Source organism: Neltuma alba, unplaced genomic scaffold, assembly GCF_004799145.2.
Source record: "Neltuma alba isolate B1F8T4 unplaced genomic scaffold, ASM479914v2 tig00010134_pilon, whole genome shotgun sequence".
Lineage (NCBI taxonomy): Eukaryota > Viridiplantae > Streptophyta > Magnoliopsida > Fabales > Fabaceae > Neltuma > Neltuma alba.
Window position 1 is genome coordinate 811,959 of NW_021635082.1, and position 72,089 is coordinate 884,047.

The 72,089-nt window shown below is 32.0% G+C and overlaps 3 protein-coding genes across 4 annotated transcripts; 2 read left to right on the forward strand and 1 right to left on the reverse strand.

The window, feature by feature from the left end:
• The first annotated feature begins 23,936 nt into the window (after positions 1 to 23,936).
• LOC114754422 (toll/interleukin-1 receptor-like protein) lies at positions 23,937 to 37,377 on the forward strand. Its single transcript, XM_028943189.1, has 2 exons — positions 23,937 to 23,941; positions 36,529 to 37,377. The coding sequence occupies exon 2, from the start codon at positions 36,648 to 36,650 to the stop codon at positions 37,128 to 37,130; it is 483 nt and encodes a 160-aa protein (XP_028799022.1). The 5' UTR covers positions 23,937 to 23,941; positions 36,529 to 36,647; the 3' UTR covers positions 37,131 to 37,377.
• LOC114754419 (uncharacterized) lies at positions 32,459 to 46,800 on the forward strand. 2 transcript variants are annotated; one of them, XM_028943187.1, is made up of 11 exons: positions 32,459 to 32,463; positions 38,882 to 40,070; positions 40,184 to 40,462; positions 40,574 to 41,068; positions 41,196 to 41,531; positions 41,574 to 41,794; positions 43,733 to 43,810; positions 43,946 to 45,158; positions 45,269 to 45,544; positions 45,657 to 46,163; positions 46,260 to 46,800. In XM_028943187.1, the coding sequence occupies exons 2-11, from the start codon at positions 39,108 to 39,110 to the stop codon at positions 46,794 to 46,796; spliced, it is 4,905 nt and encodes a 1,634-aa protein (XP_028799020.1). In that variant the 5' UTR covers positions 32,459 to 32,463; positions 38,882 to 39,107; the 3' UTR covers positions 46,797 to 46,800. The 2 variants fall into 2 exon arrangements, with proteins under 2 accessions (XP_028799020.1, XP_028799021.1); XM_028943188.1 differs by lacking the exon at positions 32,459 to 32,463 and having other exon boundaries at positions 38,861 to 40,070; positions 41,196 to 41,525; positions 41,568 to 41,794.
• Positions 46,801 to 52,224: 5,424 nt separating this feature from the next.
• Positions 52,225 to 52,623, reverse strand: LOC114754394 (uncharacterized). The gene has a single exon (XM_028943161.1). The coding sequence runs from the start codon at positions 52,621 to 52,623 to the stop codon at positions 52,225 to 52,227; it is 399 nt and encodes a 132-aa protein (XP_028798994.1).
• Between the last annotated feature and the right edge of the window lie 19,466 nt (positions 52,624 to 72,089).

Genomic DNA, 72,089 nt, shown 5'->3' on the forward strand with positions numbered 1-72,089 from the left:
TTATGATGATAGCATTAAAACTCCTAAAGAATTTTCAAAAGCTGTGAATTATCTAAAGAAAAAATTTGAAATAAAAGCTTTGAGAAGAATACATATGGATAAGTCACATCCATTATGTGTTTTGGTAGTTGCAAGATCTTTAGATAAAGACGATAGATCAATTTAGACCTCCAGAGGGTGATGAATAAACACTTGGTCCAGAAGTATCATATTTTAATGTCACTAAAGCATTTATATATCTATCTAGCCATACAGAACCTGATATATCATTTGCTAATTATCATGATATAGTTCTTTATCAACATGAGGATGTTGGAATGAAGTTAAAAATATTCTTCGTTACGTGAAGGATACCGTGGATGTGATATTATTTTATTTGAAGGTACCCAAGACTAATCTTACTGGCTATATAGATAAAGTATTCTTTTTTGATCCTCATGTCAAGAGATCACAGTATGATTCACATGTGTGTAAACCACAATAGACTATTTGTCTCATGATTTTTAGAAGATTATAAAATTAATAGTTGACATTTTTATCTCATTACAATATTTGGAACACTTGTTCGTTATATTAGACTTTGCAGGTTTAAAGATGTACACTAATGCTGCCAAGAGGGAGAGTTGATACATGCTGTACTCTTTTTTCCTTGACTATGGTTTTGCCTCACTGGGTTTCCCTAGTAAGGTTTTTAATGAGACAATATTGCATAGTGTATTAATGAATTATATACTCTTTTTCTTTCGCTAGGTTTTCCTCCCACAAGGTTTTTCCTAGTTAAAGTTTTTTTAATGAGGCACATTCATATATACTAGACATCTAAGGGAAAATGTTTTGAGTATAATAATATCTTTGTGGATGTCCATATATCTCCTATTATCTCCTATATCTCCTGTAATCTTCAATATCTCCTATATCTCCTATAATCTTCAATATCTTCCATTATCTCTATATCCCATAATTACCTCCTATTATTATGTAATATGTAAATTCTATCAAAAATGTAAAGTTGTGCCTATAAATAGAGGCCATATATCATGTATTTAACACTCTTAAATGGAATGAGAAATACTCTTTTGTGTTGATCTTCTCTTCTTCTCTATTATTCTTTTTTATTTTCTTCTTCATTTATAATAATAATATATTTGTTGTGAATTCTTCTTCTTCTCCTTCTTCTTGTTTATTTTTTTTGAATGAGAGTATTGATGGTAAGTGACAGCAAAAATCATAGGCTGCAATATGATCGGTTCGAGGCGTATTGAATTTTAATAAACTTTAGGGATAATTTTTACTTGTTCTGAATTAATTTTTCAATTCTTTTGTGTCATAAGTGAATCACTGATTGAGGTAACGGGTAAGATGACATAATTTATAAATCAAAAGCAAAAGTCTGTCTGACTCTAAGGATGCAGTGTCTCTAAAAATTTTACAAAAAGGAGATAATAATTAAAAGAGTAAAAATTTTGAGAAAAACTTGTTTCATATTTGGTTGAGGTTTTGATTGGAAAGACAAACCAAGCGTGAACAAATGTTATGATATTTTTTAAGTAAACTTCACTCCAATTTTCTCTATCAATAAGAAAATAGTTTAAGTGATTATGGAATTTTGTGTGTTTTGGGTGATATGATTACTGTTGCAACAATCAATCGAAATAGATATCACTTTAAATGATAGTGTAATTTAACCAGGAGCGTGTGGTTGAGCGGTAGGGGCTCATCCTCTCTTAACCAAGGTCGTTGATGTACCTGAAAGATGATCTGCTTAGAATACCAGATGAGGTCACTCAAAAAAAAAAAATGATAGTGTAATTTTAAAGCTGCTAAGCTAGAAAAATGGTCTTCCTTCCAAGTCCTTAATATGTTTTTCTTTATTTTTATTCCAATTTTTTCTTTGACTTATCATAATTTTAATGATTGGATCTTTACAGGTGATCTAACCTATTTTTACCATATTATTTAATGTCACTTCATAAGTTTTTATAAGGTGTATTGAGCTTAATTGCATGAACTAATGTTAACTTGTGGTAAATGGGGAGTAAAGGTGATTTATTGCAAAATGTACTTCATAAGGGTAAAATCATCATTATTCCATTGATTTTAATGAATTGAATTAATTTTGGCAATATGGGATATTGCAAGCATTTGAATTTGCATTTCAGGTCAGAGTCAAATTCAAATTTAGGAAATGACAGTCGAGGACCAGAGGAAATCACAAACAAGAACCAAAGGACTTTGAGAATGGTAAAAAAGGACCAAAATGATCAAAATGCAAAGTATCATTAAGATGCATTGTTTGCCGCAATGAACTTGTCCTAGCAAACCAACATAAAAGATTTGGACCAAAATCCAAGGATCTAACTTCTAAACATGCTTCAATTCGTCTACTATGATTCCAAACACCTCATTTTTGAACCATAAGAACCCTCCGCCCATTCCTAAGTTCTCTCACTCATTCCCTTCATCTACAATCACTCATCACCTACTTTCCATTGATTTCTTCCATTTTTTTTCATCATCCATGGCTGTGGTGGTGTTTTGAAGCTCGATGAAGCCATTCCAACACCCATGAGAGGCCAAACATCCCTGCCCTAAGGAGATTGATGAAGGCCAGAGCTTGAAGCGTAAATTTGGGGAGTTTCTTAGTTATTTTCCATTCCCTCTAGCTAGTAATTGGTTAATCTTTGTTAGGTTTTGAGATTATGTAGGTGGAGCTGAACCTTTATTGCTATTATCTTTATGATTTGGATTGGACAATGAAATTATGTGATAAGTGTGTGTTTTGTAATGGGCATTACTACTTTTGATTGTAAAGACTTTTGGTTGGGTTAATCCAATATGATTTATGGTTAAGAGTAGTAGCTTGCTAGCATTTTGGTTAATTTGCTCAAGCTTTTCATGTTATTACATTGATCTGCCATTTGTGCATTAAAGAGGGTGTTTAATGTTATTCTGAGTCTTTAGGTCAAAGGTCTTATTAACAAGTTAATTCACCTAAGTTTGAATGGTAATTCAAACTACCTTTGAAAATGATTTTCTAAAGAGACTTTCTGTGATAGGCCTAGAAAGAAAGTAATAAACATAGGGAAAAAAATAGTAAGTATAATAATATAAGGCAATATTTTAAAAGCCAGAGCGGACATTGGACCGAAAAGATCAACAGGTCATGGTCCAACTAGTTGGATCGATCGGAACGGCAACTTAATAATTAAATAAAAATAATATTATATATAAAGACTATATGTATAAAAAATAAAATGCTACGTAAATTTCTAAAAATAAACCCAAACAAATAAAATAAACATAGAATATTGGCAAGCATAATTAATTGAGAAAAAAAAAATGGTATTTCCTTTAGCTCTCTTTCAATCTTTTTTGTATTCTTGTCATAACGAAAAACTTGATAACTTTAAATATGATTTTTCACACTTCAATTCAAAACTTATAATAAAAGATAATAATTTAACATATATTTGTAATCACATATTTACAATAGTGAAAAGACTTGTCAAACATTTTACTAGAAGTCAGTATCCCGCTCCTCTCTCTATGACCATCAGAAACCTGCCTTAAGAGTTGAGCCTTGAGTCTTATCTCCCCCTCCCTTACAACTCTATTTTTTCTTTCTACTAGTGTACTCGACTCAGCAAGACCGCAACCTTTTTTGTTTAACAGCGTCATAACATTCAGAACACAATGGAAGAAGGGGAAAAAATGTGATCAATAGGCTTTATTCTCTTATTTGTTTTTGTTGTTCATTTTCCTTCTTCGTCTTCTTCATTATCTCTAACAATTCCTTCTTTCTTCTTCTGCATCTTTATTTTTGCTGCTGTGTGTTAGATATGATTAGTTTTGATGATGTCAAATAATAGAGCAAAAAATTTGTATAAATTATTTACCTCATATTTTGACTAACTATCATACTTAATATCCTGTGTAATTTCCTCAAGAAAAGGAAGAAGTTATTATGTTGAACTTTGAGTTGTGAAGAATGATCAAGAGAAAGAAGAAGAAGAGAGATTGAGAAAAGAAGAACTTGCAAGACCAAATGGAAATATCAAGATTCAAGTTCATAGATTTGATGTTAAAGGTTGCTATGCTCAATCAAAAGTCTGAATGGCTCAATCGGAAGCTAAAATGCACAAACCGGAAGTTATATAATATATTGAGTCACCCTTCATATAAACATGAAAAATAAGCTTCAGATGTGATTTTCATGAGTATTTATCGATCACTTGATCGATCATCCACTTATCGATCAAGTTATCGATAAAACACATACTCTGTTATGCTCTGTTCTTCATTCAGCTCTAATATAGGTTCGGTATTTCTCTAATATCTCCTAAACCACAAATCCGTTTGAGGTGAAACTTAATTCATATGAAACTAGACTCATAACATGATTCATGGACACTAAAATCAACTTCAAATAGTTTTATATGAGGGAGATATGTTGCTCGAAACATAGCAGTAAGGATTAACGCCTTGATTCCGACCTTCAGTCACTGTGATGAAGATAACTTTGCCAATACAATGAATTTTGGGGTGATTCTTGTTGAATTAGAAAGTACACTCAAAGAGCTTTCTGGGGATAGGTCATTTGCAAAATTTGGAGTTGAATTGGAAGAGTTATGATCACTCAAAGTTGACCTTTGTTTTGCTTGAATCAGAATTCGAATTTATTGAGGCAAAGACCAGAAGTTCTACATTGACTGATTAAGCTCTCGAGCAACATGCTACTCAAACATGTTATTGAGTAAAAGCACTAGAAGAAATGAGGAAATGAAAAGCCATTATCAGATGTTACTCGAGCCTGATCAAGCAACCACATACTCGATCACTTTATCAAGTTCCTGGTACTATCTCTTCAATTCTTCTCTTTTATCTTCAGATGCATTATTGAGGTTTTATAACCTGTTGGATAAATGGTTTTCGGATAACGTTATGGATAAATCTATTTATCGATCACTTGATCGATAAACAAGGTTAACGTTATGGATAAATAGGCATTTATCGATAACAAGATCGATAAATAGATTATCGATGAGAAGATAGATAAATGGTAATGCGTTCTACTCACTCTATGTTTTGCTTTAGTCTCCATTTATCGATCACCTTATCGATCAGCCATTTATCGATAATAGATCGAACATTGCCTCATAACTTTTCGTGCAGGAATTTATTTTAGTAGCTTATCGATCACCTGATCGATAAGAACATTATCGATCACATGATCGATAATCAACATATCTGTACTACATCATGGCTCTTCGATCACCAGATCAATAATCATATTATCGATAATATGATCGATCATTGCTCTTACATGTCTACCCTGTTTTTCACGTAACGTGATCGATAAATAAGTTCTTTGAATTTACAAGACTAAATCTCCTTGTTTTACTTTATCGATAACTTTATCAATCATTCATTAATCGATCACCTATTCGATCAACCTACATAGCATGTGTTTTCTCCGAATATACTTTTGCTTATTCTTTATCGATAAGGTTATCTATTATTTGTTTATCGATAATGTGTTCGAAAAATCATTACTTAAAATTCTATTCTCTAACACTTTGTTTATCGATAACCTGATCGATCAACAAGTGTTCGATCACTTGTTCGATCATTGTACCAGTTTATTTTATAACAGCATTTCACGATAATTTCAAAATATTTTATCTTTTTATCTTTAAGCTTTTCTCAACCTTCTTTCTACACATAACTCTTTATTGAAAGGATATGAAGGCAAACGTAACTTGAAAAAGATTATCCTTGCATAATTCATTTAAAGCTAACTGCATTCATGTTTCATCAGTTATCGATCATCTGTTAGATCATCATATGATCCATAATCTATTCGATAATTGCATCTATCTGCTATATCTTTTCTTCATATAATTAATCGATAATATGATCGATCAAAGGATTATCGATCAAGACATCGATTAAGTACGTTCATCTTACTTTCTAAATATCTGATGATTGATTACATATTATCTAACTTATTGTTTCTAAGATCATTAGATACTTATCACTTGATCTGAGGAAGATTATTTCAGGTAAAGAGCCACAACGAATTTATGATGTGAAGAATCGACTTTTGTCAGAAGCTTCCAACGGCTAGTTTCAACAGTCATATTCTTCAAGCCAAACGGGAAGAAAATGCTCAACGATCAAGTACCCAACATCATCTATAAATAGAAGAGCATTCAAAACAAGAAAAAAGGAAAGAGTCTGAGCTTACAACATCAAATGCTAAAATGCCGAATCAATATATTCTCATTTAGAGCTCTGAGAAAAAAACTCCCTGTCTCTGTACTTCATAGACTAAAACATATGTATTCGTAAGATAGAGAGGAGAGTTTCCCAAACGTGCTTAAGATTCATCTATCACTTCTTTGAGAGTAGAAGTATTCAATCTTCTTTATCATTACCAGATTGTAACCTTACAGTGTGTAAGGGGGAGTATTTACCTCAGTAAGAGGTTGTTGTTGAATTAAACTGGTTAGTCTAAGGATTGTAAGTGGCGTCACAAGTGCCCGGATCAAACTTGTGGTTGTAGTGGTTCTCAAGTACCCGTGTTAAACTTGAGGGAGATAGTGGATTGAAAATCTCAGGGGGAGCCTGGGGACTAGACGTAGGTCGGTGAGGACCGAACCAGGATAAATCACAGTTTGCACCTTCTCTTCCCTTACTTCTTTATATTTCCAACTAAACCATTTGACTACTGTGATTGTGTCTATGTCGATTCATTATTTTTATACTCAGAATTTCTTATGAATTTCATTACATTGCGAAAAGGTTTTTAATTTTAATTAACACCCAATTCACCCCCTCTTGGGTGTTCAGCCATTCTTACACTGTGATCCCACTACGGGCTCATAAAAGAGGACGGATTTGAGGTCAGTGGTAAGGTGGTAAGGGTTGAAGATGGAAGAAAAGATGGAATAATAGAGGGAATGAATCAAAGTTGGAATGTGTCAGGTAGGGGAAGAAAATTTTTTAAGGCTCATCAGGCCGTTTAGTTTTCATAAAACTGCTCCAGGTTTCGACTTTAATCTGGCTTCTGGCTTAACTGCCAGCTCAAGGTGGTTCAAAACGATCCAAATGCTCAAATGATCTAAACGCCCAGAACGAGCCCCTAATTTCTTCAAGTGATGGCTGGATCGGTCCAACTGTCTGGTCTGGTCGGGCTCTTTAAACACTGATATAAGGGCATTAATAATTTAATATTTTAATTATTGATTGTAATTAGTCAAAGAGAAACTTATGGCTTGGTGGTATTAGGAGCTGTGGAGGGTTTCAGAGAACGAATCCATCCTGTTTCAAAATCTGAGTTTTATTTTTCTTTTCCACATTGCCAATCACCTTAATGCCCTTCTGGAAAAAAATCCCATTAGATTTTTATTCTATTCCAATCCTGTTTACTGGGGGGAGGAGAGGAAGAAGTCTCTGGATCTCTTAAGAGTTGAAACCCCATTGCCACTCATTCTTTACATTTTTCCTTGGCCATCACCGGGAGAGAAGCAATTCGTGGTTGATTCTTCTTTGCTAGTTGCGGTTATGATGTACAATTGGAGTGGAGTGCCATTGATCATGTGAATTCTCTTTCTTGCCCTGTTTTTGTCCTTTCGTTCTTCTAGGTTTCTTTTCATTTTGGTTGTTGCTGCTGCTACGCTTGATCAAGGGAGTTTTGTCTATCTCTTCTGATCCATATGCTGGGGAGAACTTTGCTCTTTGGGTAAGTTGGAAACTTTTTCATCTCCCTAAAATTTGTGACTGTCATGGTGGGTTTGGAAATGTGTTGAGCTTCAATATTTAATTGGAGTTGAGTTGTGTGGCCTGTGCGTGATGTAGAAAGAGAGGATGGGAGCTTAAGCAAGTAAAGATTGCAGGTTGAGATGATTGATGAACTCGTTTGATTAAGATTGCGCACAATGTGTTTGTTAGAATGTCTAAGAGAAAATGGATTATATAAATAGGTATTTTATAATACTTTGCAATAAAATTTTGTGAGGCATAAGATTGAGTTAGTGCTACTTATTGTGATTGGTATTACGAAATCAGCAAAAGAGTAGGCTTGAGGAAATTTCCTCAAATTATAAGGGTGCATGGAAGTTACAGTTATTAGCTTGTGAATTAAGATGCTTGCTTTATATGAAATGATTTTAAGATCCCCCAAGGTGTTCGATAAATTGCTTTAAAGGAAGAGGGTTCATTTAGACATGTGATTACACACTATTTTGATAGTGGAGGGTAATTTAGATATTAGTTTAGATTGATTATAATTTATACTTTGGTTTCCATGGGATGCTTGAAGGAAACAAGAGTTATTTACTCCTCTATATAGAAAATCTAGATGTTATGGAGTTTTATGTTACTATTAGGAAGGAAATTAAATTATAATTTAAATGTTAAGTTTGCTAATTGTCAATGTCATGCCACCGTTTAGATACCTAAGAAATGGTGGTGGTTGCTGAAACTGTTTGAGATTATTGATAATAATTTTGAGGATATAAGTTTAAGTTAGAACAATAAAAGGTTGATTATAAGGTCATGAGCATGAATTAATGGACACACTTTTCGTAGAAGAATTTGGTTTTATAATATATGGGAAGAAATGAAAATGGTTTTTGCTTTGAGATAAACTAAGGTACAGATAAGATGCAACATAGCAATGGATAATCTTAGTAAATGATATAGTATGAGAATTTTAATTAAAATTATAAATTAGAATATCGATATTTTTGTGTTCAGTGCTTGAGGATATCGAGATTTGATCATATTGCAGAAATAAATAAAAGTAAGTTACACTTTACTTTTGGAGTGCAACATGTGCGTGAATAGCGTCCCATAATAATTGTTATAATAATATCTCTACAGTAGGTTATGTTTTACTTAATTAAACTACTAAGTTTTCTAATATCATTTTATTGAATACTTCATTCATTATTAATTATTTTGCTTCAATTGTTCCATCAAATAACTTGAAATTGACAAGAAAAGCTTTTGAGATATCCTTTGTAAACTTTCAAGTAGATATGGTTTATATATTTTGAAAATGTCCCTATACAATTTTTTTGAGAGGAGCTCATTTTCTTTGATTGACAGCATTTTAAAGAAAAGTTTTGAAAATGTTATTTGCAAACTTTCATATTGCGATCATTTGTTATAGAATATTTTTTGAGATTTCATTATCGGGAAAAGATATTTTCTGTTTTTTTTTTACGATAAATTGATCCCATGCATGCTTGTACATGTTTTTGTGAGGACTGCACATAGAACAATAGTTGCGTGTACATGTTTTTGTGAAGACTGCACACAGAATGTTGGTTGCTAACAACAGTATTGTTAGTCCTTGGCGGGCTTATTATTCATGGCATCGGCTGCGCTTGTATTCGTGGCTTTGGCTGCACTTGTATGGTACACCATGGTAATTTTGACCTCGCTTGATATTCATGAGCATCATTCCCACGCTTGTATTCATGGCTTTAGCCACGCTTGTTAGTTACTTGCCCTCGTGGACTATGTGTCCACGCTTGTTGCTCGATCTGTTGAAGTCTTCACTCCAAAAAGGGTTTTTTTGCACTATTTTATGATTTGATTTTATAAATAAGTTTTTTAGTTAATTTTGTATATTAAAAGTGTTTTATATATATTTACGTTTTAATGATTTCTTTCAGAAATTAAAACAATGATAAATAATTTATTTTACAGAACTGTATTTGCATAATTTTTCCTTTCATCATTTGTTTTATCATATTTTATAAACGGGATGTTATTTAGTGAAATAAAATATTTTGGTCTCAGTTAGTGTAGCCACGTTCCTCTTGCTGATCACTGAAGGATTGTGTTGCTAGCTTGAAGATGAAGTGTCATTTTGAAAGGTTCCTAACTTAATGTAAAAGAAAAGAAAAAACTTTAAACTCATGTATATGTATTTGTAAATCTTACTTTAGGTGCTCCACGTAATCTATAGGCAGGGCCTTTAATTTTCTTTTGGGAGGTTTATATATATGTTTATTTATGTGAATTATAAATGCTATATGCATTCTTAGGGTTGTTATATTAATCTGGATATTGTGATTTGTATTACAATGATTAAAAGAAATGTTTACTTATATGTTTTGAGGCTTTAGGAATGTGAGTTCTCATATTCCGTACAGGTCACCCCTTAATTTTTAGGGCATGATGCTTCCACTATTTTAAGAAGTAAGGAATGCCAAATCAATTTTCCAAGGGGCATTTTATCATTAATTGTCTTCAAACCTTAGCATTTATTTTTATTTTTATTGTATTATTTTGCCAATCATCCATTTTATAACATATATCCAAGAATATTTACATTTGATTGCACTTCATTTCAATTCAAGCAATAGATAGTTTTCAAAGGCAAAATCTCAAATTTTACCCTCTTCAACACATGTTTTTGCCATTCGATTTACTTGGGAATCAGTAAGTCTCCTTGAAATGAATACGACCAGGATTGTGCCGCCATTTTAATGTTTCATACATATATAGAATCTTCCTTTCCACTCCCTGCACACATATTTTACATCATGATTCTACACTTACCACTGATGGGTTGAGAAAGGTGTTTCTTCTCCTGTTGTGATTTCAAGAACTCAAGAGAAGCTTAAAAGGAAGACTGAGCCTTCTACTGAATTGATTAAGGAGCTTCGAGCCAACAAAGAACACTTGGCAACTCTTGTTATTAGTAGCTCATCAAAAGGCAAGCCCTCTGAAACCAAGCCCAACTAGAAGAGAAAGAGGCCCAAGAAAGTCACTAAGACCCCTCAAGAACCATCTCCTACTTCTACACCAACAAATATGGAAGTTCCTAAAGTCAAAGCTGGAGGTGTGCTGCAAAATGATGAGAAGAACCACAAACACACTCATCATCTGCCTCTAGTGAGCCAAGTGAGAGTCTTAGAGCTTAGCATTAATGTCCCATTCCTTCAAGAAGATGTCAAGGACAAGAAAATCAACATTGGTGATTAAGTAGGAGCTCAAGTTGCCAAGACTCACACGAAAAAGTACGGGCAAGACGGATGGGACCCTTTGAATTGGTTACTTTCTACCCTAATGGTGAAAAGGTAATGCTAAGGAGTGCCAATGGACAGAAAGCCTCTACAAAGACGGAGCGTCTCCGCCTCTTTCATGTGAGTTATAAGCCTCCGTAGCTCGTTCAGATTGTTTCTTTCCCTCTTAACCTTCTTTACATGTTTATGAGATTGCTCATGAAACTTGATTGAGCATGACTGTTGAGGACAAGTATGAGAGTAGAGGTTTCTCAAGTAGAAAAAAAAGGTTAGCTAGTGGTTTAGATTGTTTAATAAAGCCCTTTGAGCCTTGTGTTCTCTTGTCCTATCCATAGGTTTAATATTGGAGACAATGCAAGATGTAAGTGAGAAGAAGGTTTGGTGTGCTCATTGCGTTCAATTATTTCCTAGCCCATATGTTCAAAACCTAATGGGGTAAAAACGTAGCTCAAGGATTTCTATTTGTTACATCTGTTAATCCAAATCGTCTTGATTATACTCCCTCCGTTCCTTATTATAAGAGACAAATAACCGAAGTACGTTAATAAAAAAAACAGTTAAAATTAGTTAAGAACAATTAATGTGTAAAAAGTATTTTTTTTTCCAAAAATGCCCTCATTAATAAGGAGAGAGAGCATGAGAGAGAATAATTAAATTATTAAAAGAAAGAGAAGTGGGAAGGAGAGAGAGTGTGAGTTGGAGATAATAAATATGGGTAAAATAGTAAATCAACACAAAAAAGTAGAGACAACTTGTAAGTGTCTCTTATATATAGGAACATGCCATAAGCATCAAATGTCTCTTATAATAAGGAACGGAGGGAGTATCTTTTTAATAAAATATCTCAAAAACAAGTATTTTTTGTTGCATTGATTTTAATTCCAATCAATTATGATTTTCAATCAAAAGCTTGATCTTACTACTCAAAATTCAAATAAGGCCCTTCAAGTGAAACAACCTGATGTTACAATTAACTTGTGATCTTAACTCCCAAACTGTGTAGGGAACTGGTCAAATCAATACTCCTTTTCTTTTGTCTATAGTTTTATCTCATTGGATTTTCTTAGCAACTTTTTTGATGAGGCAATACTGAATAATGTATCAATAAATAATATACTTTTTTTCTTCTACTAGCTAGGTTTTTACCTCATTAGGTTTTTTCTAGTTGAAGTTGAAATTTTCTAATGAGGCACATTTATATATAATAGATGTAATATCCTGACTTTTGAGCCTAAAAGTACCAAAAATTGCCTGAATTGGATTGGCTCTAGACCCTTTTTTAGCAAAAGTCCCAAAGATGAGAAAGGAAGTTAAAGCAGTTTCAAGGACTAAACTACAAAGTGAAAGTTTGCAGGGGTTAAAGTGTAATTAAAGTTAGAGACTCCAGTAAAGTCTCAAAGGCCTAAAAAGAGAAAAGAGGCTAGATACAGGCCAAAGGTTAAGTTAGAAGTCTCAAAGATATGGTTTTATGAGGTTGAGCCTAAGGAGAGGTAAAACTATAAATTCAGAAAGTTACGGTCATTAGAGGTAAAAATGAAAAGCATACAGAAAATTTCAAGAAAATCCCAAAAAATGAGAAATAATATTCTAAGACTATTTTGTGAAGAGAAATGATGAAGATACCCTTGAGACAGCTTAAATAGAATTTATAAGGTTATGACTGGTAAAAAGTATACTATTTGAGATAATTATTTAAAATAGCAAGAGACCTCAAATTAAAATGTACGCAAAAATAAGGTTAAATGGTTGAAAGGTTGTACTAATTTATAAAATTAGTTCTGAACCAAAAGGCTAGTGTAATGGCTTTAATAAAATAAAAAGCCGATTATGCCGATAAAAGGGCATTTTAGTAAATGATTTTTATGCAAGGCTTAAAGGAAGCGTTATGGCCTAAGAATTTTTGGAGCAAACAGGAGAATTTTCTGAGCTTCAGAAAGCCAAAAAGAAACCCTGAAAAATGAGAGCCAAGTAAATCAAAAAAAATATCTAAGGATAAGACAAAAGTCATGATGGCTCATTAATACATCATGTAAGTCAATCATGACAGATGTGAAGGCATTAATTAGGAGAGAAGAGGTAGTGGAATAAGACAAAAGTGAGGTGACAAATATATCAGTGCTCTAGGAGACTAGAACTAAGAGAATGAACCAATAAAGTGTACTGATAAAGTGTAAAGGTACACTTGCTTTTTACTTGGCATTGATTGTGCCACTTGTCAAGATCCCTATGGAAAGGATTTTGACTTTGAATATCAATTTCATTTGGAATTATTTTAAGGATGGAAAATGGTTCAAGAAGCCTTCACAAGTTGAAACCTCGCCCTTATAATTTGCATGAACTTGAAGGGCATTTTAGTCCATGCAAGTCAAAGTTTTGGCTATAATAAATAGAACCCTTCCCCTCTTGCAAGACTTGATTTTCAGCCAAACCTAGAGGAAACTCTTGCCATTTGGATTCTTGAAGAACAACCAAGAGAAAGCTACCTCCTTTGATCAACCAAGTTTGGATCTAACGTTAGTAGGTTATTCTATTGTGTTCTTTTCTTTGTTTCCTCAGTTTGTATGGTGGAAAAATCTGTCCTTTCCTCTTTTATGTTGCTGGCCGAAATGTGTAAGGTTAGGAGGTGGAGGTTTTGATGTTAAACGTAGTTAGAACACATTGATTCAAGGTTGATTCAAGTGGTTTTGAATTGTTGTTTGAAAGATTTTATGATTTAATGACTAAGGGTACTTTTCAGTCAAAGCTGTTTGGAAGGGAGGAAGTTGGATTTTCATTAATTTAAGCTCATTTTTGGATTCTTTGGACAAAATTGTGTAGGATTGGCCTAAGAGAACAATTTCTACAAAGCTAAAACATTAATCCAAAAATTAAGAGAAAGAGGTTAAGTTCAAGAGAGCTAGTCTTAAACTTTATGTAATCTAGTGGTCCTAATGGATTGTATGATCAATATGGTTATGTTTAGGACCTTGGAACATCTAAGAAGATGTTTATTGATGTTGACCGAAAGCTATTATGGTTGGGAAGTCAAGGGAGTCAAAGGAAAAGCAAGAGAAAAGCTTGAAGTACAAGGTAGTGAACTTATCCTTTATATGCTTGATGTGGTATGCTTATGTGTTGGTTTGTTTTGTTGATGTTTGTATGATGTTGTGACATGATGATTGTTGCTGGAAATGTTGTTTTTAATATGTTTCCATGGCCATGTATTTTTATACCAAGCATAAAGCATGATGGCATGTCACTAGTTAACTTGAGTTTATGGAAAACTACATACCATACACTAGCATCCATCTTGTGCATATATGTGGTAATATTTGCTACTGAGATTTCTCCAAATCTCATCCCTCCCTAACTAACTATTTAGTTCAATCAACAATGAGCAGTAATAGCATGAGAAGCAAGAGGAAGAAAGTGGAGAATTATTCATGTTAATGAACGAGATTGTTGATGAATGTATAATTCTTTTATTTTGTAAATTATGTTATGGATACCAATGATGCCATGTATTTAATTATACTCCTCCGGTCCTAATTATAAGACCCAATTGACTTATTTGAGGAGATTAAGGAAGTAAGTTAAGTTGGTTATTTATAATAAATAAGTGTTGTCATTCCTAAAATATCCTTGCTAATTAAGTATATTGGTTAAAACTATCATTATTAGAAGGATTATCTTGGAAAAAAATGCATAAATATAAGAGACAAAATGGATTGGGATCTTATAATTAGGACCAAATAAAAAGTCAAATGGGGTCTTATAATAAGGACCGGAGGAGTAATATTTATGGCATGAATGGAAATCTATGAGAATGAATGAGAAAGAGTAAGCCCAAGTTATGTATGCCAAAAAAAATAAAAAGAATTAAAGTAAAGAGTGGTTAAGGGATAAAACATAAATCCTAGGATAGCAAGTTTATAGCTCCAGTTTGACCTATCAAATGAATGAGTTAAGCCACAAGATTTTGCAGACTTATAATTCACATTCTAAGGTTTAAAATGAGAGGTAGATCACCTCAATTGGATGTGTACACAAGGAGATACGAATTTCTAAAGTTGAAGCACAAAATCTGGCAGTTTCAAATTTTTACCAAATAAACAGTAATCTTTATTGAATAAACTGTACAAATTAGTCAAAGATAAGTCTAGTTTGGTATTTTTTTCCTTAAATATCTTTGAAAGAGCTTTTCGTAGAATTTTAAAACACCTCAATACAATTTTTATGAAATTAGTTATGAATTTTTGAAGTTGGGCCTATAATCTGGAATTTGAACAATAAATAGTAACCCGAATAATTATATTGAAATTTTAAATCCACGGGCTTGTGTCATGATCCGCTTGAACCATAACGCTTACTAATAGTACTCTGAGGAGTTAAAGAAAGGACATTTCAATGGACATCCAAATGGAGCATTATGAATATAATATATTTGCTTATGTTCATATTTCTGCCATTATTTTCATTATCTCACAATTATTTTCTATTATCATGGAATTTATATATTGTTAAATTTGAAGTTATGCCTATAAATAGAGGTGATATATCCGTAACTTAAAAAGGATTAAGAAATACTTTTTCTTGTTTCTCTTCTCTCCACTTGTCTACTTATTCTTTTATTCTCTCCTCTACTCTTTTTTTATTTCTATAACAATTAAGTTTTAATTCGAATTACATATATATATATATATATATTTAAATTAAAGTGTAAGTGCTCATGATATGAGATTATAAATAGAATCGAATCCACGAGTTGCATTCACAGGAAAGTTTTTATACTACTAGACTAAAATATCATTAAAATATGCGCACCTTTCAGGTATTTTAAACACACATGACTTGCTTCTTTTTTCTTTTTTTCCCCGGGGTTTACTCTTTAGGTCAATATTGACCGGACCGCATTCTGTGCTCATCAGGCAGCATGCTCAGCACTCACAACGCTAGTGTTTTGAGTGCTGGAGTAGTGTAGGATCTTAGTTTTTTTTTTTTTTTACTTTTTTCTCTCTCCATATTCATCATAAAAAAAATCATTTTTGGTCTTTAATATAAAAGCTTATTTAATTTTTATTTAGGTCTTAAACATAAGATTTTAATCTACTTTATCTCTCATATTTATTTATTTATTTCTCAAAGTAATCATTGTAATAATGGTAATTTTAGTCAATACATTTGACTAACAAGGATATTTTAGAAAAAGCAATACCTATTTATTACAAATAATTAATTTAACTAGTTTTCTTAATCTACTCAAATTAGTCAACTAACTCTTATATTAAGGACATGAGGTAATATATATTAAAATTATTTTTGGATTAAGTTTCATCCAATACTCTAAAATATTTTTTCATCTGTATTTAGTAAAAACACTAGATGTATCTGAAAAATATTTTAAAGCATTAGATGAATCATAAAATATTTTAAGATACTTGATACATTTGACAAAATATTTAAGGATGATGGATGAATTAAAAAATATTTCTAGGATGCTAAACTTGCCTAAAAAATAATTTAGAGTGTTGGATAGTTGTATCAGAAAATATTTTAAGATGTGGGATACATCTGGAAAAATATTTTAACATGCTAGATGAAACACAATACTTTAGAATAACAGAATATACCTGAAAAGAATAATTTAGAGTACTAAATGCAGTTTAAACAAAAAATAATTTTCATGCATATATTTGTTTTTAATAAGAAAGGTAAAAAAAAGAAGAAAAAAGCAAAAAAAAACGTTTTGAGTGCTGAACACGGAATGCGCATCCCAATGTTGGCCAGGCCTACATCTCTTTGCTTTTTACCCCTTTTACGCTGCTACGTATGTCTACGCTCGCGACCCAAAAGTTAGAATAAGAAAGGGGGGAATTCGATGATGACGACTTGAAATAGGACTTTTCGACCAACTTGTTAATCCATTAATCATTCACCCTTTTTTCACCCCCACAGACGACCCTTTTCTTTTTCCCAGAAAAAAGAGAATTACAAATAAGTCCCAAAAAAAGATTTAATTATCTTAAAATCTGTTGATAATTGAGGAACATGTAATAACAAGTTATTCCTCTGGTCCTATATATAGGCAAAGAGAAAATTTTTTTGGATTCTATTTATAAGTCACTTCATTAAATTTTCAGCTTGAATGTATTATTTTGTCCTTTATTTATTATAGTGTAGGTAGTTATCTCTTTTGAAGAGTGTATATATTAAATATGGGTAAAGTTAGAAAATTGTTATACTTTAAAAGAGAGTTAATGCATTTTAATATTTTTTTGATCTATGTGAAATATGTTGGAAGTGTCTTATAAATAGGACCAGAGGAGTACATTGTAGAAAATGACAACTGATTTATGTTGCTCATTTATACTGAAACTTGATTAAATATTTTTTTGGATTAATTAGTCTGGAAGTCCTTATAGTTTCAACGAATTTTGAATCAGGTCCCTATAGTTTTTTTTCTTTTTATCAGGTCCTTATACTTTTACCTTTTTTTAATTAGGTCCTTGTATTTATTTTTCTTTTAATTAAGTCCTTATAATTTCACTAAATTTTTAATCAGGTCCATGTAGTTTTAATTTTTATTTATTAATTAAATATAAACTTAATTAAATAGATTAATACTGAAATATAAAATATTAATAATTAAATTAAATTAATAATTATGTAATAAAAAAGTAATAGAATTAATTAATTCAGAAAATTTTTTTAGAACAATTAATTTTTTTGCTGAAAAAATTAAAATCATTATAATAATTCAATATCTTTAGAATATTATTATTTATAAACTAATATTAAATAAGATATACTATTTTATGTTTATATAATAGTACTATTAGAATTTATAAAATAAAGAATAAAAAATTCAGAGACTTAATTAAAAATAAGGTGAACTTATAAGCACTTGATAAAAAGAAAAATAAATATAAGGACCTAATTAAAAACAAATGAAAGTATAAAGACCTGATAAAAAGAAAAAAAACTATAGGGACCTGATTCAAAATTAACTGAAATTATAAGAAGCTGTGGATTAATTATCCCTATTTTTTTTAGGACCTCATGATAATTCTCCACAAAAATAGGAACCATCTCCACTTTTTTTTTTTTGGGAATTTCAAATGAGTATTGATAACCAGCCAAGCTCCTTTTTTGGGATAAAAGAGAAAGGAAAATACTTAGTTTAAATTACTTATATCTATTACTTTAACTTCTCTAATTATATATAACCATGTGTTTTATATTTTTTCATTTCATTATAATTAAATGATATTAAACACTAATATTTCAAAATAAGAGTTGACATACTCCTTAAACTTTGTATTTTTTTTAAAGATTAAGTTGACATACTAAAGGCCACTTGCTTGGGAGTACTCTAATGGAGAAGAAAATTTGCACTTCTTAACAAGTTGAAGAAAATCAATTCACCTTAGAATTCACTAAAAAATAAAAATTGTCGTTGGTCGGATGTACAACTTTATGGATAATTAAAGAAGCAACACAGTGAGAAAAATTTAATTAAGTTTCAGTTCCAAATATTTTAAGATATTTTTAATTATTTATTTTAAAAATTGATTTTCTAGGGAAAAAAGAAACAGCCAAAATATTTATGAGCTTCATGATAAGTTAATTTGTCAGAAAGTACCCTTTCAAATAAGCTATTTCTCAAAAAATATCATAAGTTGAATAAAAGGACTTTCAAATCAATTGAAGCAAACGTTCGAAAGTGATGACATCGGTTGGATCGAAACTCGAAAGTGATTATATTAATATGTTTTACATTTATACATTAAAATATCTTATACATAAATAACAAAATTATCATAACGAAATTTATAATGCAATGTCTTACAAATTTCCCAAAAAAGAAAAGTTAATAGTAATCTATAGTGCTTTTTGAAATTTCAGATTAATTGATAGGCTTTTTTCAAGTCTAATTGAAGGATCCAAGCCATGAATTTTTCAGTATTCTCATATATATTAAAATTTAGGTACATACACAAGACTCTGTATAAAAATTTTATAATGCTGGCAAATTTGAGAATAATAATGATAATCCTTATGTGGCTTTACCGTTGCCTTGGTGGAAAGGGAAAGAAAATTCGGAAAAATAAATGAAAGGGAAATTCCACTGCAGCCTAACAGAGTCGTAATTATTGATGTTCTCGTTTTCATGATTTCAATTATACATTTAAAAATGTGAGAATGCTTTTCGTTTTTAAAATGCTTTCTTTCCTTTATTCTATGGCCCTCCAAAAAAAGGTATTTATAGTACCTACCACTCCAATTTCTGTCTGCCACTTATAGGAGAGAAGCTTGATCTCTGATTTAATTTTTATTGGAAAGAGAAAAAGAGGGGGGAAGAGAGAGAGAGAGGAATAAGAATGATCTGTAAATATAAAGAAAGATTTTTTTTAATAAGGACAAATTTAAAAAGATTTGCCTATTTAATAACTTAATTGTTATTTCTTAGTATATGAGAAGGACTTATAAGTGATTTTATAATAAGAACTGAAGTAGTATTCCATAAATCTTAATTAAACACTGCTGATCGGGAGGATTCCATCATTAAGATAGGGTTAAAATACATCCAACACCCTGAAATATTTTTTTGGTACATTCAGCACCCTAAAATATTTTGTGGTGCATCTAATACCCTAAAGTATTAGCAACCAAAAATATTTTTTGACGTATCCAGCACCAAGCAAAAAATACTTCAGAGTGCTAGGGCCCTTAAAAAATATTTTGGGATATTGGGTGTACCACAAAATACTTTAGGGTGCTGGATGCATTTAAAAAAATATTTCAGGATGTTGAATGACATTAACCCTTAAGAATTTCATCACCCCAATTCTTTTATCTCTTTATTTAATAAAAAGATTATTTTACATTTATTCTTAGTTTTTAGATAAAATATGTGTTATATTTAAAGTTTTTTTAATGGCATACCAAACACTGTGTGGTTATCATTTTATCATATTACCTCTGGTCCATAATATAAGAGTTAGCTAACTAATTTGAATAGATTAAAAAAGTTTGTTAAGTTAGTTATTTGTAATAAATATCTTTCCTAAAATACCCTTACTAATTATGTGTATTAACTAGAATCACCACTTGATAGAACATTTAATATGTGCAACCACTACAAAGACTACTTTGAAAAAAAAAAAGATAAATATGATAGACAAAGTAAATTGGAGTCTTATATTTAGAACTAAATTAAAAGTTAAACTAGTTTAGACCGGAAGCAGTATTATATTACCTGTTATTAGGTTATAATAAATTTACTCTGATTCTTTGAACAAACCACACTAAAGTAAACCAATGCGTAGTGGGTTTGATGATGACCATTAGAAATCTTAAGATCGGGAGGATTCCATTATTAAGAGTTTCCTCACCCCAATTCCTTTATCTCTTTATTTAATAAAATATTATTTTACATTTATTTTTAGTTTTTAGATAAAATATATGTTCTATTTAAAGTTTTTTTTTAATGGCATACCAAACACTGTGTGGTCATCATTTCATTATATTATATTACTATTATTAAGTTATAATAAATTTACTCTGATTCTTTGAACAAACCGCACTAAAGTAAACCAACGCTTAGTGGGTTTGATGATGACCTGTTAGAAAATTAAAAAGCCGATGAAGTTTAGCTTTTCTTGCAATAGAGAAATGACAAAAGAAAAGCTATGCGCGTCTTAGCACTACTTTCCGATAGCCCTATTTAGTTGTTTACAGTCATCACAGGCTTCACTATATATAATATAAAGGTTAATTATATCTCTTCCTATTGATATATTTTTAGGATATATTATTGTGAGATTTTTAAGAAAAAATATGATCACTAAAAAATATTATAACAAATGAACAACTTGGATGTGTTATTGTTTGTATCAGAACCTATTATTGCATACTGCTCATTTGTTATGAGGGTTTTGTGTGATAATTACTTTCTTTTTTTTTTTAAGAGAATCTAATACTGATTTTCCCTTATTTTTATGTCTTGTCAGCTTTTAATTTTTTATATGCTTTTATTCGTAAAATGAACTAGGCCATCATTTCACAGTCACTACAAAAAAACAGCTGATTAGCGACGGAAACAAATTCCGTCGCTAATTACCGACGGAATTTGCAACAGAAACAAATTCCGTCGCTAATTTCTAACGGAATTGCGATGGAAATTCCGTCGCTAATTTTTTCGACGGATTAGCGACAGGAATTTCTGTCCGTCGCTAATCCGTCGGAAAATCCATCAGTAAATATTTAGCGACGGAATTTTTTCCGTCGGAAATTTCCGTCGCTAAATTGTTTGTCACAGAAGTTTTTGTCACTAATTCCATTGCTAATTCTATTCCGTCGCAATTTCATCGCTAATCCGTCACTAATTTTAAATTTCGTTATTTTAAATTATAATCTTACAAAAATTATATTATAACAATTAAGAATATAATGATTTAAAAACATTTTTAATTATAAAATAAATTGATATACTTATGGAGTTGGTGTTAATGAAGATATCGTCATCATTCATGTCATCATTATGTATATACTGAAAATAGAAAGATAATTTCTTAGAAAACTTATTTATATTTTGTTAAAATAAATTCCTCTTGATTATTAATAATAATTAAAAAATACAATAAGATTATTAATAACTTTTTTATACAAAATGATATAAGAAAGAAATAATTTTATCATATGTAAAATATATTGAAATATATAATATGTGATAGAAATTCAAAACGATTTAATAAATTTATATGAATGCAAATTAATATTGAAGTGAATTTTGAATTTCAATCATTAAACAATAAAATTTAATCACGATATAATTAATACCCATGATAGATTGATTTTGGTTTTAATACAAAAACAAATGGTATATATAAAAAATTTTAAGAAAATAAATTACATAGGATATATATACAAGCAGGAGAATATTGTTTATCATAATCTATTCAAATTATTTAATTTTTTATATAGAATAATTTATTAGATTTTATTATAGTAGTTATTTTTTGAATAACAAGATTTTTTGACTAATTATAAATGATTTTCTTCAAATATATAAACCACATATAGATAATATAATATAATGTAATATAATACATATATATATCATTAAATTGTATATCTTATCAATGTTAATTAAAAAAATTTAAAAAATATTTATAAAAAAATTATTTATGATTTAAAATTCAAGATTAGTGCGGTTAGAAATTAAAATTATATTAAAAATATTTTTTAAGAATAAAAAATTATTTAAAAAATATTAAAAAATTATTTTTTCATTAAAATAGTTAATGATTAAAATTATCATATAGTATATTTTTAGTTTTTAATAATATATATAATTGTTTGTGTAAAATAATATTATATATATATTTAATTTTACATAATAAGTCAATAGGTTCATTGCAGCTCAACTGGTAAAGCCGCACGCGCGCACAGAGGAGGTCCTGGGTTCGAGCCATGGAGAAGTCACTTTGAAGAGGAAATTATGCGGTGGCGACACGTGGCAGGCAAAGGTGACAAGTGATGTGGCAGTAGAGGTGAGATATGGCAGCACACGTGGCAGGCAGAGGTGAGGTGGTAGCACACATGGCAGGCACAAGTGAGGTGGCAGCACACGTGGCAGGTAGAGGTGAGGTGGCAGAGACACGTGGAGGTGGTCCCCAGTGATGACGTGGCAATTAGTAGAGGTGCCATGTGGCATTTTATTTTATTTTTAAAAAAATCGGGTTAGCGACGGATTAGCGACGGAACAATTCCGTCGCTAATTTTGCGACTGAAATTTCGGTCAAGAATTAGCGACGGAAAATTTTCGTCGGTAATTAGCGACGAAATTTTCCGTCGCTAATCCGTCACTAATTAGCGACGGAATTTCAATTCCGTCGCTAATCAATTAGCGACAAAGGAATTAGCGACGGAACAAATTCCATCGCTAATCCGTTTCCGTCGCTAATCCGTCGCTAGTCTGTCGCTAATTCCGTCGCTAAATAAAAAATTCCGTCGCTAAATTCCGTCGCTAAAAACATATTTTTTTGTAGTGAGTGTCGGTTCATTTGAAATAGTCTTTTTTTTGTGACAGTTTGAAATAGTCATTTGCTCATATGGATTAAACACTAAGGAAATGATTAGATAGACTAAATTATAATAAATATAATGCTATTTTACTAAAAAATCTTAATTTATATAAAAACAGTAAAACAAAAAGGACAGAATATAATAAATAGAAAAAGAGAGGAAGGGAAGATTAAAAAAAAAACGGTACTAATTAATAATGTATTTAAATTTTAAAAAATAGACAAAAAAAACTTTGATGCTTTTTAAAGAAAATTAAAGTGGTGTTTTATGTGAATATATCTAAGACTAATCTTATTGGCTATGCAGATGAAGGATTCGTATTTGATCCTCATGTTAAGAGATCACAGTATAATCCACATGTTGGTAGACCACAAATGTACTATTTGTCTCATGGTCTTCAAAAGATTATTAAATTAATATCGGTCATATTTATCTATATATAATATTTAAAAGGCATGTTCATTATATTAGACATTGGAGCTTGAAGATGTTAACTAATATTACCAAGAGGGGGAGTTAATGCATATTGTACATTTTTTTTTCTTGTTTATGGTTTTGTTCTACTGAATTTTTCAGGCAAGGTTTTTAATGAGGCAACACTAGATAGTGTATCAATGAACAATTTATTCTTTTTCTTCTACTATGTTTTGTCCCACAAGGTTTTTCCTAGTTCAAGTTTGTTAATGAAGTATATTCATATGATGGACATCTAAGAGGAAGTATTATGAATATAATAGTATCTATGTTGATATCCATATCTCTCATATTATCTTCATTTTATCTTAGATCCACAATTATCTCCTATTATTGTGTACTATATAGATTTTGTTAGAGTTGTAAAGTAGTTCCTATAAATAGAGGGTGCAACATCCCAAATTTTGACTCATAGATACAAGTACTAGCATAAGGAAAGGATGATTACTAACTCTAATGCAACGAAAGTCTCGGAGATCCCTCGGAAGGAAAAAGAGATTTTCCAAGGGAAAATGTGTAAAGTAATAGTGTTCGGGGACTAAAGAATGATGAATTGGAAACAACAAAAGGCCAGAGGTTATGCCAGAAACTTGTAAGATATGGTTCCGAAGGTTAGGCCTAAGGAGGGATCAAATTGCAAAGAAAAAATTCCTAAGCCAAGTAGGGACCTAATTATAAATAATAAAAGTTTTGGTTGGCCAATGCTCAGAGTTAGCAAAAAAGGCCCAAATAACTTAGAAAAATTCCAGAAAAATGGGAATAGGATCCCAGAGCTGATATAAGGCTAGAAATGACGGAAATGCTCGGAAGTCATTCTAGGGTTTTGGACAATTTAAGATAGTAACTTAAATTGAATTATTTAAGCTATGAGACGGCCTCAAATAATCAGGAAAAACTGGAGAACAGTAGTTGAGGAATTTACACAGATTTTAAATTAATCCCGTCCCCAGAAACTGACAAGGTTAGCTTTAATTAAATTTAAAGCCTATTTATACCCTATCCGGGGAAAGTCAAAATAGCTGTCTAGAGTTTGACTTTTGACCCGAGAAAAATTAGAAGAATTTCTTGTGATGAAAGGGAAAGAATGAAACCCAGAGACAGATCAACGGAGTTACGAGCCGATAGAAAGAACTCGGAAAAGGTAACCCTGATTAAGTATTATTTAATAATATTTCTGGGAAAAGGAGAAAGAAAATATCTAAAGACCATCATGACACCTACGAGTCATCATGCTGAGTCAGCAGAAGATATTTATGGACAGCATAAAAATCAGAACGCAGTACGAAAATATTTTAGACAGTCCTTTGTCTACTCGTTATAGTGAAATCTCTACTGCGTGACTCAGTAAGGTTAAGTAGCCTGTCAATAAAGTTAATTATTTTTATCTATGCTCCTCTAAGATGACGCCATATATGTACTTAATTAAGATGAGAAAATAGTGTCAGAACATGTCCCAGTGGTACCGAGTCAATCAGGACTCAAAAAAAGTACCTGATATGGTGCATAATGGCAAAATAGGTAGAGGAATGCCTAAGGGCTATATTTTGCACGAATTTTATATTAATTTCCTCTCTATTTTAATGCCAAAATGATGAAGGAATATGGAAGAGACAAGTGTATGGTTAGATGGGAAAAGAAGGTATTACATGCACAGTTGAATGCAAGACACGTGTACGGTCAGATGCAAGACATGTGTACGGTTAGATTAAAGACATGTGGCCTGATGATGTAAGCATGATGTCATCAAGATGAGGTAAGTATGATGTCATAGGACACATGTCATCATAAGATAAAAAGAGAAAATAGACGGTCTAGATCAAGCCATGTATTTTTAAGATCAACGGCCGAGATTCAGTCTTGTTTTCTATAAATACCCCTCCCTACCCCTCCATTTCGTCCAAGCTCCTTGTACCTATAGGGAAGCTCTTGTAAAATGGTTTCTAGAGAGAGAAAGAAGAGGGAGAAAGAAAGGCCAAGTGATTGTAAGAATGGTTGAACACCCAAGAGGGGGTGAATTGGGTGTTAATTAAAATTAAAACCTTTTTGCAATATAATGAAATTCATAAGAAATATTGAGTATAAAAACAATGAATAGACATAAGTATAATCACATTAGTAAAATAGTTTAGCTGGAAATATAAAGAAGTAAGGGAAGAGAAGATGCAAACTATGATTTATCTTGATTCGGTCCTCACCGACCTACGTCCAGTCCCCAGGTTCCCCCTGAGATTTTCAATCCACTATCTCCCTCAAGTTTAACACGGGTACTTGAGAACCACTACAACCACAAGTTTGGTCCGGGTACTTATGACGCCACTTACAATCCTTAGACTAACCAGTCTATTCAATAGCAACCTCTTACTGAGATAAATACTCCCCCTTTCACACTATAAGGATACAATCTGATAATGATAATAAAGATTGAATATTTCTTCTCTCAAAGAAGTGATAGATGAATCTTAAGCACATCTGGGAAACTCTCCTCTCTATCTTACGAATACATAAGTTTTAGTCTATGAAGTACAGAGACAGGGAGTTTTCTCTCGGAGCTCTAAATGAGAATATATTGATTTGGCATTTTAGCATTTGATGTTGTAAGCTCAGACTCTTCTCTTCTCTCTTGTTTTGAATGCTCTTCTATTTATAGATGATGTTGGGTACTTGATCGTTGAGCATTTTCTTCCCGATTGGCTCGAAGAATATGACCATTGAAACTAGCCGTTGGAAGCTTCTGACAAAAGTCGATTCTTCACATCATAAATTCGTTGTGGCTCTTTACCTAAAATAATCTTCATCAAATCAAGTGATAAGTATCTGATAATCTTAGAAACAATAAGTTGAAAAATATGGAATCAATCATCATATATTCAGAAAGTAAGATGAACTTACTTAATCGATGCCTTGATCTATAATCCTTTGATCGATCATATTATCGATTAATTATATGAAGAAAAGATATAGTAGATATATGCAATTATCGAATAGATTATGGATCATATGATGATCGAACAAATGATCGATAAATGATGAAACATGTATGTAGCGAGCTTTAAATAGATTATGCAAGGATAATCTTTTTCAAGTTACGTTTGCCTTCGTATCCTTTTAATAGAGAGTTATGTGTAAAAGGAAGGCTGAGAAAAGCTTAAAGATAAAAAGATCAAAGATTTTGAAATCATCGTGAAATACTGTTATGAAATGAACTTGTACAATGATCGAACAAGTGATCGAACACTTATTGATCGATCAGGTTATCGATAAACAAAGTGTTATAGAAATAGATTTTGAAGCACTAATTTTCGAACACATTATCGATAAATAGATGATGGATAACCTTATCGATAAACAATAAACAAAAATATATTTAGTGAAAACACAGGCTATGTAGGTTGATTGAATAGGTAATCGATTAATGAATGATCGATCATGTTATCGATAAAGAAGTTTATTCTTGTAAAATTAAAGAGCTGATTTATCGATCACGTTATGTGAAAACAAGGTAAACAAGAAGTGCGGTGATCGATAATATTATCGACAATCTGATTATCGATCCGGTGATCGAAGAGCCATGATTTAACAATGATGTGCTGATTATCGATCATGTGATCGATAATTTGCTGATCGATCAGGTGATCGATAAGCTATTGAAGTAAATACCTGCACACATAGTTACAAAGCAGTGTTCGATCATATTATTGATAAATAGCTGATCGATAATGTGATCGATAAATGGCGACTAAAGCAAAACATAGAATGAGTAGAACGCATTACCATTTATTTATCTTCTCATTGATAATCTGTTTATCCATAACGTTAATCTTGTTTATCGATCAAGTGATCGATAAATACATTTATCCATAACATTATCCGAAAACCATTTATCCAATAGGTTATTGATAAAACCTTAATAATGCATGTGAAGATAAAAGAGAAGAATCGAAGAGATAGTACCAGGAACTCGATAAAGTGATCGAGTATGTAGTTGCTTGATCAGGTTCGAGTAACATCTGATAATGGCTTTTCATTTCCTCATTTCTTTTAGTGCTTTTACTCAATAACATGTTTGAGTAGCATGTTTTTCGAGAGCTTAATCAATCAATGTAGAACTTCTGGTCTTTGCCTCAATAAATTCGAATTCTAATTCAAGCAAAACAAAGGTCAACTTTGAGTGATCATAACTCTTCCAATTCAACTCCAAATTTTGCAAATGACCTATCCCCAAAAAGCTATTTGAATCTATTTTCTAATGAAAAAATAATATTTTCTAATGAAAAAATAATCACTCCAAAATTCGTTGTAGTTACAAAGTTATCTTCATCACGGTGACTGAAGGTCGGAATCAAGGCGTTAATCCTTACTTCAATGTTTTGAACAATATATTTCCCTCATATGAAACTCTTTGAAGTTGGTTTTGGTGCCTATGAACCGTGTTCTGAGTCTAGTTTCATATGAATCAAGTTTCACCTCAAACGGATTTGTGGTTTAAGAGATATTAGAGAAATACGGAACCTATATCAGAGCTGAACGAAGAACAGAGCATAACAGAGTATGTGTTTTATCGATAACTTGATCGATAAGTGGATGATCAATCAAGTGATCGATAAATACCCATGAAAATCACCTCTGAAGCTTATTTTCCATGTTTATATGAAGGGTGACTCAATATATGATTATATAACTTCCGGTTTGAGCATAGCAACCTTTAACATCAAATCTATGAACTTAAATCTTGATATTTCCATTTGGTCTTGCAAGTTCTTCTTTTCTCAATCTCTCTTCTTCTTCTTCCTCTTGTTCATTCTCCACAACTCAAAGTTCAACATAATAACTCCTTTCTTTTCTTGAGGAAACTACACAGGATATTAAGTATGATAGTTAGTCAAAATATGAGGTAAATAATTTATGCAAAATTTTTGCTCTATTATTTGACATCATCAAAACTAATCATATCTAACAGTGATCCCAAGCCAAATCAAGCTCTAAAACAAGGCATGTATGCCGTTTTTGATGTAGTTTCTACCTCTGTTATTTTTGAGCCTGGTTGTTGGTTTGATTGGATTTTTTATGATTGAAATTCTAAGGGGACATGCTGCACGAAATTGATGAGGTTAGGGAAAGATGAAATAGATGTTAGAAACATGTTTAAAGGCTTGGAAACAACAAGAATCAAGTGGTTCTGTGTTGATTTTGCAAGAAATCCAACTTTCCCTTAGTTTGTGATTCTGTTCGGCCTTGACTGTTCTAAATGGTTAGGATTAGATTTTGATTGTTTTGATCTTGGAAATGGATTCTACATGCAAAATTATGTGGGATTAGTATGTGGAATTAATTTTAGGATGATTGGAATTAAAACTCAAAAATTAGAATTCAATTATGTTCAAAAAAGAACCAAATAATAAATAGGTTGGTGTCTTGGTTCTAATGAATGTTTGGCATTGTGTATTGATGTGTTTAGGACCTTGGAACATCCAAGAGGATGTTTAATGGTGTTGACTGAAAATCCATAGGGTTGGAAAGACAAGGGAATCAAAGGAAAAGCAAGAGGAAAGCTATGTTACAAGGTAGTAAACTTACTTATATTGTGTGCTTGATATGTATGCTTGCATGATGTGGTTGTGTTGCCATGATGTGACTAAGCTATGATGAAATGTTTGCAAAGTTATGTTTGCAAGTTTATGTTATGCTTTGCCTTGGAAATATATTATGAAAGCATGAAATGCTTTAGCTTACTTTCTATGGTATTCACATGTTAATGTTTGGGACATTATAACATGTCATGTATTTGCATTATGTCTTGCATGCTTATGGGTAGTGTTTGCTACTGAAATTCTCTCGAATCTCACCCCTCCCTAACCAACCATTTATGTCAATCAATGGTGGATAATAATGGCATGAGAGGCAAGGAGAAGAAAGTGGAGAATTATTGATGTTAATGAATGATGTTATTATTCAAATTGTAATTCTCCTATTATGTAATTTATGTTATGGATGCTAATGATGCCATGTATTTAATTACAATGTTTATGGGATGAATAGAAATGTATGAGGATGATTGGGAAAGTGTAAACCTAATTTATGTATGCCAAAGACATAGAAAGAATTAAAGTAAAAAGAGGTTAAGGGATAAAACGTAGGTCATGAAGCAGTGAGTTTGTAGCTCCAGTTTGACTTATCAAATGAATGAGTTAAGCCACAAAATTTGGTAGATTCATAGTACACATCCCAAGCTTTAAAATGAGATAGATCGCCTCAGTTGGATGTGTACACAAGGATATACGAATTTTCAAAGTTGAGGCACAGAATCTAGAAGTTTCAAATTTTACCAAATGAATAGTAATTTTTATTGATTAAACTGTACGAATTGGTCATGGATAAGTCCAGTTTGATATTTTTCCCTTAAAGAGAATTAAAGGAGCTTTCCGTAGATTTTAGAACACCTCAATACGATTTTTATGGAATTAGTTATGAATTTTTGAAATTGGACCTATAATCTGAAATTTGAACAGTGAATAGTAACCCGAGTAATTATGTTAAAATTCTAAATCCACGGGCTTGTGTTATGACCTGCTTAAACCATAACGCTTACTAATGCGTACTCTAAGGCGTTAAAGGTAGGATGTTTCAGAAGTCATATATAATGTATTTAGTGACTTCAATACAACGAGAAATACTCTTAACTTTTCTTATTTCTAATTTTTTTTCTCTTCTTCTCTATTCTTTCTTTAGTTTTATAACAATTTTATATTAATTATAATATATGATATTATTTATTATAGTATTACATTTTTTTTATACTCTAGATATTATAGCTTGGGAAAATTGCTTTCTTAAAAGCCCTTGTGCGCTCTCTCATGGATGGTTATTATTTGGGGACTTTGGCATTGGAGGCTCTTTTTCCCTTTTTTGCCAATTGGTATTAGAGGTTGTTGAGGATATCCATAAAGTATGAAGTTCAAATCTCTCCCACGATTAAAAGAGAATTAAGTTGGCCAATTAAATAATTGTAATAAATGTGTTGATTTTCTTATATTAACCTCTTTAATTATATGCATTAGTTGATTTTCATAAAATAATTATTTTAATTATATGCATTAGAACTCCCATTTGGTAGGAATCCTTCATAAATAATAGGAATATTTTAAGAAAAAAATTATTACATCCACCATTTTTTAATTTAGAGAAATTAGGTGTTCTTTACCGTGTGTTTGTTTTATTGGATTTGAAATTTCTATTTTTTTTCCTTCAGCAGAGGGTTTACCTATGGCTAGAGCCTACAAAAACTTTTGTGCAGATAAACCAGGCAAGAGAGGATATCTGGCCAAACTGTGGTTGCAGCTTGCCTGCTTGTCCTTGCAGAAGAGACACTCTCAGCAACCCCACTTTCTCAACATCCTTGGAGTCCAAATTGTAGTTGCCGAGATTAATTTGAGAGATGATAATGTGTCACATTATTCGCCTATTAAAAATTAAAAATAAGTTTTTATGTATAAACTCAGAGTTTTCTCAAATCATTTTGGATTTGAAACTAATTTTTGTCAGCTCTTGAGTGTTAAGGTGAAAGCCTTTTCAACAAATGCGTTTCTTGAGAATTCCAACTTATGTTCTCTTTTTTACAAGAATGAGATCATTTATCATTTTAACTAATGGTTTGTTGGCATTGAAAACAAATTTCAATCCTAGCGTAAAATTTTTTCCCAGCCATGATTTTTTTTAAAAGATTTTTTTAGCATGAAATATCCAATTAATTGCACCCACATCATTTCAACTAGGAAATTTATGAGAGATCCCAACTAAAAGGATGAAAAAACTCCACCACCAAATATTTTATATACAATTTTCTAGACCTATTCAACTTCAACAGGAAGATTTATCTCAATCCAGTCTAATATAGATTGAGTTAGATAAGATCATAAACCACGATAAAACTATACTAAATATCTCAATTTTTTAATTTTTAAGTAAAATACTTAAAGGTAAAACTTTGCCTCCTTTTATAGTCTATTTGAATCAATTGCGTCCGATAAATTCTACCATCAAAATGAGTAGATCCAAAAAATTAGGTGTTCCACTCCAAATTTTTTTAAAAAAGTTTGATTTTAATAGCATGATGTGACATATTATGAGCTCTTACATTAATTTTGATGGTTAAAAAAGTTTGATTTTAATAGCATGATGTGACATATTATGAGCTCTTAGATTAATTTTGATGGAGCATATTGGATGCTGAGGGACGGGGCCGCTAAGAGGATCCGCACCCTATTCCTCCACGTGCTTCGTCGCTTCTGTGCTTCTAATATCTGTGCCTAGTACCTGCCACCCATGACTTTTCTTTCTTAAGAAGATCTTTTGTATCTCTCGGTTACATATTGATGCTGTATTGTAATTGATAATCATTTTATACCAACTCCACTTTTTAATATAAAAAATAAATAAATAATTTTAAAAATTAAAAAAATTAGTTAAGTTGATTATTTATAATATATATGTGTTATTTTTCTTAAATTAACATATTTGATTAGTGCATTGACATTACCTATTAACAATGGGAATATTATAGAGAAAAATTATTAATTTGAAAATCAGAGTAAATTGAAGTCTTATATTAAATCTAATTCTTCAACTACTTATTATACTCCTATGATCCTTAAAATATGATCTAATTATTGAGTTAATCTTGGTCCTAAATGTAAGAGTTATTTCTCATATTTATCAATTTTTTAAAATTATTTCTATTAATATTCCTTCAACCATAATTAAATAGGAGAGTGATGGAGATATTAAGAAAGATGATTATGGTATTTTAAAAAAATATGTTATATTTTTATAACTAACTAACTTACTTAATTTTTTTAATTTAATTACATTAATTAAATAGGTTGTATATATGTATTTAAAATAAGAAGATAAACTTCATGCGGCTTTCCCTTAGCCCAGGTGGAAAAGTTGGAAAAGTTTAGACGAAAGGTTCATGCTCTTTTCTTTTTTTTTGGCCAAAAGAAAAGGTCATTCTCGACAACAACCTGATGTCGTAGAATTATTGATGTCCTCGTGGTCCCCCCGGATAACCCCTCCCGCGGCCCTCATAGGATTCTTCACGTGCTGAGTCCAGTCAATTATTTATGAGAAAATTACAATAAGATCTAAAATAATATAAAATTATCAAAAAAGTTGAATCATAAGTTAAAAATTGTCTTTTCATATTCTAAGACTTTTTAGCAGGGGAGAATTATAATTAAGTTAAAAAAAATAATTACTAAAAGTTTTCAATAATAATTTGAATGACTTATGGCAAGTTTTAAATTAAAAATGACAACTTCTAAAATTTGTTTTGTAATTTTTTTTAAAACTTCACGGTAATTCTCTCTTTTAACAATTATGTTCGTTACTTCTCTCGTTATTTATCTCTTTCAAACATGCACACGCAACACTTTTAGTTAATGTTGTTTTGCTTAGACCAAGCTTTTACGAAATTATAGGGCTAATATTAATAAAGACGACAAAACCACAATTTGAAATTACAAAGGTAAAAATCAAAATTAATTGAAAATGTAAGGATCAATAATGATATATTATCCTACATTTAAAAATGTCAGAATGCATTTTATTTTTAAAAGGTTAAAGGCACCTAACACTCTGATTTTGTTTTTTTAGGTGCTAATTTTTTTATAAATTAGGGTAAAAAAATTTAATTTGATGCATCAACATCTTCATCCTCGGCATTTACTGCAATTTTGCTCATGATCTATTAAATTTGATGCAATCTGACATACTTTTTTGGTTTTATGATGTGATTGGAATTTGTTTACTTTGCATGAAAATTGTTAATAATTTAATATAAAAGGAAGCAAAATGGTTAATTTTAATTGTTAAGATAAATAAAAAGGGGGATGTTAAATAAATTAAAAAAGGCAAAATTGAATCAAATTTTAAAAAAATATGGATAAAATCGTAACATCATTTTATTTTATTTTATTTAAAATGCTTTCTTTCTTTATGCCTTGAAAAAAGTGCTTTCTTTCTTGGACCCCATGGCATGCTAAAAATTTTAAGGTAGTGTTTGGATAAAAACCAAACCATGGTTTCAGAAGTGCTTTTACGAATTACGAAGTAAATATGTGGAGGAGGTTATCTCGTTTTGCGGAAAAGTGCTTCTGAAACCATGGTTTTGGAGCATCCAAACAGAGCCTAAAATACCTGAGAAAAGGGCTGTTTGGAATGAAAACCAAACTATAGTTTTAAAAGTGATTTTACGGTATATGTGGAGGAATTTGTCTTGATTTGCGGAAAAGTGCTTTTAAAAAGCACTTATGGGGGAATCCAAACACCCCTAAAATGAAAAATAGGTGAGCTGTAGTACTAATGCTATAAAATACAGGGAAAATTACGTATAGATCCCACAGAAGAGATTTTATTCATCTAAGGTCTCACGAAATGTTAAAATTACTAACAGGTCCCAAAAGACCTTACAATAATATATTCTATTTGTAAAATGACATTACTGCCCCTCACATTCCAAATTCACATATTCTTTGTCATTGTGATTTACAACCTCAGCAGCGACTATTAACAACCCAATGAGAAGGTGTTAACAACCTAAGTTGTATCCGTTAACAACTTACTTTATAGAATCACATAACCTCCACATAAGAGTAAATTATAACCAAATAGTATAATATAACAACTTTAACACTAAAATGGGAAGCTTTTTTGAAATCATTAAGAATTTTAACTAAACCCAATAGGATTATAGCAAAATTTTAATGCGGAGATCCATTGACAACCTCAACGGTGAGTATTAATAACCTAAGGAGAACTGTTAACAACCTTAGCAGTGTTTGTTAACAACTGACTTTATAGGATAATATAACCTCTAACTATAACTAACTAAATTGTAACTAAATAGTGTTAAAGTTAATCTTATATAGTTGTTAGAGGTTATATTATCCTATAAAGTCAGTTGTTAACAAACACTGCCTAGATTGTCAACAGCTCTCCTTGAGTTATTAATACTTACCATTGAAGTTGTCAATGGATCTCGGCATTAAAATTTTACTATAATCCTAGTAGATTTAGTTAAAGTTCTTAATGGCTTCGAAAAGCTTCCCATTTTAGTGATAAAGTTGTTATATTATACTATTTAGTTATAATTTACTCTTATGTAGAGATTATGTGATCCTATAAAATAAGTTGTTAACGGATACTGTTTAGGTTGTTAACACCTTCTCATTGGGTTGTTAATAGTCGCTGCTGAGGTTGTAGCTCGCAATGACAGAGCAAATGTTAATTTGGGATGTGAGGGGCAGTAATATCATTTTACAAATAGAATATATTACTCTAGGGTCCTTTGGAACCTGTTAGTAATTTTGATATTTCGTGGGACCTTAGATGAATAAAATCTCTTCTGTAGGACTTGTGTGTGATTTTCTCTAAAAAATAAATCCCAAGTTAAAAATAGGAGAAATTACAAATAAAGACTAGAGCTGGGAATCAGGACCGGCCCTTTAGGGTTGGCAGGCTTAAAAGGGCCGGCCCTCCAAGGATGAAATTTTAAAAATATCCCAATTTGTTAAGCCCGGCCTTTAAGTTACAGGGCCAGGGCCGGCCTGCGGGCTTTTGGCCCGTTTAAGAAAAAATACTATTTTTTATATTTATCCTATTTTTTTTATAAAAATATAAAAATAAACCAATGAAATTATTAATAAAAGACATAAATATGAATAAAATTAAGTCACAAATATAAAATATCATCATATATAAATATTCATCAACATCTAAGAACATCTAAAACATTCATTAACAAGATAACAATATCTAAAAGTTTTATCTATAATGCAATTGTGCAATAAATAAATACTATTATTAATCTTTTGAAACTTCATCATCTATAATTAATTACTTTTTTTCATAAGTATGCTTTTATTTCGTAACAAAAATATCAAGTTTTTCTGCTTTATAAGAATTTTATTTTTAAATTTTGCAATCTAAATATTATTTTACTTTAATGTGAGAAACATTGTTGTTGAAACTCATGAATTTCTAATTCAAATTATAGAATCACAAGTTATATAAGTATAAAAATATTCTATTATCAAATATATATATATAGTTTAAAAATATCAACGCATATAATATAAATCAAATCATTATTAAAGTCCAAATTAACCCATTTTTTAAAAATTTAATTGGATAAATTATTGTCTAAAACTAATTTAATTTTAAAATGATAATAATAACTAAATATTTAAAATATTATTAACAATGTAAAAAATTAATAACATTAAAATTATATAACAAAATTTTAAAAAAAAATCATAAAAGGGCTTAAAAGGGCCGGCCCGCAGCCCTCCAGGACCGGCCCTTTTAAGCCCTCGGCCCTCCAGGGCTTATTTCCCATTTTAAAAGAAAAATATTAAACCCGGCCCTTATAATTTCAAGGCCTAAACGGGCCGTTCCAGGCTCTAATAAAGACTCCTAAATATGTAAAATTATGATTTTGGACTCTTAATTTGAAAAATAGCAGATAAGGACCCGATCCTACTTTTGCAAATATGAAATGTTGGTGAAATGTCTGAAATGCCTCTCAGTCTAATTGTGATTTGGTTTATTGAAGTTGTCATTCGCTAAAGTGAACTTGTCATTTCTCATAGTTAACTCGTCATTTGGTATACTCTCAACCAAGTTGTGATTTGATCTACTGAAGTTGTCATTCGCTAAAGGGAACTTGTCATTTCTCATAGTCAACTTGTCATTTAGCTAAGGGGCATTTCAGATATTTTACCATAATTTCATATTTGTAAAAATGAGACCGAGTCTTTATCTGCTATTTTCCAAATTAAGAGTCTCAAATCACAATTTTACATATTTGACGGTCTTTATTTGCAATTTTTTCTTAAAAATATTATCTCTTCATTTTAAAAACAATTTTCGCTTCATTTTATAGGGCGCAGAAATTATTAATATGAATAGCTCGCTACACATTAGACGGAAGGAAATCCCAAGTTACAGAGTTGAAGGGTCGATTAATTTGCCACCTTTACCAACTTGTCGACCCGTCGTCCTATGGCTCTGGCTAAGCCGGACACTAGTGCTCCTGGTCCCTCTGTTTTCTTGAGTTTCTGTGGGAAAGAAGTTAGAAATAATTTTGTTGATCCCTTATACTCTGCGTTGCGTAGAGAAGATATTGCAACTTTCAGGGATGAGGATGATGAAGATCTTGCGATGGGAAAACTTACTTCGGATCAAAGCTACAAAGCTACTGCGCAATCCCAGATTGCCATTGTTGTGCTCTCTGAAGGTTATTTTTCTTCCGAGCGGTGTTTGCAGATATTAGTGACCCTCATAGATTCAAGAGACGAACAGGGTCAAGTAATAGTTCCGGTTTTTTATGACGTATATGCATCAGACGTACGATGTCAGAGAGGAAGCATAGAGGCAGCTTTTGAGAAACATCAATTTAGATTTTCAATTGATACAGTTCGAAGATGGAGAGAAGCCTCAACTACGATTGCTAATTTGTTTGGTTGGCATACAGCATATACGTAAGTTTTCATTTCTTAGATCTTATTTTGCTTTTCTATCCCAACAATTTTGACACTTATAATTATGGAATTTTGTATGCGTGTGATTTTCTATTCAAACTTCCGAATACTGACGATTGTTATAACTTAACTGATAATGAAGATGTCACGAACTGCTCTGACTACAATAAAACACGTATGAAATGGAAGAGGGAGGAGTTGGACCTTCAAAAGGAAAGGAAAAGAATTTTTCACAAAAATATCTAAGGAAAGGAAAAGAATTTTTCACAAAAATATCTGACAAGAAATACATTAATCATCATGACTACTGCCCACTTGAAACTGCTGTAGGTCTGGAGTGTGTGAAAATGACACTCATTCAAAGAGATGCTTTGGAACCCAAACCCTCATGCCTTGGATGCAAAACGCAAAGAATTTGTAAAATTCGCAGTTTTTCTAATCAACTAATAAGCAAAATAGCATTTTTCATTTGCAACTAATCATCAACATCACATTATTGTACCATGTGCCGCTCTGATCATATATGTAAGTTACTTGTAACTTATTTTTGCATACCAAAAAATGTATTAAATTGATACTGTTCCACGTTTGATTTCATTTAAAAAACATATCAAACAAAACATGCTATATGTTTTCTCCCACATATTTTTTTATTGTATTTAATAGGAGTAAAATTCTAAAATGGTTATTAATTACAGTAAAAATGACTTATGTTTAGGGTCTCAATTTTTTTTTTCCCTACAAGTGACTTATATATCAAAATAGAGTAGTATACAAATGGTCGTCCTACCCCACAAGCCCCCTCTATATACCATTAGTATCTTGATCACAATCATGACTAGCAGTAGATTGAGCCTTAATCTATGCTAATTGAGCTTTTGATTGATTTTCTCAGACTTCCACTTATGCTTTCAGTAATTCTGTTAATCTCCTCTAATATCTGGGCTTTGACTTGGTGATTTAATTGTAGATATAATTCATGTTTAGAAAAAAATATTGAAATTAGCAGAACCAACAAAACAAGAATAAGGTTATGACATACTCATTTTAGAAATTTATTTCTTTCAGTTACTATTCGAAGCAGTTTTGAGTGATCATTGTGGTGTTCGATCGGTCGATTTGCTTGATCTTACGACAATTGAGTTGGGACAAATGTCACCTGAAATAATATTCCCTCTGGTTCAAAATTTAAATTTTAGATAATTAAATTATGCAACTAAAAATGTTGGTTAAATTGGTTAAAAGTAATAAATATGTAAAAAAAATGCAACTTGTTTTCCTAAAATATTGGAGAGAGTGGGTCGGAGAGGGACTGAGGGAATGAAGGAAAAAGAGATGAGAAAGACATATAATTAATCAGAAGTAAAAAAAAAAAAAATGCATTAAATGAGTAGACAAATCTAACCTAAAGCTTATAAATGAAACCAAACTGCTTTAAAAATTTAAAGCTTACATTTTAAACGGGAGGGAGAATCATAGTTTTCTTATGCTTTAGAGCATTCTTTTGTGATTTCATCTTGTCTAATAAATAAATTTGTCTCTCGGTTGATTGCACGTGTACTGTTTTATATATCCAGTTGGAGTTAGAAATGTCAACTTCATATATAGGATAAAGTTGCGACTGAAAAGTTTTGTTGTTCTCCCCCAATAATTTCCATAGAAATTAACAGAATATTAATTCTTTGATCAACGCAGGGATGAAGCAGAGATGATTGAATACATTGTCAGCTATGTAAGGAAGGAAATAGAGCGTAGATTTCGAGCATTTAATCTTGGTCATTCAGTTGGAGACATTTCTAATCGTTTAGTTGGAGACGTTCAATCAAAGGTAGATAAAATTATATCCCTTTCAAAAATAGGCTCGGATGAGGTATGCGTTGTAGGGATATGTGGCACGGGTGGCCTGGGCAAGACAACTCTTGCTCGAGTTCTTTACAAGGCAGTCTATCGCAAATTTGACGCTAGCTGTTTTCTGAGCAACATGAGGGAGGTTTCTAAAAGGCACGACTTAGCTTCCATACAAAAGATGCTTCTTCTTAATCTTGGACTGATTGCACAAGATATAGATGATCCTTGTGAGGGATCAGGGATAATACGACGTCTTTTATGCAATAAAAAGGTTCTTATTATCCTCGATGGTGTAAATGACAAAAGCCAACTAGAAAATTTAGCTGGGAGTTTAGTATGGTTTGGGCGCGGGAGCAAAATAATAATAACTACTAGAGATGAAGGCTTGTTGACAATAGTGGATGGACGGTGTGAAATATATAAAGTTGGAACATTAGATCCAGATGAATCCTTTGAGCTCTTCTGTCAGAGAGCATTTGAAAAGAATGAGCCTGAACAAGGTTATTGGGACTTATCAAAAGAAATAATTCAATGCGTCGGTGGAGTTCCTTTGGCACTTGAATTCTTCAGCTCCTTTGTTTCCAACGGATCCCAATCTGAATTGAGAAACGTATTACATCAATACAGGAAACTTTTACCTGTGGACATCTTTGATATACTTCGCATTAGTTACCATGGACTGGAAGAGAAGTGCAAGATGATATTTTTAGATATTGCCTGTTTTTTCAATGGGAGGACAAAATTTGAAGTGACAGATATATTGAAAATATGCTATAACCGTTCAATATATGATGAAATCGAAGTTCTTATTGCAAAATCATTGCTAATTTCCACCGAATTAAATTCAAATTCAAGATATAATGCAGAACGTGAAGATCTGCAAGATAGGATCCAAAAGATGAGAAGCGATATTTTCTTGCCAACATCTATGTATCATAAATTGATTGATGAGGCTTCACGAGGATCCCTGCGTATGTTTTATTTTGTTGAAGAGATGGGAAGGAACATTGTTTATGATGAATCTCCAAGTGATCCTGGTAGTCGCAGCAGATTGTGGCATATAGAGGACATTGATCGTGTGTTGAAAAGAAATGAGGTAAATCTTTGAATATTTGCGCCAAAGTTAATTTGTTTGCTGCAAGATATCCACATTATGCTTGACATCTTATTATCTCTCATCTAAACGCATCTTCGTTTCATGTTTATTAGGGAACGGAATACATCCAGAGTATAGTAGTTTGGGATCTAAATCACGCATTTGAAGTAAAATGGCACCCAGAGTGCTTCTCAAAGATGCAGAATCTTAGGTTACTTGACTTAAGCAGTGTTCATCTTGCCCATAATCTCAATCATCTTCCACGTGCATTGAAATTTCTAAGATGGGATTTTTATGCTTTGAAACATCTACCATCAATTGATCTACTACATGATCTTGAAAGCCTTCAATTGCGTAGCAGCAACATCAGGAGACTCTGGAATGGAGCGCCGGTACGCTTTCCTTTCATGAAGATACTAAACTCTATGGACATATATCTTATCAGTAGGCTTTGAACTTACTAATAACACCTTCCTGTTTCTTGTATCTTATATGTTGGTCAGGAATTGAATAAGCTGAGAACCATTGATCTAAGCAATTCTTATTATCTAAGAGAAACTCCAGATTTCAGTGGAACTCCAAACCTTGAAAAGTTGTTTTTCAATGATTGCGAAAGCGTTATTCACATTCATGAATCTGTTGGACAACTGAAGAAACTAGTTGAGTTGAGTTTGAGACGTTGTACAAATCTTAAATCTCTTCCAACTCCCTTGGATATGGATAATCTGGAGGTTTTTATTCTGGATGGATGTTTCAACCTTGAGAAGCTCCCTGAATTTAGTAAAGGAATGAGAAGGCTATACTTCTTGGATGTGAGGAGCACTAAGATCACCGAGATTCCCTCATCCATAATTAATTTAGAAAATCTGAAATATTTGGACTTGAGTTGGTGCTGGGAACTTCAGTCAATACCGGAGCTTCCTCCAAACTCAATTATTCGTGCAGAAACGGGATCCACATTAGATCTACAACATCTCGTTGAATTGCGTGTCTCTAAGGTCGTCATCTCTCTCTTCCTCTATGTCATTTTCATCTATTAAAATGTTGCCATTTTTGCATTAAGATGAAATTAAGAGAATATCATCCATATACTCCTTACGTGATTTGATATTTCGTTTATTACAGCATCCCATTCACCTTGTTATTGACTCGAAAGTGAAGGAAGTAATCCCGCCGTGGTTTGAACAACAGGAACATCGTTATAGTAAGGATGCCTCGGGTGAAGTAGTAACCATAACAGCAGACGTAGCTAGTGATGACTTGGCAAATTCTGAGGGAATTGCTGTGTACATTATCTTCGAATGCTTATCTGATGAGGAAGCATGGACAGGTTTCGCTATAAATTGGAAGTTCGAAGATGACCCCCATAATACCAATGATAAGAAAAAAGGTGGTCGACCACAGCATCGAGCACGTGCAGATGCAAGCAGCCAAGTTGATTCAACAGCTAAGATTAAGTGTAGAGTTTACAGAGCAATGTTTCCTAGTGATAAGGAGAAGTGTCGAGTTTACAGAGGATTTTTTCCCATTGATAAGGAGAAGTGCCGACAGCATCCAAGTGGTGTGGGCAGCCAAGTCGATTTAACACTTTGTTTCCCAACAACGAATATTGGGAAAGTGATTATTCATTCTGAGGAAACAAGTTTTGGGGACTTTGAAATAGTGGATTGTGGGTGGCGGTTGGTGTGTAAGCGAGATTTGGATGCAAGTAGCGCAAGCATCAGGTATGTCACGCCTCAGTTTCTTTACTTAAAAGAGCAAAAGAGACAATTTTTAAACCAAACCACCTTCATCCCTTCTGGTTTAGGTGCTCTCAGGACTCATCAAATATGAGTTGTCTGATAAGGATGGTTTAGATTTAAAATTTTTAATTGATTATTTTAAATAAATTTTTTTTAAAAATGATAGTTAAGAGATTATATTTATTTTAGATTTTATACCCATTACAATAATTATTTTAAAAAATTAAAATAAAAAATAAATTAAATTTGGACCATCCAAATTAAATCTAGACTTTTGATAAGTACCCAAACTCATTCCGTTTAATAATGATATATGAATATAATTTAATGCCCCCACGTTAGACACAATGTATTCATTTAAACTGAGTCGCCTAGAAATATTAAGGAGCAAAAAAAATGTCTAATATATTTGTTGCGAATTCTGATTAAGCGACAGTTATGATGATAAGGAACAACAAAATTCATAGGCTGCAGTGCTATGGGAGGTGCATTGAGTTTTAATAAAATTTAGGTATAAGTCTTATATTTGTTCTGAATTAATGTTGCAATTTTTTCGTGTCATAAGTGAATCACTGATCGAGGTAATGGGTAAGATAACATAATTTAAAAAACGATAGCAAAACTCTGTCTCTGACTGAGAGTAGTGCAGAGTCACTAAAATTTTACAAAAAGAAGATAATAAATTAGAAGTCTTTAAAAAACTTTTCAAAAACTTTCCTCATATTTGGTCGAGGTTTTGATTTGGAGGACCTGAACTAAACATGAATCTCCTGATGGGAAAGAAAACAAGGAGAACTAAACATGAATCTTTTATAGTTCCAACACTTCTAAGTGTGTACTTTGAGTTGAGTAATTTTATTTTCAAAAAAATTATTTTATGAAGAAGGTTAACTTCTGTTCCGTCTTCCTCCTTATTCTTCCCCTTAGTTGTGGTACTCTCAATCCACATTTCCCCATTGATAGATACCATCATTTCAACTCATAGCCCATAAGATGACGCTTAAAGGGCTCACCATTATTGCGCCACATATACCCATAAGGAAGTCAACTATATTGACCCAAAAATGATTTGGAAGAGAAGTTTTGGGGGAAGTTTTTGTAAAATCTTGGGATAGTCAATCAACTACAATTTTAAAAACAAGACTATTATCAAATGTAGTTTAACCAAAATCAGGACAGCTTAGCATAAATTCCTCTTCTAACTTCTGAAGACTGACTGTTGATTGTTCTAACTTGTTAAAAGGTAAATTCAATTTTGGTGAGCATTGAAATCAAATATAGATTGTTTAGATTAGATTTGGATGGTCTCAATTTTTTTTTTATTTTCTTATATTTTTTTAAAAAATATTTTAAAGTTTTTATAATCTACAATAGAGATAATTTTTTAATTATTAGTTATAAACAAATTATTTAAAAATTATTAGTTGAAAATTTTAAATTTGATTCGTTGGAACTATACTTACATGATTTAAATCTCATTGCAATGATAAGCACTATTGTGCTCATTACTGTAATGAGCTCCAAAACCGACCCACTGAAATAGTGAAGGTGCCAAGTATGGTAGTTGTAAATTTCAACATTTCCGATGGTTAAATCACAATCATGAGACTGGATAGCTGAGGAAAATTATTATCAGAATATGCCAGAACATTATAGTGGCATTTATAAGACTTTTAATTCAGTCAAATTTCCTCTGTGAATTAGAAATTAGTTTGAGTGACTACGGAATTTTGGGTGTTTGGGTGATATGCTTAACCTTGCCAAAATCAATTTGGATAAATATCACGTTAAATGAAGTGTAATTTTAAAGGTACTAAACAAGAAAAATGTTCCTCCTTTCCAGTCCTTAATATATTTTTCTATATTCTTATTGCAGTTTTTATTTGACTTATCACAATTTTAATCGTTTCGTCTATGCAGGCATGAAGTAGAAATCGCTGAATGTTGGCAGCCAAAAAAACAAAAAGAAATTGTTGAAGACATTCCAGCGCAGGGGGAAAAAATTGCTGAAGACAGTGTTCCAGAGCAGTGGGAAGAAATTTCTGAGGACATTTCAGAACAATGGGAAGAAATTTCTGAGGGCAGTCCAGAGCAGTGGGGACAAATTGCTGAGGACATTCCAGAGCAGGGGGGAGAAATTGCTGAGGACAGTGCAAAATTGGTAGGAAAGAAATTAGATGATGAGATACCATCTAATTTTGAACATTTAGTTGGAGACACTCAATCAAAGGTCGATGAGATAATCTCCCTTTTAAAGATGGAATTGGATAATGATCCACGCTTCATAAGGATATCGGGCGAGAGTGGCATAGGAAAGACAACTCTTGCTCGACTTGTTTATGATGCAATCCAAAGCAAATTTGATGCTACTTGTTTTCTTGAAAATGTAAGGGAGGATTCAGAAAGGTTTGGCATAGTTTCCTTACAAAAGAAGCTTCTTTCAGAGCTTGGATTAGGAGAACGCGATGTAAGTGATTTTTCTGAAGGTGCAAAGATAATAAGAAAATTTTTATGCCACAAAAAGGTTCTTATTATTCTCGATGATGTCAGTGAAAAAAGCCAACTAGAAAATTTAGCAGGAAATAAGGAATGGTTTGGTGCAGGGAGTAAAATAGTAATAATTACTACGGGGAACATGTCGACATTGGATGAACAGCCTGAAGAGTGTCAAGTTGGAAGATTACGTCCTGATGAATCCCTTCAGCTCTTACATCAGGAAGCTTTTAAAAAGGATAAGCCCGAACAAGTTTATTTGGATTTGTCAGAAGAATTAGTTAAATATGTATGTGGACTTCCTTTGGTACTTAAAGTCTTGGGGTCATTTCTTTTCCAAAAAAAAGAATATGAATGGAGAAATGCATCAGAAAGGTTGAGGCAAAATTCACCCATTGATATCTCTAGTGCACTTCGCATAAGTTATGATGAATTAGAAGATGAAGAGTGCAAACGAATATTTTTAGATATTGCATGTTTTTTTAACAGGGAGGTCAAATTCAAGGTGATAAATATGTTGGAATCATTATGTGGTCCTCATTCAGTGAGTGGAATTAAAGTTCTAATTGAAAAATCTATGCTGAATTTCATTCATTCAAATTCAGATATAAGGCAAACTGCAAAAGAAGATCAGGATATGCTTGATAAGGTTCAAAAGATGAGAAGGGATATTTTTTTGCCTACACATTTGTATGATTGGTTGCTGCAAGAGGCTTCAAAAGAATATCTATATATGCATGATTTGCTTCAGACGATGGGAAGGGAGATCATTTATCAAGAATCTCCAAATGCTGGCAGACGTAGTCGATTGTGGTCACGAGATGATATTGATAATGTATTGAAAGAAAATGAGGTAAAGTGTTGGATTTTTAACTGTACTAAAGTTAGATTCTATATTATATTATTTGTTAGCTATCTTGGCATTCTCATCATTTTTAATCTTCATACGTGCATGTTCGTTAGGGAACCGGAAACGTTCAAAGTATAGTTTTGTATATACAACAACATTTTGACGCAGAGTGGCACCCTGATTGTTTTTCAAACATGCAAAATCTTACATTACTCGAGTTGAGTAAGGCGCATCTTACACGTAATCTCAATTCTCTTCCAAGTGCGTTGAAAATTATGAGATGGGATTATTATGATTTGGAATCTCTGCCACCGGTTGATCAATCACGTGATCTTGAAAGCCTTCAATTGCGCTGTAGCAAAATCACAAGACTCTGGGAGGGAGCACCGGTATGCTTTCTTTTCACGAAGATATTAAACTCCGCGCAGATATATCTCTTATCAGTAGACTTAACAGGTACTGATAACACCTCCCTGTTCTTGTATCTTATATGTGGGTCAGGAATTGCATAAGCTGAGGACCATTGATCTGAGCCATTCTGATGATCTAAGGGAAACTCCAGATTTCAGTGGAACTCCAAATCTTGAAGAGCTGCTGCTCAATGGATGCAGAAAGCTAGTCAAGGTTCATGAATCTGCTGGACAATTGAAGAATCTGGTTAAGTTGACTTTGAAAGAGTGTAGAAGACTTGAAATTCTTCCCACTAAATTGGAAACGGATAAGCTAGCGGAGTTTATACTAAATGGATGCTTAAAGCTTGAGAAACTCCCCGAGTTTAGTGAAAATATGGGAAGTCTATATTTCGTTGATGTGAAGGGCACTGATATCACCGAAATTCCTCAGTCCATAATTCACTTGACAATTCTCAAATACTTAGACTTGACATATTGCAGCAGACTGAAGTCAATGCCCGAGCTCCCTCCAAATGTAATTATATATGCAAGCAACTGTGACTTGTTGGAACCCACATCTGCTCTACGGCATCTCCATGCATCTTGTTCTCCAAAGGTTCGCATCTCTTTATCTAAATTTGTTTCTTATAATTTTTCTTTATTCTTGCCATTTTATATCATGATTTTGATGCAGCTTCCTAATGTTTTGCAGGGTCCCATTCACCTTTTCTATGACTTCCAACTGTGGACAAGAATCCCGACATGGTTTGAACGGTGGGAATATTGCTGGGGTAAGGATACCACAGGTGAATTTGTAACCATAACAGCAGACTTACCTTCCAACGTTGTTGCAGGTTCTAACAAAGAACGCTGGGGAATTGCTGTATGCGTTGTTTTTCAATTCTTATCTCAAGCATGGCTTGGTTTCTCCATAGACTGGAAGTTCAAAGACTGCCATCCCAAGAAAACCAAAATACATGGTACTCCACTATATTATGTGCATGATTGTCGAGTTTATGTGGGATTTTATCCTTTCGACGCAAATGATAACTACAGACAAGATCCAAGTCCAATAAAAGGTGGCCAACTTGATTTGACACTCGATTTTCCAAAAGCCAACATCATTAATGGTCTCCATGATTTGAAAATAATGGGATGTGGGTGGCGTCTGGCATGTAAGAAGGATTTTGATGAATGGAGTGAAAGTAGAGCGCCATCACCTCCAAGACTTGGCTTCTTTAATAGGTAATCAGTAAGTGCTTCTGACTTTGTTGAGTATACTTGTTAACTTTAATGATTTGTATGTTTTCTTCTCTTCCCAAGCTTTTCTATTTAACCCTCGACAACCATAATATTTTTCCTGAAATTGTTTTGTTCCTAAAACATTGAAATTATGTACTCCCTCTGTTCCTCTTTTTGAGAGACAAAGGGGAGCGTTTCTCAAGTCCCAAATACTCCCTCCATGCTTAAATATACTACGTTATTTTTTAGCCTCTTCGTCTTTTTATGATACGTAAATTAGAATTTACTTTTATGATGTTTTAAAAGACTTCTAAAATATATCCATATTTAATGATTTTTCTTCGACGGCCTTAATAAATTAATTTTTTCCCCAAAAATATCCCCATTTTCTTAGTGGCAGATTTAGAAGAATCTTGATTTTGTTAGGCTAATTAAGGTCCATTGGCTTGGCATGACTAGGATTTTTAGGTTGTCAATATTTTAATGCATTTATAGAATTTTTAAGTATTGGTCACCACCAGCCTAAATGATACAAGATCATAGCAAATTCTGTGCAAATGCCCACGGTCTGCATCACTATAGAAATAATTGGTAGAGATGATATTTACAAAAGATTTAACTTAATTGTTATAGTTATTATATCCATATATTTTCTGGGTATTTATGTTCACGTATTTTTAATTTTCAATATATCAATGATCATTTTTGAAAGTATGACCTAAACAGGCCTCTTCTCATCTTAGCTTTTTTTTGTCATTCAGCAACAGGGAAGAGAGGAGCAATAGTAGCATTACTGAAAAAAAGAGGAAAAGAAAATATCAATAAATTGGGTGAGTTCTCTCATTCAAACCTTGAAAACTATCCTACCCTCCTTGGAATTAACTAATTGTTGGTAATAACAAAAAATGAAACTATTTTGTTATTACCTAATCTGAATCACTAATTTGTGACTTAAAGGATGTTTGCTTTTCCCCCCCTTTTTTTTGCATTTTTATACGCGTGGAGTACTCTTTTCATTCGATAATATACGCACACATAAAATTTCAAATTTTTAAGTTGCTTGGAGATATTAATGAAGATATTATTTTTGGGATAAAACTGTTTAATGGTTTTTATTGTGAATTCTTCATATACAGTGAATACCTATTTGATTGTCATAATTAATATTGATAAATTCAAAATTTAGAAGCATTTTTCTTTTCGTTAACAAGTTTTTATAGAATTATTATCCTCTTCGGCTGTTACTGGTTTCTTTTACATGCATTTCTCTCTTTTTCAGGAACAGATGTGATCCGAGGCTTTTGTGATCTTCCTCTCCTCTCTCTGCACGTACGATTTTTATCAATGCTTGAAGAAACTTTAACTCTCAGTCTAGATGAGAACAAAATTAGAGAGGACAAAATAATAAGGAGGAAAACTCCACATGAAAAAAATAATAAATTTTTTTACTATTTTTGGAGGTTTTCTTTCATGGTATTCTCTCCCTTGCTTTCCTTCTATTTCCCTCTTATTCCAAACCAAGCCAAAAACTGAACTGATCGTGGATCGTTTTCTAAAGGGTTACATTTCTATCGGTACAGTCATTTGTTAAGCTCTTTTTTTTTTTTTTTCAGGGGGGGTTAAAGCAGTGAAGAAGAGGAAGGCATTATTGGTCTAAGATTACAAGTGGAATCAAATATGAGATGCTGCTGTATCCATGCAAACAGATTAAAACAAGGATGGACTTTCATAGTTTGCTGCACTGATAATGATTATCATTTGATGTTTTGACATATGATATCAGCTTAGGGCCTTTAAATCAGAATACTTTTGAGATTGATTATCATAATGAACTTTGACATTTGATATCAGGTTATGAACTTTGGTGGGTGCTTTAGAGTTTTTGTTTTTTTTGGGTGTATTGTTGAGACTTACTGTTGGCTCATCTGTTTTAAAGTTATTCTTATTTGGAATTTAGGTACTGTCATGATGTTAATCTATTTGGGACAAGTAGTTTGAGATTTTTTATGTGACAGATAGGATATTGTTGATCAATGGTTGAAAAAAATTGAAGTGACAAAAAATATAAGGAAGTCTAAATTTGGACCTGGACTAGACCACATAAACCATTAACCCAATCCAATTTGGTCCCGTCTGCCCAACCTGATGAGCAGGAGGTTATTCACCTGGCTGGACCGGTGTTCGGCCTAGGATGACCAGCTCGAATGCTAAAACAGAGTAACAGACCAAACCGCAGGTTAGTGCCTTGCTCGACAAGGTCTAGTCCATGCTTAGCTCTAGTTTGAAGGGAGAGAATTGGCGTAGAATGGTGAAGAAGAGAGAGGGGGGCGGGGGCAGTTGACGGTGACGATGAAAGAGACAGAGCATCTAAGAGTTGACACTTGAATGGACTCGCGTGAAAAGGTAATAGACATTTAAAACAATTGACGGAGACGGCACCTTTGCTCCATTTGAAAAAAGTCTTGTGTATTTTTACACACGGCATTTGATTACAGTGTCACCATGATTTTTCGGGGAAAAAAAAAATTAATGGGTATATTTACACTTTAACCTATATATTAGGACCTGGGAGCACAACACTCTGTTTAAAAGGTTTATAAATTACTTTGAATAATACCGGCAAATTTAAGAATGATAATCATAATCCTCATGCAGCTTTCCTTTAGCCTTGGTGGAAAGGGAAGGAAAAGTTGGAAAAGTATATGAAAGGGAAATTCGACAACGACCTAACAGAGCGGTAATTATTGATTTCCTTGTGGTTCGTATTATTACACAATCTGTGTCATGAGATTCTTCATGTGCTTCCTTCCCCCCCCCCCCCCCCCCCGGAATGAAAAGGAAATTTTATTCAATCAAATAAATACAAGGTAGCGTACAAATCTGGAACACAGAGGAGACTAGACTAGGTGCGAAGTCACAGAAGAATTCCTGACATGCAGAATATGCTCACTTAAGGCGAAAACATCATTGACCAGGCAATGGGGCTGGGTTGTTTCACTGCAGAAGACTAGGCGATTCCTAGCATTCCAGAGCTTCCAGCGGATTGCACCACAAGTGGTACACCACCTTAGGTTAGAAGTTCTGGTCTTTAAGTTCCTGTACAACCATTCACCGAAGGGTTGAGTCAAAAATTCAGATTGCAATGAGAGGGGGACAATAAGTTTCCAGCATTCTGGAGCCATTTTGCAGGAGCGTAAAACATTGAATGTATAGACTATGGCTCACACAGTGGAGTGACTAAAACTACTCCAGTACTTAGGATGTATCTGGCCAAAGATACAGAGTCCAAGTCTAGACTATAGCTCCCCTCCTTAAAAGAACTAGGAGGTGTCACTGTCCCACCTTCTCCCTCTACAACCTAGCCAAGTAAGTATTAAAGAACGGGACCCTAAAAAGCCAACCACTTTGCGCTAAGTGGAGACAAATCACGTGGTCACAGTTTGTCACATATATCAGTATCATAAACTCCTAAGTCCAACCGCCTATGCATGTCATGAATATGTAACAAATCCAGTAGATGCAAACATGCTTGAAAGAAAACAATTTACCATAAATTTTCACAAAACAACCAAAACACATTCATGCTTGCAAGAGAATTCAAATAACACATAAGATAATATTATTGTATCCTTTCACTTTTTCAGTCTTATTTATTTATACCAATTAAGTTGATAGAGTCAATACAAATTTAATTATGATGGATAAAGATTACACACACATGGAAAAACCTCAAGTTACCTTGTTTCTTCTAGCTCTCCAACAATTACAATAAAAATTCCAATCAAGAAGGCTCTTGAAGAGAGTCGACAAAGTCAACATAATGAAATATTAATTTAAAATTTGAGACAAAAAATTATATCCTATACTTATTTTAATGTTACATGAAAGTTACTCTAAAACTTCAAAGTTATTGTAGAGCCCACAACACACATTACTAATTTCTTCTAATTAACTTTTCATAAGTGCTATTAAAATTTTACAGTTCATAATAACTTATATGGAATCCTTATTGTATGTAAAGTTCAAGAATATATATATATAAATATAAATATATAGCCTTCATCCCACTAACCATTTGTAAATTACTGCATATATATATTACCGAATGTATTATAGATATATCCATGCCTATATATAAAGGGTGGAGTATCGAATGTCTTATATATATACACACATTACCGAAAGTCTTATATATACATACATGCCTATATACACACACACCCATTATTAGAAGGGATAAGTACCGAACAGGATGATGATATAAAGAGGTATATATATATTTATTCATATTTCCATCAAGCATATATATAAATATAATAAATATATATATACACATAGTCATATGAAGAGGTAGAAAAATCTGAAAAGAAAACGCATGATACAAGGAAGAGGATAAGGGAGGGAAAAAAATCAATGAAGAAAGAAACGTTAAGTTTTAAAACGGTAGTCAATGGTGTCAAACCATTCTCATCCTTTTTCCTATTAATGTATATGTGTGTATATTCATGAATAGTAGTTGTTAAATGTGAGAAAGGGGAGAGAGACGAAAAAGGGAAAGAAAAGTAGGTACACAACTTAATAATATATGTAGGTTTGGAGATGATGATGACAAGAAGGCCTACAGTGGATTGAGGGGAAAGGACGAAAGGAATGAGATAAAGAGGAATTATGAGAAACGAAATTAAAAAAAATGGAAAAGAAACAAGAATAGAAAAGTTTACCTTGAATCTATTTTGATTAGAGTAGAAGAAGTAGTAATACTTTCTAAAAGACCACAAGTCTACAGTAGTGGAAAAGCTAAAAAAGAAATTGAGTAGCGGCTAAAGGATGAAGAATGAGTGGGTAAGAAGTAGGGTTAAGTTATTATATTTTTAAAATTAATAAATCTTCATTTAATTGATTAATTATTGAATTACTTTATTTTATTGTTGTTATTATTATTATTATTGAAATCTCATTATAACCGAATTATATGAAATCTGCCAGAATCATTGAAAAGTTCTTTTTTTTAAGTTAAACTTAAATCTTTATATATATAATTATAAATATATATTTTATTAAAATTCATATAACAGATTCAAAATTTGAATTTCAATCTATTTCATATTATTATTATTATGATCATCATCCATCGCCATTTTTTTCTACTTTTATTTTTAAATACCTATACATTTATTTACAATTTTGTTTTATTTTATTTGACTCTCATTTAAATATCTCATTTTCTTGAATTTATTATTTTATATACATATATTTATCAAAGATTTAATCCAAACTTTCTATAAATAACTAGTTATAAACCCAAATAAAATTTTGGGATGTTATATTTCTCCCCTCCTAAATAAAATTTTATCCCCAAAATTTAGAGGTATCCAAGTCAAAACAACCAATTGGAAACAAAACAACACGTCAAACAAACACAACATGCATACAAACTAAACACATACCGAAACAAACAAGTAGGGATGTTCGTGTTTCATATTTTCTTCGGTTTCCCAAGTAGCATCCCCTGGGGTCATTCCCCTCCATACAACCTTAACAAGTCGCATGGTTTTGTTTCTTAATTGTTTATCCCTAGCATCTACGATTCTTTCTGGTTCCACATTGTGGGTCATATTTTCCCAAATCTCTATCTCCTCGGGTTCAATGATGTGGGAGGGGTCTGGATGATATTTTTTCAACTGTGATACATGAAATACATTATGAACATTGGCCAACTGAGGGGGCAAAGCAATCATGTAGACTACCGGCCCAACTCTTTCTAGAATTTCATAAGGACCCATGAATCTAGGAGTCAACTTCTTAGCTCTAATTGATCTTCCAATGCCTGTCATCGGTGTGACCCTTAAGAAAACATAGTCACCTGCCATGAACTCCAACAGTCGTCTCCGCCTATGGGCATAACTTTTCTGGCTACTCTGTGCATAGCTTCTGTTTAATTGACTCAATTTTCTGGGTGGTTTGATCTACTAAGTCAGTTCCCAATACGCTTCTCTCACTTAACTCTGTCCAGCAAAAGGGAGATCTACATTTCCTTCCATATAGTACTTCCATTACCAAAAAAACATTGAATAACCGACGGATTTACTGATGGAAGATGTTTCGTCACAAAAATCCATAAAAAATCCATGGCAAATTCCATCAGAAAAATCACCGATGAAATTTGCCACGGATTTCTGATGGAAATTATCGACTAAATGTTTCCTTGGCTAATTCCATCGGAAAATGAATTTACCAACGGAATTAGTCACGAAAATTTTCTGTTAGTAATTTTCGTCAGAAATCCATGGCAAATTCCATCGGAAATTCCGTCAAAAAATTTTCCGACAGAAATTTTGACGGATTTATGAAGGAAATTACCAACGGAATATTTTTCGTGGCTAATTCCGTCAGTAATATTATGTATTTGTTAATTTCTTTTCTCTAAGGTACTATGTAATTAGAAATTTTATAACTTTATTCTTATAAAATGCTGTAATTCAATTTTTTCATGAGATAAAAGACTATTTTATGTAAGAAAGAAACCAATAGAAATCTGGTAGGGACATAGTGAAATCGTGGAAGCATTGGTAAACTATACTAATTCAATCTATGCACTTGATTGACTTAAATATGAAAAAAAATTATTTCTTCACTTATTGGTTGATTATGACTATCTCAAATTAACTGAATATTATTTATCCTAATGTAGAAGAATAAATGAGAGAGACAAAATTGAATTTTACTAATATTTAAAGAATAGACATATGAAGAATATAATGAGTGCAAGGCAAATATTTATATAGAATGGTTTATAACAATATTGCTAACATATTAGTATTGAGTTTGACAGAACTGTAACGAACAACAAAATTCTCCTACTAAATATTTAACATGGTTATATTTTCAGGACTTGGATTTGACAATTTGATTAAAGGGAGAATTAGAGAGAAGGACCAATAGAGAGTGATATTTATAGAAAAGGATAATAAAAATTAAAATTATTTAAAGGGACTAAATATTCAAATATAAATTTAAAGATACTATACTGTTCTAATTCAAACCTCCTATATTTTCTTCTATATTTCCTCTTGCATTTTATTTTTAAAACTAATGCAAGTTAATAAATTTAACTACTTTAAACATAGTTTCTCTCTAAATTCACAACCTACATAAAATCAATTAAAAAAAATGCAAACATTGTTCAGTCATGTAAAAATTAAAATTTTCTTTTCTTTTATAAAAAATTAAAAAAATTTAAGATCATCACAGACTTTATTTAAAGATAAAAATTATATAATTTTATTAAAATTTAGATTATTATTAATTCATTATATAAGAAATATTTAAAAAATGCAAAGAAAATGATTTCTTCAAATTTCTTGACGTTACATGAATTTTTTTATTACATAATTAGGTGGCTTTTGTTAAATGATTTTGAGGAGGGGTCTTATAACACTATAATAAATTAACTGAATTCTTTAAAGGGAACATTAGGGATAAATCCCCCATTAAAAATTTAATTGGCAAATGGGACCTAGGATGATTGATTGCACAAGGGAAGATTAGTTGTACACAAAGGAAGATAATTGCACAAAGGGAAAATAGTTTGCACAAAACATTACTTATATGTGAGGAATTAGTTGCACATAAGAGAATTTCATTTGCACAACGAGAAATTGAGTTGTACATCGCATAAAGGCAGATCATTGCATAGAAAAGAAGATAATTGCACAAAAGGGAAGATAAGTTGTACATAAAAGAAGTTAAGTTGCACAAAATCCTTAGGTCCCATTTGCTAATTAAATTTTCAATGGGGTCCCCAATTTTCCCTTCTTTAAATTTCTTAACATTACATGATATTTTTATTGAAAATCTGATATAAATTTCTTATTAAATAAACAAATAAATTATACAATTTTTTTTGAATTGTTTAAAATCGTGCATATATTAAATTAAATAATAATCTAAATTTTGATAAAAGTATATAACTTTTATTTTCAATTAAAATCTATAACGGTTTTAAGAAGAAAATTTTAAATTGTTTATAAAAATATAAAACTTTAATTTTTTTATGACTCAAAAATATTTGCATAATTTTTAAATTGATTTATACGCAGGTTGCAAATTTTGAGAGAAATCAGGTTTAATTTAGTGAAATTTAGTAATTTGCATTAGTTTTAATAATAAAATATAGGAGGGTATATAGGAAAAAAATAGGAGGCTTGGGGATAGGGGCAATATGGTAGTTTTAAATTTATATTTGAATATTTGCTCCTTTTAGATAATTTTGATTTTTATGATCTTCTCTCATAAATATTACTGCTTATTGGTCCTTCTCTCTAATTCTCCCTTGAATGAAAAATTACTACTCCTATTAATTAAGCAAACTACTTAATGATTTGATTGTACATAACAGTAATTTACAGCGATCATCATTATAATGTGAGAGATGTATAAATCTTTTGTGTCATCTCTTGTAATTTATTCATGACAACATTATTCTCCTTTTTTAGTCCACATCTTCCTGTAATTTGATATGGATATTTTTAAACTGAAAAGTACCAAATTATTTCAAATTAGACTGAAAAAATTAAAATGATATTTAATAGATCATATAATAATATATTAATTTGAAAAGCTGATTCTTCTTTTTCTTTTTTTTAAAATTTAAATACAAATTAATATAAATCAAATTATATGAACAAAATATATCAACATTAATATCAAGTTGTCTAGATATTGATTAAAAAAAAGCCACCAAACACTATAATATTATTCTAAATATAATATAATTATTCTTGTATGTGAAAAATGGTAAGACTTAAATTTAAACTTATCATTTATAAAAGCAAATTTTGACATATGATTTTTTTTTTTGTGAAAAATCGTTTCCCTCCAAAAATTTTGACCTTCCCTCCATAGAGCCCTAATCCCTCTCCTCTCTGACTTCTCACACGCAAGCCGCCGCCCCCAGCTCTGCCTTCTCATATTTTGCAAGAAAGCTTCCTCTTCTTCTAGTCACCAGTGGCCTCGCATCACTCCTCCTCTACCCCGACGATCTTGTCTCTCACTTCACCTCTAAATCATCGTTTCTCCATCCTTCGTCTACCTCTGTTGCTTTCATCGGGCACCGTCTCTCCATCGTTAGTTAGGAAGAGCTTTCTTCTCCAGCTTCACACACAGCTACCGCATGTCCTCTACGTCTTCGCTTCACCATCGTCATCTCCATTGTAGCGTGTGTCTTATTGAATGTTAGTCATATTAAATCATTTGGATTGTGCTGACTGTCGAAAGCTAACTAGTGTTAGGCAAAAATCTATTGCTTCTGACTTGTTGGAAGTTATAGAACTTATACACATACTATTCTCCAATCTACTTTGCTTTGTTGCTGAACTTGGGTTACATTTGCATATTGTTCAATTTAATAGAATTGGTAAATGTCATCATTTGCTATAGAAATTAGTGAATTATGGTATCCTTTCTTATTCTTAGTGCAATTTTATTTTTGAAAATTGGTTTTTCTAAATATCACTCGCATTTCTTTAGATTTAATTTGTTCTGGATTTATTTTTTTAAAGTTGGGATTAAGTTGAAAAGGATCTTACCTTAAATATAAAAATAAAAAAAAAAGCATATGAGGCCTTCATATTTTGCTGCACCAATTTGCTAGAAGAAAAATTTATAGTTTTAATTTGAACATGTCCTGAAATTTGTTATTAAATCAATATGTGTTCTGGGATAACCTTCCACATGTGTCATGGCATTAGATTCATTTTTCCCCCCCTTTCCATCATACAAAAGTGGGATATTTTTATTTCTTTTTTATTGATTATGGTTTTGCTTAACATAACCACTAAATTTTTATTATGTCATGATGAATTATTTCTTCTCTTAGTGATGCATGATTGTGAATTCTTATTTAAATAAAACGTACACTTATCTCATATACTCCTATTACCTTTTGTTTTATAGGATGAGTTCAAAAGGAGAAAGGCAGAATTAAGTTCTGAAAGAGGCTCTCCAAGTGTGTAATCTAATTAGGAAGAATTTAATATATGGTTAGAGCTTATAGGTGGCAAGAACAAGAAGGACCGCATCTATGGATTTGGATTTGAGGTAGATGATGATATTTGTGCTCCTCAAGTATCTTCTCCTTCCATTAACAACACTAGCATCAATCCTAATGTTGAAACTGAATTGCACATGAGGATAACAGAGCTTACACAGGAGAATCAACAAATTAAACAAGAGCATGAAGAGATGAAACAAAATTACAACAAAATCATGTCTGCATTGGAGGGAATGGGAATTAGATTATCTAAGCCATCTAGTAGCAATATAAATTTAGAAAATGACAGTTGAGGGTCATTATTATTAGACAGTTTGGGTTATTATTTCTGCCTCTTAGTTGTTGACATTTGACATTTCATGTATCCAGGATCTGTGAAAGACCATATATTTTTAATTACAATATGCTTGATTTTTAACAAATTCAATTGCCTTTTACTTCCTCTTGACAAACTAAACAATTAATCAAAATAAAATTGTATAATATAAGAAAACCAATAAAAAAACAGAATTACTGGTGCAATGTGGGAAATTAGCCACGAAATATTCTGTGGCTGATTAGCCACGGATTTTCCCACAGAATTTTTTATGGCTGATCTGCCATGGAATATTTCGTGGCAAATTCCGTGGTTGATCTGCCACAGAATATTCGGTCACAAATTCCGTCAAAAAACTACTGACGGAAATTATCCCTCACAAATCCGTCAGTACTTACTGATGAAATTTCCATCAAAAGTCCATCAGAAATTACTGACAGAATTTCAGATTCCGTCACAAATGAAATTAGCGACGAAAAAATTACGATGGAATGAATTCCATCAGAAATTCCATCGGTAATCTTGTTCTGTCGTAAATCTGTCAGTAATTCCATCAGTAATTTTATATTCTGTCAGTAATTTTGTCAGTAATTGGATGTTTTTTTTAGTGTTCGTATGGTGCCATCTGGATGCTAGAATGAAAACTGTTGTTATACGCAAATTCTGCAAGTGTGAGATAGCTATCCCAGCTTCCTTTCAACTCAATTGCACAAGCTTGTAACATATTCTCAAGAGTTTGGATGGTTCTCTCAGATTGTCCGTCAGTTTGAGGGTGATAAGTGGTGCTAAAATTTAGTCGAGTATCTAAAGAATGATGCAATGATTTCCAGAATTGTGAAGTAAAACGTGGGTCGCAATTCGACAAAATACTCTCTGGCACCCCATGCAACCTAACTATTTGATCCATATAAATCTGAGGGAGCTTCTCCAATGGGTAGTTAGTCTTGATAGATAGAAAATTAGCCAACACTACCCAAAAACATGTGATTAGCGATGGAATTTAGCGACAGAATTAGAGACAGATTAGTGACGGATTAGCGACAGAACAAATTTCGTCGCTAATTCTTCTGTCACTAATTGGATTAGCGATGGAATTAGCGACAGAATTTTAATTCCGTGGCTAATTACCGACAGAATTAGTGACGGAAATTATCCGTCGCTAATTCCATCAGTAATTAGTATATTTTAAAAAAAAAATTAAAATGCCACGTGGCACCTCTACCAGCTGCCACCTCACCTCTGCTACCACGCGTCACCAACTCATCTCCACGTGTCCTTGTCATCTCACATGCTACCTTGTATCGTCACGTGTTGCCACCATATAATTAATTCCTCCTCAAAGTGACTTCTCCACGGCTCAAACCAAGGACCTTGTTTGTGCACGCGGCTTTACCAGTTGAGTTGTAATGAACATAACATATATATTATTAGAAACTAAAAATAAACTATATGATAATTTTAAACATAACTATTTTTGTGACAAAATAATTTTTAGATTTTTTTTACTATCTATTTTATAATGCTTTATTTTCTTAAAAAAATATTTTTAATATAATATTAATTTCCAATGACACTAATTTTGAGTTTTAAATCGTAACTAATTTTTTCAAAAAATAGCTACCATAATAAAATCTAATAGATTATTCTATAAAAAAATTAAATGATTTTAATTATAAAATTTTAGCCACGGAATTAGTGACGGAAATTTCTGACAGAAAAAATTCCATGGCTAATTCCGTGGCTAATTTTATTTATAAAATCTTAGTCACAGAATTAGTGATAGAAAATTATTTTGTCACAAATTTTAATTATAAAATTTTAGCCAAGGAATTAGCCATGAAAATTTCAAACGGAAAAAATTGCGTCGCTAATTTCATGGCTAAATTTAGCAACGGATAATCTATCAGAGGGCGGAATAATTTTCATCGCTAATTCTGTCGGTAATTAGCTGTTTTTTTGCAGTGCGAGTTAGTCAAACGATCCACGACTACCCAAATAGCATCACACCCTAAGGGGGTTCTAGGTAAACCCATGATGAAATCCATAGTGATGCTATCCCATTTCCACTTTGGAATACTTAAGTTTTGCAATGGTCTTGGAGGTCTTCGATGTTCAATTTTGATCCGTTGACAAGTCAAACAGTGAGTGACAAAACAGTTACATCCTTCTTCATTCTTGGCCACCACCAATCATTCTTCAAGTCATGATACATTTTAGTTGCCCTAGGATGAATGGTGTATTTACTCTTGTGAGCCTCATCCAATATAAGTGTCTTCAGCCTGTCATCATTAGGATGGCATACTCTTCCTCTATACCGTAAGATCCCGTCATTGCTAACCTCAAAGTCTTTACCCCTTCCTTCCTCAACTTCCTTTCTAGCTCTCAACAACAATTCATCCTCTAGTAGTGCAAACTTAACTTCTTTCCACATCACCCTCTTGATTGTCAATGCTTCCATAGTAGCAAACAACTCGGAGATCTTAATAGGGACATTTTGGGCATCTTCCAACAATCTCTGCTTTCGAACCATTATTTGAACTGCATGGATAGACTTTCGACTTAGAGCATCTGCGACAACATTAGCTTTTCCAGGATGCTGCTTCAACTCATAATCATAGTCTTTTAAAAATTCTATCCACTTTCTTTGTCTCATGTTGAGTTCCTTTTGATCAAACAGATATTTTAAACTTTTATGATCACTGAAGACTTCAAACCATCAAACCATAAAGATAGTGCCTCTAGATCTTTAAAGCAAACATAGCCTGCTAGTTCCAAGTCATGCGTAGGATAATTCTCCTCATGCGGCCTTAGTTGTCTTGAGGTATAAGCAATAACCTTGCCATTTTGCATTAACACACATCCAAGACCCTTCTTTGAAGCATCTGTGTATAACGTGACTGTTTGCATGGGGTCAGGGATCACAAGTATAGGTGTTGTAGTCAATCTGGTCTTCAATTCTTAGAATGCTGCCTCACACTTTTCGGTCCAAAGAAATATACAGTCCTTCTTTGTCAACTTTATTAAAGGCATGACTATTTGTGAGAATCCCTTAATGAATCTTCTATAGTAACCTGGCAACCCTAGAAAACTCTTGATCTCGGTCACACTTTGTGGTCTTTCCCAATTCAACGTTGCCTCAACCTTATTAGGGTCTACAGACACCCCTTCTGCCAACACAACATGTCCCAAAAACTTAACTTTCTTGAGCCAAAATTCACACTTGGATAGCTTCGCATAGAGCTTATGCTCCCTTAATACCTGCAGTATTGTTCTAAGGTACTCCTCATGCTCTTTCTCATCTTTAAAGTATATAAGGATATCATCAATGAAGACCACTACAAATTTATCCAAATAGGGCCTAAAGATCCTGTTCGTGTAATCCATAAAGACCGCTAGGGCATTGGTTAACTGAAATGGCATGAGTGGGAACTCATAGTGCCCATATCTAGTACGGAATGTAGTTTTCGAGATATTTTCAACTCGAACTCGTAACTAGTGGTAACCTGATCTCAAGTCGATTTTGGAGAAAATAGCTGCTCCATTCAATTGGCCAAGCAAATCATCAATTCGTGGTAGAGGGTATTTATTCTTTATATATAGTTACCTTGTTCAGTTGGCGATAATCGATATATAATCTCATGCTTCCATCTTTCTTCACAAAAAATACTGGTGATCCCTAAGGGGAAACATTGGGCCTTATGAAACCCTTCTCCATTAATTCTTCAATCTGCTTCTTTCACTCTACTAACTCTATTGGAGCCATCCGATAAGGAACTGTAGAAATAGGCTCTATTCTGGGCACAAGGTCAATTGTAAATTCTACCTCTCTTTTTGGGGCAATCCTGTAATATCTTTAAGAAACATCTCAGAAAATTCACTTACTATCGCTATATCTTCAACTCCCTCTTCCACTTCAGATTGAATGGAGAGGAATACCATATAGGCCTCATACCCTTTTCGAATACATCTCTCAACTTGTGCAGATGATAATAGTTGCGGTCTACTGGAAAGATTCAGAGAGGCTGGTAGGGACATAGTCTTCCCCTTATAGTCAAGGATGTATGGTTTGTGGATAACCAATCCATTCCTATTATGAGATCGATACCCCGTAAGGGTAGACAAACTAGATCGATAGATGAGAATTTACCATCAAACTCAAGTATACAATTTAATGAAGCCTGGGAGGTCCTTATCGAAGGTCCGGTCTGTGTAGAGACAATCACATCATAAGGCATTTTATAAACACACAATTTCAATCGCAGCACACAATTATCAGATACAAATGAATGGGTTGCCCCAAAATCGAGAAGAGCTTCAATTTTAGAGCCTTGTAGTTTGAGAGTACCTTTTACGAGATTTGGTGCTTCATTCGCCTCTTGTTGGGTCATTGCAAACACCTTGCCTGGAACAATGTTTCGATTCTCATGAGCTCCTGATGAGCCAGTTTCACAAAATCTAGCGACATGGCCTGGCTTTTAGCACCTAAAGCATATTAAACACCTGCTTCCTGAATGCACCTTCCTATACTTGGCACACCTCTAGCTATTTACCGTACTAGTTGTAGGAGCAAAAGAACCCTTGGCAAAATTTTGTCCCCCTATAAACTAGCTCTTTGAAGGTCTACTATACTAATTCCTTGGAAGTCCATTTAACTGTTTTCTTGGAGGCCCACTGAATTGGCTCCTTGGAGGTTGTTAGGGTCGCTTACTTGATCCTCCAGCACTATAACTATTCCTCTTACTGACACCCCTAGTAGGCCTCATGAAAGAGGCATACTTGCCTTGGGATTTCTTCCTCTTTTCTGCTTCTTCTTCCCTCATCCTTCTGGCTGTGATGCGTAGCTTGGTGCATAACTTTTCAAAGTCCTCTATCTCAAATGGTACCAATGCTATCCTCAACTCTGGCTTAGCTTTCTCCAGCAATCGCTCACACATCCATTTTGGATTATGGTGCTCCTGAAGGTAAGTGCTATATTTTGACAGTTCTAAAAAGCGAGCAATGAACTCGTCTTCATGCAGATTCTCTTGTTTGAAAGCATAAAATGCAGCCTCTCTCTCAGCTCAAATAGCTGGAGGGAAATAGTCTTGCATGAATTTTTCTTTGAATTCTTCCCAAGTAATGTCTGCATCATCAACCGGTTTCATACTATCCCACCACTGCTAGGTTGCCTTTTGTAACAACTGCTCAGCTAGTCACACCTTTTGATGGGAGTTGCATTGAACAATCTTGAAGATCTTTTCCACTCGCTTCACCCATTCCTCAGCTTCAATTGGGTTGAGTTTTTCCTCAAACACCGAAGGGTTAAACTTTCAGAAACTCTCCTAAATTTGGGTGATCTTAGCAAGTTCGGGTTGGAAGAGCTTGTTAGTACTGATACCAGACTCATGCTCGGAGCCCGCTACAGAATGGCGATCACTGGGTTCATCGACAAGAGGGCTTTAATCCTTGGCAGGGCTATTACTCTGTTCTTCCATTGTAGCTAGTTGCTCTTCATACCTGTTCAATATCTGTCCTATGTTTTGGACTGCGTCCCTTAACTCCCTCAAAATGGCATCATTGCCTTGTGAATGATTTTGCGGAGGTGATGAAGGTGGGTTTGTGTTGGTTAGTTGTGTAGTTTGTCTAGTGTTTACCATTCTTTTCTCCTCCTATGTAAGGCCACCATACAAGTTAAAGTTAGCCAAAGGAAGAGAATAATTAAAGTAATTAGATATACAAGGGGAAGAGAAGGGCACATGCTGATATCTACTTGTCATGATCTCTAACTAGATTTTAGTAGAAAGTAACTATAAAAACAAAAATAGAAAAGGCCACAAAACGTTGTGGCTCTGATACCAAAATATAACACTTATTCTCTAAGCTACTCAAAACACCATATAAAACTAGTTTGATCTTCAGGTCTCAATAATAAAGTTCACACTTAGAGACTCAGCCTTTTAACCATTACATCAAATAAACAAGAGCAATTAAACCCATAACATAATTCGAGCATAAATATCCAAGTCTGCAGTCTCAAAGTCTAACATAACATAAATCGTGGATAAAACTTGAAATAAAGCACTAAAGTCTATCAATTAAAGGAATTAACAAAATAATGATTTAGTGTCCTAGGGTCATGGCAAATAGTAATTAATCAAATTAACTCAGCATGTACTTGAGAAGTATAAGAGCCATTAGCTCACTCTTCTAGTACCTTCCCTTGCTCCCTATAAGAATTATCACCTGGAAAAATATTAAATAATTAGGGTGAGCACAAACGTCTTAGTAACCCAGAGTTCAACCATGCAGATACAACTATTACCCAAACAATTTCATATTAGCTAGGCAAATAAATATTGCAACAGCTTAGATAATTGTTAGCAAAATATATAACATTTAATAATATACCATGTTCATATGCAATGGATGCTTCCTCCCTTATTGCTCCATCCAACCTTATTCCGCTGATTGGAACCATAGGCTTATACATGGTCCGACCTACACAATGGACTAACCAAAGCTACTCAAATACTTAGGATGTATCTAGCCAAAGATACAGAGCCCAAGTCTAGACTATGGCTCCCCTTCTTAAAAGAACCAAGAGGTGTCACTGTTTCACATTCCCCCTCTACAAACCTGGCCAGGTAAGTATTAAGGAACGAGGCCCTAAAAGGCCAACCCATTTGCGCTAAGTGGAGGCAAACCACATGGTCACAGTTGGTCACATATATCGGTATCATAAACTCCCAAGTCCAACCGCCTATGCATGTCATGAATATGTAACAAATCCAGTATATGCAAGCATGCTTGAAAGAAAACAATTTACCATAAATTTTCACAAAACAACCAAAAACACATTCATGCTTGCAAGAGAATTCAAATAACACGTAAGATAATATTATTATATCCTTTCACTTTTTTAGTCTTATTTATTTATTTGTACCAATTAAGTCGATAGAGTCAATACAAATTTAATCATGATGGATAAAAATTGCACACATATGAAAAAGCCCCAAGTTACCTGGTTTCTTCTAGCTCAATTACAATAATAATTCCAATCAAGAAGGCTCTCGAAGAGAGTCTACAAAGTCAACATAATGAAATATTAATTTACAATTTGAGACAAAAAATTATATCCTATACTTATTTTAATGTTACATGAAAGCTACTTTAAAACCTCAAAGTTATCCTAGAGCCCACAACACATATTACTAATTTCTTCTAATTAACTTTTCGTAAGTACTATTAAAATTTTACATTTCATAATAACTTATATGAAATCCTTACTGTATGTAAAGTTCAAGAGTGTATATATATATATATATATATTTAGCCTTCATCCCACTAACCATTCGTAAATTACTATATATATATATTACCGAATGTATTATAGATGTATACATGCCTACATATAAAGGGTGGAGTACCGAATGTCTTTTACACACACACACACACACACACACTCTATCGAAAGTCTTATATATACATACATGCCTATATATATACACACCTATTATTAGAAGGGAGAAGTACCGAAGAGGGTGATGATATAAAGAGGTATATATATATTTATTCATATTTCTATCAAGCATATATATAAATACACATAGCCATACGAAGAGGCAAAAAAATCTAAAAAGAAAACGCATGATACAAGGAAGAGGATAAGGGAGGAAAAAAAATCAATGAAGAAAGAAACATTAAGTTTTAAAACGGTAGTCAATGGTGTCAAACCATTCTCATCCTTTTTCCTATTAATGTATATGTGTGTGTATTCATGAATAATAGTTGTTAAATGCGAGAAAGGAGAGAGAGATGAAAAAGGAAAAGGAAAAAAAGTAGGTACACACCTTAATAACATATTTAGGCTTGGAGATGATGATGGCAAGAAGGCCTACAGTGAACTGAGGGGAAAGGACGAAAGGAATGAGGTAAAGAGGAATTATGAGAAAGGAAATAAAAAAATGGAAAATTTTACCTTGAATCTATTTTGATTTATGAAGATGGAATGTTTAGAGTAGAAGAAGGAGTAATGCTTTCTAAAAAACCACAAGTCTATAGTAGTGGAAATGCTAAAAAAGAAATTGAGTGGCATCTAAAGGATGAAGAATGAGTGGGTAGGAAGTAGGGTTAAGTTATTATATTTTTAAAATTAATAAATCTTCATTTAATTGATTAATTAATGAATTACTTGATCTTATTTGTTATAAATATTGTATATATGTGGATGTCCATAACCCCTAACTCTTAGGATTCTTCATAGGATTCTTGATCTTTGAATGTCTTAAACCCATAACCCCCTAATGAACGACTTTAGAGGAGTTTTTCATGTTTATTGTCATTATTCCCTTATTTATTTCTTTGTAACTCTTGGATTAGACTTTTATGGTTGGGGGCCTATAAATAGAAGCTACATACAAGGCATTTGTACCCATATATGTATATGAGAAATACTTCTTGTTTTCTCTTCCAATTCTTGTCTTGCTATCCTCTTTCTACTCTCTAACTTCCTTATTTTCATAACACGTTATCAGCACGAGTTTGCTCTGAAGATTTGAGGTATGCTTTTTGTAAATCAATATATTCTTATGGTACATTACTCTCTATTAACTTTTCCTTACTCAATAATTCTTTTTATCCTATTATCATATGCAATTTTGATTTTCTATATGTTTGCTATATATTATGTTATTTATTAATTTATTCTTTCTATACATTTTAATTCTATTATCTTCCCATTGTGATATTGTGTTATTTATTTATTTATTTTTCCTTACTTCTTGTTTTATTGTTTGTTTACACATATCTGTTTGGTTTATATTATGTCATTTTATATCTATTACAATATTATATATATGATTATATAATATTATTTGTATTTGGGTTTATTTGTTATTTATATTTGATTATGAATTTTAATTTATTTAATTTATTTCATTAAAATATTATTTAATTTCATTTTATTGAATGGCTAGAAGCCATATGTGATTAGATGACCAGAAGTCATATCACTTTTGCAATTGTTCTTTTGTGAAACAACACTATGGATGCCTTTAAATGGAATGACAAGAAAAAACTATGGCACTTTGATGATCTAATAGTGACAAATATCAAAGCCCTTAAGGCTACATGGTGGCAAGTATCAAAGCCCTGAAGGCTAATGGTTCAAACATCAAATGGCATAAAAGAGTTTTATTTGAAATATTTTTGCTATAGTCCTGAAGACCAATATTTGGAGAAATTGATTGTATACTATTAAAAGTAAGAAACATGTTTATAAGAGTGATGAAGAACATGACCAAATTGTATCGGTGGAATTAATAATTTAAGGGCAATGATCTTTGGTCTTGTCTATTGAACCATAATTGAGAAGATGGTGATACTTCTATAGTTAAAAACAATTATGGGCAAATATTACAATATGACCAGAAGTCATATAGACAAATATATGTACCAATCCATTAAAAGTAAATATTAAAATTGGTTATGAAACCAAAAGATCAAGAGATATTATGAAAAGTGTGAAACGTAGTTATGAAGGTAATATCTTGTGAAGAAATATGCTCAAATTAGTCAAAGTTGAAAAATATAATCATAAGCCCAGAAGGCTATATCCAGAAGGTTATATGATATTACAATTTCTTGTGATTGATTGGTAGAAACATATTATTATAAGTATTTAATATTAAGATATTGATAAATATTCCAAGAGTAGTATGAAACAAAATATACCAGAAGGTAATTATTGGTCACTTTGAAATATTTATTTATTGTGCCAAGTTATTTGCATATTTAAGAATATGAAATATAAATATAATTTACTTTCATATTAATATAATAGTGTAAAAGATGGTCGTCATATTATGATATTGATATTTTGTTGTGTTATTGGTGCACAAATTAAAGAGATAGTATATTATTCATATTTTGTTCATTTATATGCTATTTGTATGATCTTAGTTTGAATGATTTATTGTGGTTTATTGGTAATAAATTTTATTATAAGCAATTTGAAGTTATTTTGAGTTTGACTAAATAAGAAATTAGTTGAAAAAGAAAAATTAAGCATTCATATAATATGTAAGTGTTTTTTCCAATGACATATTTTGAGTGTTGCAAATTAAATAAATGATATATGGTATCTTGATTATTGTTGAAAAATTCTGAACAATATGTTTTTCCCAATGACATATTTTGAGTGTTGCAAGTTAAATAAATGATATATGGTATCTTGATTATTGTTGAAAAATTCTGAACAATATATTCAATTTTACACTTTATTTTCAAAAAGTTTATTTTAAAAGATCATTTACATTTTATGTTCCTTTCAACTATATGAGTTTGCTTATGAAAAGAAATTAAATATATGCAAATGATAATTATAATTTTTTTTAAAAAAATTGGATGGATGTTGGATTAGTTCAAATACCATTTAATCTTTAAAAATTTGAACATTTTGAAATAACATAATAGAAAATTGGATATTTATATTCCTCTATTCTAATGATAAGAGGTATGTTAATCCTTATTTTTCGAAATGATGAATCATTGATCTTATATATTTAAATTAAATTGGTCTTATTGTAATATTTGTGAGAAAAATAAAAACCATATATTTATGTTACATTTGAATTGAGAGAATGAAAATTTATTTAACTTTATGAGAAAATTTATTATAAATAGTTGATATTAATTTTGATTGGTTGGACAAAATCATCTTTGCAGTATGTGTAAATTCTATATATATTACAAGTTAAACTTATGATACTTATAACGATTTATTATTATGTAGCGTGATGTTATGAAGATGAATTTGTATCCTTATTCTTCTCAAATTACATAGTTCTTGAAGAACTATATGTAAAAATATTAATATAGTTCTTGAAGAACTAATGCAAATTTTTTTTTTGGGCGGACAAAGAATTGATAGTGAAAAATATGACCCATTGATCTACATCAGAACTTCGATTCTCCAAAGGGTCTAAAATGCAATAGCCCAATTGAATTAATATAAGTGTGAGTTGATGTTAGATAGAGTTCTACTTATATAAGAAACTTATTACAGTAAACCAGAAGTTTACTTGTCCAATTAGATTTATAGTTGGTATGCCTTGTTTGATCATCATGAATCATATATATGATGTAACAAATCATTGATGATTATTATTGAGATCCATTGAAGAACCAGAAGATTCTTCATGAATAGACAACATATTATATGATTCAAGAGTTCATATAGTTCTTGTTCTCAAAAGAAAAATTGATTATGTTGATATCACTAGTTATGATGTGGAATAAATCTCTACATTTCTGGAAATATATCAAATTTGGATATATGGGCCCATACCAATAGCATGTAAACCATACAAGTATTCAATAAATTTGATAGCTGCATCTATAAGATAGTTACATGTGCTATTATTAGGTTGCAACCTAAAATTTGCAAGACTAATTGAGTAGATCATTATATATGTTGAGTGCACATTTCCAGAAAAGTGTGATCCAGAAAATTTCTATAGCAAACACTAGTGAGTTTATATCTTAGCTTTTGAATGATTATCCTATATTTATTAGAAAATTGCTGAAAAGCCTACTAATAGAATGATCTAGTAGAATAATTTATTAAAGCCTTCAGAAGTAGCTAGATCAATACTTTTGAGTACAAGATCTTCACTTCAGTGTTGGTATATTTGATTTGACATTTTATAGCACTTATACATATCAAGCCAACAAATTCTCCCAATAAAAATTGGCTTTTGGTCAGGAGCCAAATATTTCCATCTTAGAAGTTTAAATGTGCAATATTTATTACTATCAGCCCACCACAATACACATGGATGGATATTTAAAAAAAAAAAAGTTGGGATATATGTTGAGAAAGAATCTCCTTCTTGTCTCTAAATGAAATGAAAGGATGTTTCTAAATGAAACAAATGAATTTAGGAGACTTATACTGTATGATTAATTGATTGTTATTTGACAAAGTTTTTTCAACATGAACAAAGTTTTCCCAACATGAGGGGGAGAGATTGAGTAGCTAGAAAAGATAACATATAGAATGCATTATTATTATCAAGTATAGATCCTTAGATATATGATAGTATGAACCAGAAGTTCATCAAAGAATGCATTCATGAGATATTACAAAATATCTGTCAAATGCTATTACTGACCTAATTAAGTCAGTATTACTAAATCTCATATTCCAGCTAAAAATGCTCCAATTAGTATACATAAAAGGGAGACATGCCTGAAGCATGAGAGATTAATTGGTTCCAGTATAATTATATCAAATAGAAAGGAGCATGAAATCTAGAAGTCATATTCAGAAGGCATGTACTCTAAAAGAGTGCCAATACATAACTAATTGAGGGGGAAAAAAAGCCCTAGAAGAGGTTCAGGTACCTGAAAAGTAATAAAAAGATCTCAATAAGTTATGTCACAAGAGGAAAAATGGAACCAAAAAGATAAAGTTGTCGACAATGTTTTTGATAATAATATCACGTGATTTTAAAGAGGATCTTATATGAAGACAGAAATTTGGCCAAAAGCAAAAGAAAAAGAGAAAAGACGCAATGAAAATATAATGATATTATTTTAATATGTGAAAATTATGGACCTGCAGTCCAAACACATTAAATACAAAGTTATTATGTGACATATGAATATTTTTGTGAAAATAAAGAATTTCACAAAGGTCTAGTGATTATGATTAGGCATAGTTTTTTGTGGTGGATGCAATAATTTTTGCATATATTACTAGTCTGGCAGTATATCAAAAATGAAATATGCGTCTGTTAGATATCGTTATAGCCTATGCATGTGGCTCACTAAATAATGAAGTTTACATAGAATTCTTGAAGGATTTAAAATGCCAGAAGCATTTATATAGAAGAAAATCATCCAATATTTAAATATTATGTTGAATAAGATAATCTGATTATACATATCTAGCTTAGAAAAATGTATTAGAAAATAAATAATTTCGTATCTTACTTGACTCGTAGATCAAGTTATTGAATGCATTAATGATAGCAAAATGATTGATTTTGTTATGATAATTTTGTCTGGAAAATATATTCAACTAAATAGACTAGAAGTCCCATATATTTATTCTATAATAATATTTACATATATTGCCAATATTATGATAAAGATAAGTTTCTACAGGTATGCATATGAATAACGAAACTGAGATTGGATATGTAGTTCTATGAAAATATTACGTGATATCATTTTGTTCAAATTAAATTAATCATGTAGATGCAAGATATATTATGGTATTTTTTTAGAATAACCTTTCTTTGCAGTTTTCTCAGTGCAAGTGAAGAATATATTGATAATTCCACATATCCAGAAGATATGTTAGAGGAATACATTTCAATATAATTTGATGACGACGTACTATACATAGTTCAGCTAAAAAGAAGATATGCTTGAAAAAACATTGGACAACTTGAGAAATTAGTATACTCTATTATCATAAAATGATAGAGAGTGATGCTGTTGACAGGGGGAGTAAAAGTGATGTTGTCATTAGGGGGAGTAAAGACCATGCTGTACTCTTTTCCCTTAGCCAATATTTTGTCCCACAGGGTTTTCTTTGCAAGGGTTTTAACGAGACAGCTCCAATATATATTGTGTACTTTTTTTCCTTCACTAAGTTTTTGTCCCAATGGGTTTTTCCTGGTAAGATTTTAATGAGGCACAATATTTGTTATGGACATCCAAGGGGGAGTGTTATAAATATTGTATATATGTGGATGTCCATAACCCCCAACTCTTGGGATTCTTTATAGGATTCTTGATCTTTGAATGTCTTAAACCCATAACCCCCTAATGAATGACTTTAGAGGAGTTTTTCATGTTTATTGTCATTATTCCCTTATTCATTTCTTTGCAACTCTTGGATTAGACTTTTATGGTTGGGCGCCTATAAGTAGAAGCCACATACAATGCATTTGTATCCATATATGTATATGAGAAATACTTCTTGTTTTCTCTTCCAATTCTTGTCTTGCTATCCTCTTTCTACTCTCTAACTTCCTTATTTTCATAAAATTATTGTTATTATTATTGAAATCTCATTATAACTAACTTATATGAAATTTGCCAGAATCATTCAAATTTTTTTTTAAAGTTAAACTCAATTTTTTTAATATATAATTATAAATTTATATTTTATTAAAATTCATATAACAGATTCAAAATTTGAATTTCAATCTATTTCATATTATTATTATTATGATCATCATCCATAGCCATTTTTTTCTACTTTTATTTTTAAATACCTATACACTTATTTACAATTTTGTTTTATTTCATTTGACTCTCGTTTAAATATCTCATTTTCTTGAATTTATTATTTTATATATATATATTTTTTATCAAAGATTTAATCCAAACCTTCTATAAATAACTACTTATAAACCTCAATAAAATTTTGGGATGTTACAATTGCAACCCACATTAACAATTATACAACTTAAATACAACATTTTGACCTTAACCTGCATAATTCCCCCTTTTTCTTTGATTTTTAATAATATTATTCCTCCTTTACATTCCATCATCTCTTGGCTCAATCCTATACAATTTTTCATGAGGAATTCAAATATCCAATCAATTTTTAAGAATCAAACTCCTTCCCTCTCAATCTATCATGGCTGAATAGGGGTATATAGCCTCCAAAAATTCTATTTTTGATTTCAATGACTTTATACACTTCCCTTTACCATATCTCTACACAAAAATACATTTTAAACCCATTGGAATCATCAAATTACAGCAAAATGAGCTACTACACCAAGTTCCCCCTTAGCCGAATTGGAGCATATAAAACCCTAAGTTAGTTTTCTTCCAAAAATCAATATATAGACTACTTAAACATACTTATTCCACTTGATATTTAAGGTTTCTATCATTCCCTAATGGTTACACATTCAGACCGAAAT

Coding starts and splice junctions, on each gene's coding strand:
- LOC114754422 (XM_028943189.1), top strand. CDS start 36,648: ATGGCTCTGGCTAAGCCGGACACTAGTGCTCCTGGTCCCTCTGTTTTC.
- LOC114754419 (XM_028943187.1), top strand. CDS start 39,108: ATGAGGGAGGTTTCTAAAAGGCACGACTTAGCTTCCATACAAAAGATG. Junction 41,069..41,195: donor TTGAATTGCGTGTCTCTAAG/GTCGTCATCTCT, acceptor CGTTTATTACAG/CATCCCATTCACCTTGTTAT. Junction 41,532..41,573: donor CAACAGCTAAGATTAAGTGT/AGAGTTTACAGA, acceptor AAGGAGAAGTGT/CGAGTTTACAGAGGATTTTT.
- LOC114754394 (XM_028943161.1), bottom strand. CDS start 52,623: ATGACAGGCATTGGAAGATCAATTAGAGCTAAGAAGTTGACTCCTAGA.